Raw genomic sequence first — 72089 nt, forward strand, 5'->3', positions numbered from 1 at the left:
TATTGGCGTGAAATTTAAAATTGGTGGGTTAAACGACTGAGCCAAATTTAATTAATATCGGGTGACCATTTCATGTAGCTCTCATTGGAACGATCGGTGGAAAACAGTGACTTTGTTCAATAACTTCGTTATTTCCTATGCTAAGATCGTAGGCCGTTCTGTCGTAAATATAAGCCTTTTTAGATAAAACGTTTTTTCACTTTGATGGCTATGGAAAGAGTTACCAAAAAAGGTGCAAGGGTATACAAACTTTGATGCGGTCGAAGTTAGCCCCGGCCCTCTAGTTTTATTTTTAACAGCTGAATAAGTTAAATATTTTTAGGACACAATTGGAAAAATAATGTGGAAGAAATGGAAAGAAATGACTGAGTCACGACTTGGGCTCAAGTGTCAGCACTGTTAAGACTTGAGTGTCAGCACTTATCGGGTCAGCTCTTCTGCCGTTGTTTATGTTTTGCGAATTTAATTATTTTTAAATTGGTTAAATAATATTACGATTTCCTGCTTGAATTATATAGGTTGAAAATTGTTAAAGCTGCGGAAATCCAATCGGAGTGGCTGCAATTAATTTTGTGTGGTTGAAATTAAATTGTATTTGTACATACATATGTACATATGAGTGTGTTCCTCGACAAAAACAATTCTTTGCAACAAGTCTGCGTGTGGCAGCTGTAAAATTGGCAGTTAATAGATGGTGAATGGAGCCAGTGGCAATTACTATTTCGTATCCACGTACAACAAATCCTTATATGTAGTTTTATGTTCGAAAATTCGATGCCGACAAAAATGTCATACTAAAACTCTACAACAATGATTCTGGTCAGATTGGACAGAAATTTTTGACCCGTTGCAAAACCTATTTAAATTTTGGTATCTTGTTTACAAGTTCGCAGTGAATGGAACATGTTTTCCAGTGAATGACAAATCTTTAGTGCATTTGCATAATATTGTCTGTTTTGGATGGTAAAATGGATAATAATATTGCGGCATGGCAAAACCTAATTAAAAATTCCCCAAAGAATGTGGGGAAACGGGCCTTATGTTGCAGCCCCTAAAGAGATGAAGGATTGTCGGCAGTGGAAATCCGTTATAAGCTAATGATACTGTGTTATGAAAAATTTGTTATCGATATACGCGAGCTACTTTTGGCGCCCTTTTTTGGCTTTACTACTTTACTACAAAACTCATTTAAAGAATTACATTTGTTCGAATTATCAGTTGTTAAGTCATGAAGACGACAAAATTATACGTTGTTAAAAGAGGTATGTGATTTAAATTAACTCTCCCAAATATTCTTAACAATCGTTAATCTTGTAGATGGGAGGAAGGAGGAAGTTCATTTCGACAAAATTACGTCGAGGATTCAAAAATTATGTTATAATTTAAACATGGACTTTGTTGACCCGGTACGTATGGAGTATATTTTTTTTTTTTACCTTTTTTACAAAGGTTAATTCTTTTGTGTATGTACATCTTAATATACATATATAAATCTCTTGTCACAATGTTTGTCCTCAATGGACTCTTAAACCACTTAACCGATTATAATAAATTTTGCACACCATGTGCAGTTCGATCTAACTTGAGAGATAGGATAGTTTAAATCTCAAATTATAGTCCCAATTTTAATTTTTCAAAAGCGGACACAGCGAAGCGTGGCAGGGTTTCTAATACATACATACATAAGTATGTAGTATGTTCATATCGTAGGTTTTAGTCTTGCATGCCTGTAGTATTTATTTTTGAAAGTTGATTAAAAACACGTACTGTATGTACAGTTAAAAAGATTGCAAATATTAATAGACGTTTCAAGATTTTATCCTACATATGTATGTACATACATATGTGTATTTGTCGTTCAAAGTGATTTCAGTAATCAGTTGGTACATTCATATGTACATATGTATGTATGTATGTACATACAGTAAAGGAAAAAAGTCAACATACACCTCCAATTTTGGCATAATTCGGGTTTTTGCTCTAAAAATTAAAAATGTAATTATGCCATAATTTAGAGGACCAAAAGTTAAATCTATGCGAGAAAAAAAAAATTCCAAAAATTTTAAACAATCAAAGTTATTGGCAAAAAACAGAAAATGTGATGGGAAAAAAGTCTACATGCACCTAATTCCCTCCTCTTAATAACGTTAAAAAACAATGATTTTTTGTATTTTTCAATTGACAAATTGCTTCTTTGTAGGTCTTCTTTATTGCTCAGCGTTTTATTATAGAAATAACAAAAATATGTTTGATTCAGTAACACTCGCGGCTTAAGACATATCCAATAAAGTAGTGTCTTCGAATGCGCTATACCCTGTTATTTTCTGTATGATTTTTATGGAATTCGGTGTAAAGCCGGATCTTTTTTAAATAATATTGTGTTTTTATAAGATTATTAATATCTTTTTGAAAACAGAAAGTACAACAGAGCAATACAGATGGACAGATTGAAGATACCCAATTTTATTATACGCTACTAAAGGGTATCGCTGTAAAGCTGGGCAATAAATAGTACAGTTGCTTAGCTTAGCGGCGTAGGCCCAATGCAATCTTTACGCGTGTTAATGCTGTGCTCCGTCGCACAGTGGACGGTTTTGCTAAGTTATTGGCAAAAATATGTAAAATTTCAACCAACCAAAATGTAAAAATATTTTGAAAATATTTAAGATGGAAGCCGTTTTTTAAAAGTGAGTTTTATTTTGAGCGAAAAAAATAAAAATCATCAGCTTTAGCTTTTGACAAATGTATGAAAAATGAAAACAATGATAAAATTGGTATTAATACTAATGCAAAAAAAAAAAATTTATGGAGTGGTAGTCCTTGAACTCCTTTTTAAGGATGTGCAAAAATATTTTGAAAATATTTAAGATGGAAGCCGTTTTTCAAAAGTGATTTTTATTTTGAGCGAAAAAAATAAAAATCATTTTTAATCATTATTTTTGATTTTTATTTTTTTTGATCAAAAAAGATTTTTATGGATAATTCTTATTAAATTACTCAAAATTAATGATCTTTTTTGAAGAAAATTGAAAAAAATCTAAATGTAATGATTATCAAATAAGTTTTTTAAAATAACTTATAATGATTACGGTCCCTGATATATATTCTTAATCAGCATCAACAGCCGAGACAATCTAGCCATGTCCGTCCGACCGCCCGTCCGTCCGTCCCAGATCTCGGAGAATATACAAGTTAGAGCCACCAATTTGGTACGTAGTCTCGTGTAGTATGTACAGTTATCGAGTTTGTTTCAAATTTTTGCCCCGCACCATACCGCCCCCGCAAATTAAATAAAATTTTCTCCAACAATTTACCAACTAGACACCAAATTTGGTCTGTATATTTGCTTAGTAAATGCGCACATTTTTATGTGTAAAGATTTTGCCACGCCCCCTACCGACCCCGCAAATTAAAAAAAAACCGATTTTCTCAAACACATTAACAACTAGATACACCAAATTTGGTAAGTGTATTTGCTTAGTAATTGCGCACATTTTGTATGTGTAAAAATTTTGCCACGCCTCTTTCCGCCCCTGTAATTCGAAAAAACTCGATTATCTCCCGTAATTTACTATCTTGTGCAATCAAATGCCACACTTAAATTTGATACTAATATCCAGCAAAATACCAAATTTGATCAAAATCGGACAAAAAATAGCCAAGTTATGCATATAAACGTTTTTCCATAAGGCCGGAGTTGGCCGTTGGCTGGTGGGGCGCTAGGGTGCTCCTATGCTTGAGTAAGCGAGATACTAAGAAATGCTTGTAAAAACCATGTGAACAAATTTTGTAAAAATACGTAAATGCATTTGTTATTATAAATTTGAAATATTTGCGAAATACGCGTGCGCTCTTTTCCTTGCACATGCGACGTATTTTATTCCGGTGAGGTGTCCCTGGTTTCATGGTTTACAATTTTACATCTCACTACTACTGATTGGTGAATATTTTATACCCAGTAAATGTAGTCATGCGTTGATACTAGTAGATCCTTGTTCTATTTCACCAAAGTTCAAAAAACCTAAATGTTTAGTGTATTTCTTAAACGCTTCTGGTTTAAAAACAATTTTAGTAATTATTGCAGTTTATGCATAATTATTGCAGTTTATGCATAATTATTGCAGTTTATGCAACCTAGCATCTGCGCTAGGTGCTAGGTTTCGCGTGCTATATATATACGACGGGCTCTTTAGAGCGCATTGGCTTCGCTCTTAAGCCATCTCTTTACAACGGCTTTCCAGGACAGTCTGGGTTACCTGGGATGCTAAAACGTTAGAGTACATCTAAACTTTATAATCTATATATACATAGATAGTCTTTCTTTTAACCATAAACATTTTTCATTTCCCGGCGACGTGGCTGTAACTTGATATTGCTGACGCACTGTTTTTTTCCCGGATAGGCGATGGAGTTCTGATAGATGTTGATGCTACTTTTGGAATCATCTGAATTAATTTATATAAATACAAATTAATTTTCTAATAATGCTTTTATTACTTTTTCTTTAAATTCTGCATTGACAGAGATTGTGCTTTATTTAAATCGCTTAGAGGCAATGCAGTTTGTCTCCTCATTATTTTACAGTCAAGTCATGTTCTTCAAAGGACAAATTTCATGCTACTTTAAAGTTTGAATTTGCAAAGCTTAATGAAAATGAACTTCTGATATGAACTTAGCTATTCGCTTAGAAAGCTTTTTCAAATCCATAAAGTAAATATATTTTTGATCATCATCAACAGCATCCGTCCGCCTGGCTGTCTGTATGAACACCTAGATCTTGGAGACTACAAGAGATAGAGCCACAAAATTTGGTATGTAGACTTGTGTAGTATGTACAGCTATCGAGTTTGTTTCAAATTTCTGCTACGACCACTTCCACTCTGAAAGACTACACTAAGCATGGTGTGTCTACTTACTTAACATGCGCGCAGATATTGATCGCATAAAATTGTTTCCACGCCCACCGTAAATGTAATTAAAACGATTTTATCGAAAACTAAGAAAGTTAAAGTCACCAAATTTGGTGTGTATACTCTTGTAGATTCGCGAAGAATTTGATTGTTGTAATGTTTATCCACGCCCCTTCCGCCTCCATTATTTAAAGAAAACCCAGTTTTACTAGGCGGAGCATAGGGGCGGAGTTGGCCCTTGGGCCAACGGCGGTAAAGTGAACGTGTGCTTTTCAGAGCTATGATGAGGCATACATACATGTAAAGAGGTGTTGTCCAAATCAGAGCTTCTACTTTAGAGAGCGTCTACAAGAACATTGAGAGAGCGAATTAAAGCGCGAGTCGTCAGTAGTCAGTTGTAGTTGAGAGTTGAAAGTCGTCAGTCGCAGTCGTCAGTTGTCAGTCGAAAGTCGTCGCGAAGCTCAATCAAAGTTGTTCTCAGTTGTCTTTTATGAATATACTTACAGTGGCGACAAAAAATTCGACATTTGTTTTTTACCTTAAATTCTGATTTCTTGCGATTTTTGTATCATCTTGGGGAAAAGTTTTGATGTGTTAATTTATAACGTTGAGTTGGTCATTATATTCAGATGATGTACCGTAAATTGGGTGGGCGTATCTTTAACGGTTTTTTTTAAATGAATTTGTTTAAAAAGCCCCAAAATCCGCCAAAAAAAAGGACACATTTTTAAAATTTGTAAAATTGATTGTACCCTTTGAACCCTAGGTCTAGTAAAACTCAGATAAACTGCAAACCACATATTTTCAATTTGGCCCCAGGGTCCAATTCGGAGGCTAATCATCCTGCAAACTCAACATTCCATACTACAATTGTCATTATGTAGCCGCTGCAAATGTAAACGCCAGGGCTACACCTCACCTGTCAATGAATTTGAACTAAATAGTAGGCTTCGACTTATTAGTCACTTAACACAATCCGACATATACATGTTAATTGACATGTGAAGAATCATTGTAAAAATTTTGAATTCTGTATATATACAGTCTGTCAAGAAACTCTTTACACTCTGAAAAAAAAACGAATTTTTTAACTTTAGATACGAAAAAAACAGCTTTTTATTTAAATTAACGATTTATTTTCAATTGTAATCAGTAGATTATTCAATTTTATGTTAAATTTAAGAAGAAAAAAAACAAAATCATTAACGCAAACAAAAGAAAAACAACAAAAAGGAACTTTACTCAATCTTGACACTGTCAAGAAACTCTTTACACATTTCGTTTTGTTCTAATGTAAACTAAATTATATGCTAAATTATTATTATTTATGTACATTTTAGTATTTGGTATGGCCCCCCTTGGCACTAGCAACATGTTGGAGGCGTTTTTTCATTGATCCTACCAACTTTTTTATATATTCAAGAGGGATGTTTTTCTTGCGAGCCACTCTAGAAAAGTACTTATGCCGTAGGATGGCTTGGCGCACAGTCTCGTGTGATACGACTAAGTCACACTCTTCCTTAAGATCCTTAGCAAGGGTTCTCACCGAAATTTGCGGATTTTGGTCAATTTTTCGCATGATTAGGCGGTCGGCACGTTTATATATCTTTCTTTTACGGCCACCTCCATCCTTTACTTCAAGGCGACCCTCCTTTTCCGCGCGATTTATAACGTTATAAATTGTTTTTTTTGATACGGAAAACATTTCTACGAGTTCTGAAACAGATTTACCCAATTGACGATTATATAAAATCAATTGAACTACTTCAAAGGTCAATCTTTTGCCGGGCATTTTAAAAATCTGATTATTACGGTAATTAGATGCTTACTCAACGAATTTTCACAATCAAATCAAAGGGAATGCAAAAGAAGAACCGCGTGATAAAGTTCTAAAAGGATAGTTAACGGTAAATCACCGTTAATTCTACGAATAAGAGCAAAACAGATGAACAAAACGAAATGTGTAAAGAGTTTCTTGACAGTGTCAAGATTGAGTAAAGTTCCTTTTTGTTGTTTTTCTTTTGTTTGCGTTAATGATTTTGTTTTTTTTCTTCTTAAATTTAACATAAAATTGAATAATCTACTGATTACAATTGAAAATAAATCGTTAATTTAAATAAAAAGCTGTTTTTTTCGTATCTAAAGTTAAAAAATTCGTTTTTTTTTCAGAGTGTAAAGAGTTTCTTGACAGACTGTATATTTCGATCCGTGGCACCGCATCTGCTGAAGCTCCATGAAAAAAGGGGTTTGTGGTGAGCACGATGCTGGGTTACAGGATTATCCGAACAAAAAAAGTTTAATTGCTTCTAAAAGCTAAAAGATATCCGCTGACAATGTCAAAGCATTTTTTTTCGAAAATTTGTTTTTCTTTTTTGGCACAATTTTAAAGTTTAAATTTCGCTCTTTCTCCAAATTTTCGACTAATTTTTAATTCTAAAAAAAAGGATTTGAAAACGATCTCTCAAGTGTTTATCCTCCTAAAGTGCTCACCAACTTGGAAAATCAACTTAAAGTTTTTTGTACTCGAACAGCTTCACTGCAGGCCAATCAATTGAAGAGCTATATATATCTTTGTTAGTTTTTTTTCCCTGTATACGTGTGCGTATGAGTGCATATTGCATCACATTCCACACAGCATCCAACACAAAGAGTTAGAATGAATGAAGTGTAAAACTAAATGGAAAATTTGGTTTTATGTGCTTATGTGTGCAAAAGGTTTGATTCACAATGTCTTCAAGAATTTCTAATCTTGTTGGCAGTACAATTAAAATATGACAAAAAAATGGTTTACGGTGAGCACGATGCCTAGTTACAGTATCAGACAGATATCCCAATTTACTGACGAACGAAATTTTTCAAAAATTTTAATCGAAAATGAATCAAAAATATTAATTGAAAATGAATCAAAAATTTTAATTAAAAAATAAATCAAAAATTTTTATTGAAAATTAATCAAAAATTTAGGCTTTCGCCTAAACCACAATCTCACAAAATGTAGGCCACATCTCTTTTCAAGATGTCCCTCAACACCTAGTTCACTAATAAACTTCTCTCTCGAGATTATGCTAAATTAGGTCCATGAAGCCGAACTGGGCATAAATACGGATAAGACGCACCTGATTCTCTTCACTAAGAGATACAAGGTTCCGCACAGGATACCACCAAAGATAGACAATATGTCTCTAACACCAAGATACCAGATCAGGGCATCGATGGCAACAAATGGGCAGTCCGACTGGCAAAGGCAGATGTGGAGCTATCCATTGAAAACTCTGATGACGTTTTAATCACTTTGGCTTCGCTATCGAGTAAACTTGAACTCGCGGCTAGCGGCAAAAAACCCATTGATGCTAAGTCTGAATGCACGATATGTAAGGTGACGTTTTTTTCCAGAAACGCTTGACCGCCTCCTATGCGAATGTCCAGCCTTGGCAATGATGAGGCATAGGTGAGATACGGCCAAACGAACAATTGAAACAGTTTTATCATTTCTTTACAAAAACTTCTTAAGAACAAATGTGATTAAAAACTGAAAGTAACGAAAACGCGAGAGTTAAGGAGAACGACATATAAATTGATACGCCTCAACATGAAAGCAAAGTGCTGCGAAAAGAAGCAATGAAGCAAGTGTGCAACGATAAAATGGAAACAAAGAAAAAGCGTGTTTGATGTGCTGGGTTCGAATTGCAAAAAATGCCCTAATTAAGTGTGGATTATGTTCACAGCGGCATGCAGGAGCAATAGCCGAACAATTGGGCCCAGGGTATTAGGCCCTAGAATCACTTAACAATTAAGACTTCAATCAATGTAAATTGCATACATTTTTTTTCTTCGACAACTATATTTAGACACGGTAATTCTGTAGACTTGGAATCAAACTGTCTAAAGAATACTGTGATAATTTGATTTAAAATTATGTGTAAATTTAACAATATTAAATTATTACAAAATTTATATAAAATTTTTTTAGTTAATTGTTTAATTGTTTGAACGATGCACTGTACAGGTGCACAGAGCAGCCCACTCGACCGACTGAGGCACGCATACGTATCTGGCACAAATCTTAGGGATAAACAAACACGAAAAAAAATACTATAAACTACATCTTTCTATGTGCGCAATAGGAAAGGATAGATAGAGGGATAGAACTAGTTATAGGCATAAGGTGCGCGAAATAAGTAAGTGGGACACTACATTACTATCTATACCAACTAGACAGATAAAAATATTAAAATAAAATAAATTTATCTTTAAACTTCTTAAATTTATAAATATATTTCAGCCCATTAAAATGGAAAAAAGTTTCGAGCAAAATTAGAAAAAAAATCAAACAAAATATTTTCAAACGAAATAAGTAGCTGGGACAAATTGTTAATTTGTGTCCTGATTTTAAATTGAAAAATAAAAACCAACTGAAACAACTTTAAACGATTGAATAGCCCTCTCCTTTGTTTCTTACCAATTGTAGTATACGAACTGCCATTTAATTAAGCGTGTTTTGGAGCATTTGGATGTCCAATTTGTCCGATTCTTGAAAAATGGATTCTTATAAGCCCTTTCAATTTGAAAATTGCTTTCCGTGGGTATAAAGTTGTTAAAGATGCCTAAAAGATTCTTTATCGGATTTGAGTCTAGTCTGCTTGTTGACCAGTCTAATATAAGAATTTGAGAGACTTTTAAATAAGCTTCTGTGAGTTTTGGTTTTATGATTTTTGATGCACTTTAGAGTCCTTTGAATAAACGGGAATTCCGTCCATATAGTCATATACAAATTTCTGGACACATGGACTCGTTTTGGGGCGCGCAAATCGCGAATTTAATAGCGCTAACCCACGGGTTTATCTAAATTCAACATTTGTGGTTACTAAAAACAATATTTTTCAAGTTCAAAATGAGAGTACAAACTTTGTATTTGTTGGCAAACTGTAATCGAACAGCTTTATGCCCAGGCAGTAACTCCGGTTTCATAAGTTTTTTTCTATATAAAGCATTATATGATCACTGCAGGATTTATGCACGCATCTCGTGGATATCGATAGAGAAAAATTACTCCCTTTTTGGGATGCGCTGATATTTTATTTGATCGCTAGATTTCATATTCAGTTGTCACTCAATATTGGGCTATCAGAACGGGGATTTCTTTCATAATTTTCCCGGTCTTTAAGTTATTTTGCTAATTGAGATCTCCACATCACACAGTACCACAAAAACAGTTACGAATAGCAACAAGTATAATCACATTTTTTTGTTAATTTAAAAAGACTTAAAGAAATTTGTTATTCAAAGTACCAATTTCATGTGCTTATCTAACCACAAATGACAGCAAAGCAATCTGTCCCATTTACTTATTTCGTTCGCAAAACTCAACATTGGCTTATAAAAATTAATGTATTTCGATAACCCTGTGAAACTTTTTCATCGCTGAAGAACAATACAACTAAAATATGGAAGGAAAAGAAAAAACGAAAAACTGCATATTTTACAAAATAACGTGATAAGTCTTTGTCCCACTTACTTATTGCGCGCACCTTAGTTAGTAGAACATCAACTTAGAGTTAGGCGGATAAACAGATATCTAGATCGTCTTTATGGTGCGGACAGAAAATAATGATAATTTAATGAAACGTGTTCTTATTTTGGGAGGGCAAAATAATAGTAGAGCTGAAATCTAGGTGCCACAGACTGACACTTTGGGTGATTTTCAATCCGATTACCAATGTGACAGCTCAATAGTCTATTGCACATTAACGGACAGCGAGTACTTGGAACTTTAATAGGATGAGATCTCTGCAGTTATTAAAAACAATTTAAAGCAGAAAAAAGCTCCTGGACCTAGAACTTCCTCTTATCGTCGTACCCAACATCTGCAAACTGCTTAACGCTCTAATAAAACTTGGCTACTTCCCGAGAACGTGGAAAAGGTCCACTATAATCATAATTCCTAAAATGGGAAAGGACAAACCCCAGCCATCATCCTACAGGCCATTGGTTTGCTGCCATGTCTATCGAAGCTATTTGAAACGGTACTGCAGATGTTTTGCATCTTAAAACACAATTCCTTCACACAAGTTCAGCTAAAGGGATTGAAATCTAAAATAGGACCCCAGCAACTAAAGAATTCTGCAAAACTGGATGCACATCCAAATGCTTTTGCATATTCTCTTACGCGAACTAATAATGGAGCTCGTCTTAAAAGAATTGACAGACCAACCCAATAATAAGAGATTAGGGCCGTCTGCAGTATCCCCAGGATTTACCTTAAGTACTACCTAAGAAAAATATCTCAAACTTGTTAGGCTCTAAGTTAAGAGTAGATTCAAAAAATATATTAAACGTAAAAAATGTGACCAAAAAGAATATCCATACTCCAATATGGGGCGGACCTTTGAAGTATAAAGTATTTTGGTAGTATATGGATATTTAAACTCCTTCAAGCGCTTTATAAAGCCAATTACAGCCCGACTAACAGTGATCGATATATGCTGATTAAAACTAAGCTTATGGGGTATTAAGATCCCGAAATGTTTAACAACCAAAAAAGTATTCTTAATTCCCATAGGCCCATAGGCAACATTGTGCTGATAAGATTTAAAAAAAAAATTGGGGAGAACTTCTATGAAAAGAAGTTTCGCACTTAAAAGAGTTTAGCTTTAACAAGTTAGCCCTAAACCACCCCTGAAAAGCGTTCAGGTCAGCTTGTTGTTTGTGACATGAAAGAGAGTCTCCGATACGATTAGCGATTTTACCGATCATCGTATAATATACTCTAGAATTAAAAAGAACGGTAGGGAGATCATTAAGAAAAATGGTGAAGAGTAATGGGCCAAGGTGACTGCCCTGTGGGACATCCGATTCAACACAAATGAACTTAGACAGAGAGGACCTAAAAAAACCCTCTGCCTGCTATTGCCTAGAAATAGTGAAATCGAAGCAAGCAGAGCATTCGGAAAGCCAACCAAATTCAACTTATGTAATAGTAAGGCAAGGCTTACCGAATCGAAAGCCTTACTGAAACCCGTATATATGAAATCAGTTTGCCTTTGTGTCTTAAAACTTTGGATTACAAAAGATGTAAACTGTAAAAGGTTAGTTGTGGTAAATTTATTCTTGTTAAATGCTGGTATGGCGAAAAAATTGATTTACATAAATGCTGTATTTGAGACGTCATAATTTTCTCAAACAGTTTAGGTATCGCTGATAATTTAGAAATTCCTCTGTAATTGGTGACGTCGGATTTATTGCCACATTTGTGAAGAGGTAAAATAAACGAATCCTTTCATATAGTTGGAAACTCGGACAGTGTAACGGACAACTAAAAACCCTTAAGTAAAGGCGAGCACAATGACTCCACACAGAACCTCAGGACACAAGCGGAAATACCGTCTGGGCCCGGTGACTATAACGGCTTAATCGTGATTAGTTCTTTAGCTACCGAACTTTCCGTTATAATAGAATTAAAAATGCAGTTGGATTTCCTTATATGATATGGATATAACTGACTAGAGTTGTACTTGGTGGATATGTACTGTAGTATATTCAAGTATAAACAATTAAATACATACGCAATAAAATATAAGTGTGCACTTGAATATGTTTATATGTACATATGTGTCGAATATTCATTATTGTATTCGATATTTCGATATTCAGTATTTTCCATTTTCTTTACTTTGAATACTTTCTACTGTTCACTCTCACTTTGTATTAATAAACTGTTAGCGCACTGTACGGCCCTCCTGACCATCCCACGTCCTCGTGTGTTACATTAATAACGTTACGACATGCATTGCTCAGTCTGAAATGACAATTTGATTCAATCTTATTATAAAGGATGTTAAAATAAAGCTTAGTTTTTATTGTTCTAAGGGTTGTACCAGTGGCAGAACACAGGATATAGATCTGGCTATTACTCTATGCACCCGGCGTTCAGTGATCTCCCACTAGTTTTTGACTCTCTCGTGAAGCAATATATGTCCCGGACACCAACCATATTGGGCTCCTTTCACCTCACCTCTCCATACTGGTACTGAACAAGAAAACACAATAACTCGCGCTCTTACCAGCACCCGCAGAGTAGTGCTTCAGGTAACCTTCAGGAATGGAGTCTGACATTCTGCATTGAAAATCATCAATGCCTTTCACCACATTGGAGTCCACCAATGTCTCCCACTCGTTAGAATCCACTAACGCGTCATCAGAGTCTCTTTCAACTCTGTTCTTCTTGACGTCTCTTTCAACGCCGTCTTTCTTGACGTATCTTTCAACGCCGTTTTACTTGACTTCTCTTTCAACGTCGTGACCCGTATTAGAATCCACTAATACATCACTATCAACACACATGTCCAACTCAGTGGGAATCCCTTCCGCCGGCATACCTCTCAACGATTCGTGCGAATATTTATGAGTTCGCTTATTAGCCATAGATTTTAAAACATATCTGTCGCCATCGATTATCTCCGCCACTTGGAATGGTCCCCTGAACTTTGGGTCTAGCTTCGTCTGATGTCTCTCTCTTCATTTCTGAGCAATACATTATCGCCTACTTTGAATTTTACAATTTTGAGTTTGTTTTTGTCAAATCTAGCTTTTTCATAGGAGGCGGATTTATCTATGTTTTCTTTAGCTATCTTTCTTACAAGACTTACATCGACTTTATTCTGATTCTCAAAAACATGTAACTTATTTAAAGGTCGAACTTCTTTACCAATCAGCAATTCCAAAGGACTACTTTTAGTGGTTCTATTTGTTGTGTAATTTATGGCCAGTTGTATTTCGCCTAAAGCATCCTGCCAGGATCGCTTACTGGTCTCTATAGCAGTTAACATTCGTTTTAACACGCTCATAACGCGCTCTACCTGACTTTTCGCGCGACTAGCACCCGTTGCAATCAAGTGTAAACCTATCTCTTACATGGTGAAGAACTTGCTAAAATCCTTTCCAGTAAAACATCTGCCCTGGTCAGCAATGATTCTATTCGGTACGCCGAAAAGTGATATCTATGACTTTAAAGCATTGACGCAACTTTCAGTATTTACGTTTACAGTATGATACAAATAAACAAACTTGGTAAACGCATCGATTTGTACTATAAGGTGCTCCTTTTTATCACTTTTCCCACTCAGCTTGCCAGTTATATTCATGTGCACCGTGTGCCATGGTATATCTACTTTAGGAATGGGATGGAGCTCTACTTGTATTTTGCCCGACGGCGGTTTAGTGAGTCTGCAGGTAATACAATTATCTACAAATTTACGGACATATTTACGCATATTCTCGAACCAGTAGAACTCGTACATTTTATCCAAAGTCTTTTCCCAACCGAGATGTACAATTGCCTCATGAACGTATAAGCCCACCATCGATGGACTCTCGGCGTCCAAATATAGTGAGCACAGGCTCATCTGTTAATGTTTTTATTACACTCTGGCGAATTTGCTCGTGTTCAAATTTCCACTCGAATGTCTTATTCTTGCATGTGAGACAATACAACCGCTTCATTGTTTGTGAAAATCCTGGCATAAACTGCCTAAAATATGACGCCAGGCTAATGAACTGTCTAACTTGAGTAACAGACTGTGGAGGCGGTAAGTCTATCAAAGCTTGTTTCTTGCGAGGATTATGTCGAATTTCTCTTTCTCTGACCTCAAAACCTGGGTAGTCTACACTAGACTTCAGAAAAGAGCACTTTGAAACATTAAAGGATAACCCGGATCGTGACAAAACCTTCAAAACAGTTTCTAATCTTTGAAACGCCTCTTCCTTTGTTTGAGAAACAATCATTATGTCATCCATGTAAACTATGACAAACGAGTAGGCAAGGTCACCCAATGCCTTCATTACAGCGCGCTGGAACACAGACGCCGAATTTTTAGGACCGAAAGGCATCGTCAAAAACTAATATTGTCCCTTCGGTGTAACGAAAGCTGTACGCTCAATTGAATTTGGGTGAATAGGAATCTGATGGAAACCACTTGCCATGTCCAGACAGGAAAAATATCTTGCCCCACTCAGTCTAGAGATTTGATCATTAATTAAAGGCAACGGATACTTGTCTGCCACAGTATTTAAATTCAACGCGCGATAGTCAACGCAAAGCCGGTCAGAGCCGTTTTTCTTTTTGACAAGCAGTATAGGGCTGGCAAATGGCGAACAGCTAGGCCGAATAATTTTTGACTCTATTAACTCTTTACCCCTTACTATTTCTTTTTCATCTAAACTGAGCCGGTATGGTCGTCTCTGAACAAATCAATCAAACGAATTTTCAATTGGCCGGTTGTAACTCGACTCTTTGGAATTCCGTCAATAAAAAAACTTGAATATTCACCTAGAATGTTCAAACGAGACTTATCAACGCCACACAACTCAGTATCGATATTGGCCGGATTTGAAAAGGTATCAGAGACAGCCACAGCACATACAGATATTGTTTTCAGAAATTCGACCTTATCACATGATAATATGACCTCAAAATTATGATAAAGAATTTCACGACCTATTATATAATGTCGTAATTTAAGCTATCGCTTAGAAAAACATGAAACAGAACTTCAAGGAAATAATTACATATTTTAACATTTGACAAAATTTGCAAAGTACTAGTTACTGTATGGTTTCCAATGCCCTTCAAGAGGACTAAATTGTTAATTCGTTTTCCCGAAAGCTTTTGTGATATTGCTTCCTTTACAAGAGAACATTCAGCTCCGGAATCAAAGTAAAATGGATACGACTCACCGGATTGGGTTAGGGTACCAATGGGTTCTTTAACTTGGCACAAGTTTACACGTCTTTCTTCAATTCTTTTCGGTATCAATGATGATGATCCTTCAGGGCAAGCAGACTTCATGTGTCCAGCAACTCCGCATTTGAAACAAAACTGGTCCACAATCGAGCACCATGCAGCAGCACTTGATCCCAAAGAGTCAGGGTCAAACTTTGGCAAGACAACTGATTTTGTACGACCTTGCTCCAGTCGTGCACTGATCACCTCGATTAAACTATAGTGTTGCGCTTCCAAAATCATGTACAAGCGGTCGTCAGGATTAATTTGCGGTGGAGACAATCCCACTTCTGATGTCGAATATCCATTATTGTTCTTAGTACTTAGTACTCTCACTTTGTATTAATAAACTGTTAGCGCAGCGAGTTTAGGTGTTATTCCGGCACGTCTGATTTTACGACTGCTTATGCCGACTCCAATGACTTAACACCAAACCTCACTCGACAACATTTCTAATGTTGTCACGCTGCCAGGCTTATCAACATATATCTAGCAACAATGCTTCTGCAAAGGCAACATCTCAAATCTGCCGAGTCATCCTGCAATCTCAACATACCAATTGTCAACCTGCAAAGGGCAGTGTTGGAAATACCATAGTTACAGGTGACATACCTGTCAATTAACCTATATCAAACATTAACAAAACATTAGCCTACTCTTAGGCACTCTTAATCTTCCGACATATGTATACATTGACGTATGCACATAAACATATTCACATAAATATCCAGCTAAGCATGATCGTATATGTATGTACATTTGTATATGCACATACATATATTCACATAAGCAATATTGAGTCCCTAAACTTGCACACGTACAGCAGCGTGTTGGAGAATCTACGCGATGTACGCCTAGGAGATGCAGACGCGGCAGCCAACTCTTTCATGTCGACACTCCAGAGTGCCTGTGATGCGAGTATGTCCCAGCGCAAGGCATACAGAAGACACCACAAACCAGTCTGTTGGTGAAATGACAGCATCGCCGATGTTCGCCGCAGATGTTTCCGCGCGAGGCGCATGTACCAGCGTGCTAGAAGGACGCTATCCTTCTCAGACTTGCATCTGGACTACAAGCGGTGCTGTAAGGCTCTCAAAAAGGCAATCAAGGATAGTAAACGCGAGTGTTTCCTGGCCCTATGCGACTCGGCAGAGCAGGACCCATGGGGAAAGGCGTACCAGACTGTCGTGAAGCGCTTGCATATAGACAAGACTCCGGCACCAAAAGACCCGCAGACCGTCCGGGGCATAGTAGATATACCCTCTTCCCTCGCTTCACCCACACATAGGGGAACGTGTGCAAGTTTAGGGACTCAATATAGTCCGGAAACTCAAACCAGCGAAGGCTCCGGGACCCGACGGAATCCCTAACCATATACTGAAGATCGCGGTCTCTTTACAAGCTGAGTCCTTTGTGGACTTGTATAACAGTTGCCTGAGGGAAGGTGCCTTTCCATCCAGATGTAAAAAACAGAACCTAGTTCTGCTAACGAAGCCATGGAAAACTTCGCTCGAAGCGTCTTCGTTCAGACCGATCTGCCTCCTGGACACGGCAGGCAAAGTCCTGGAGTCCCTCAAGGCTTAGCTCAGCCATCCAAGCCAACGGAGGACTTTCGGAGCAGCAGTTCGGTTTCCGGAAGGCTAAGTCCACAACGGATGCCATTGCACGCGTGGTTAACATTGCGGCGGCCGGTGTTAGATGGAAAGGGGGGTCAAAGGAGTATTGTCTGGTAACCACCCATAACATGGAAATAAGAAACGCCTTCAACTCGGCCAGATGGAGCCGTAAGGAGTCCCACGCTACCTCCTTAGTTGCGTGTGACAATATTTTCAAGGAAGGACCATCTGCTACACCACTAATGATGGCCCAGTAGTGCCGGCAGTGTCTGGAGGTGTGACCCAAGGCTCGGTACTGGGACCTTTACTTTGGAACACGATGTACGACGGAGTCTTACGCCTGAAGTTTCCGCCTGGCACCCACATCACAGGTTTCGCGGACGATATAGTTCTTGCCGTGGTCGCCAAGACCGTCAAGGAAGTTGAGGAACGCTCGAATGCCGCCATCAAAAGCGTCGAGCAGTGGCTCCAGGCCGCCGGCCTCCAGTTGGCAGCTCACAAGACGGAGTCAGTGCTTATCAGCAGCAGGAAGGCTTTGGAAACTGCGAAAGTACAGGTGGGCAGCGCTGTGATATCCAAGAGGGCCATTAAATATCTCGGCGTTCTACTGGACACTAGGCTCAGTTTTAGGGAGCATCTTCAACATGCAGGAGAAAAAGCAGCCAAATCCGCCCACGCTCTATCGCGCATCCTCTTAGACACGCGCGGCCCAAGGCAGGTCTCGGATGAAGCGGCGCTCGTCATCGCAGGAATGATGCCGATCGACGAACAGGCAGCGATCATCGAGGCAGTCGCCAAGGCCAGACGAGGAGGTAGCTCAGATGGGCCGGGAGCAACGCGCAGCCTAGCGAGGCAACAAAGCATGCGGAGGTGGCAAGAGCGTTGGGACACCTCGACCAAGGAAGGGTGGACGCACAAGCTCATCCCTGATATTAGCGCGTGGGTTCTGCGTAAGCAGGGCGAGGTAAACTATTACCTGACCCAACTGCTATGTGGTCACGGCTGCTTCAGGACATATCTGAAGAGGTTCGGCCACGAAACTTCGGACGAATGCTCCTGGTGCGGCAGCGGAATACCCGAAGACGCCGAGCATATTTTGCTGCATTGCCCCAGGTTCGAAGCGGCAAGATTTTCCCTGGAGTGTGCAATGGGGCATCGCGCAACATTAGAAAATCTGACCAGGCTGATGGTCGCTGATCCCCGAGCCTGGAATGCCGTCAGCACTTTCGCGTCGGTGGTGATGAAGGAGCTCAGAAGGCTCGAACGTCGGAGGCACGAGGAATGATCGCCCAGGGCCCGGTGAAGCAGTACCTAAAAGTAGTCCCGCTTGACCCTGTATTTGTATCCACCTCCCCCTCTAACCACACGAGTGTATTGTACTGTTCTTTGTTTGGTGACGCCATAATTTACTGTTATTATACTCTTTTCTTTATATGTTACGTTAATATGTTCGTATTTATATATGAGTAATAAATAAAATTTAAAAAAAAAAAAAAAAAAAAAAAAAAAAAACATAAGCAATGTATGCACAAGCGTAACATGAGCTAGAGCCAAGCCAGCGTGTGAACGCTGACAAAGCACTTTACTGAAAGCGCTCCAAACTATATGTATGTACTGACACTCGTAATATTTTTTGTAGCTGTCGCATAAGTCGCAGCATAAGAATATATATACTATATATATGTATGTAAACATAGGTTATATTATATAATATTACCACAAAACCACACTGACGTGTTCGTCTCTTAAATTTTTAATCAAAATGGAACCCCCCGGTCATTAAAGTATGTAGTCGAGAAGAAGTTAGCAAATAAATTGGAAATAGATTGATTAAAAGAGGCCGAAACAATATTAAAAACTGCACACGATGGAATAGAGATAGAATTTCGCTTTTAACTGCAAATCTCGTAAAGGCAATTATGTCAAAATCAAAAGACACATTATCTACAAAGAGTGAGTTTAGTAAAAAGGCCCCTGACATTCTGATAGCCGACAGAGAACTAGGTGGTATTGTAGCGTCAGATGCAACAAGTGGCACTCCGGCATTACTGTTACTGGGATGCCTATCGGCAATATCCATAGATGTAGATTCTTGCCCAGACAAATCGGACACTACAGACATCGTCTGCGGAATTGGAGTTTGCTTTGGTTGAGAAAAGGTCGAAAGCCTAGAAGAAGTAGTAACTTAACAACCTTAGTAACCTAACAAGGGTTAAAAGAAAATAGAAAAAGACAGCAGTGATTTGGAGATAATTATATTACAGACACACAACAGAGTGCAAGAGCGCAAGCAAACGAAAAGGAGAAAAAAACTAATGAGAATGCGAGCGCAGGAGCTAGAATTTACAATAACAAAAAAACTGAATCAAGAACTCAATGAAATTGCAAGGCAAAAACAATGAGCGTTGCTTGTAATTTAGAAGGAAAATATAAGATTAAGGAGGGTGAGAGAGGAAGAAACTAACAAAGGTTATTAGAAAAGAGATAAACAGAAATTTAAGTTGTTTAAATTTATAACACAAACACTGTGCAAGTTGCATTTAATGATATAATTTAAATTGCGATCGCGATGCTGATAGAATAAAAAGAGAAAAATAAAAAATTAGTTAAAAACGCGGGAATTTAGAAAAAACACGACTGTCTTCCCGGGCAGCGTTGATGTATTAGTGAAATTATTTAGTTAACAATGAATGCGACTGTTCTATGATGCTGTCAAAATGTAAGTGATTTAGGTACGCATGCATATGAAGCTGAGCAACGTATTTTCTTCATGACTGTCTCACACTCATCCGTCAAGTCAACTGTGGCGAATTGCGAATATCGGAGGTGCTATCGTTACGTTTACAAACAAATGCGAAAGAACATTAAAAAATATACAGTGGTTTGATTACATGAATATTAACTTAAACTATATTAAGTCGTTAAGTTCCCAAACATACCGCCCGCCCTGAACGATCGTTTAGAAAAACGGGAGAACGGCCATGGTGTCCAGGGTAAAGTTCGGTTATGGAGCAACCATTTGGGGGGTGCCAAATGCGGCTCTTTAATGACTACTAGCGTCCCGGGGTGCAAATTAAGGATATCCTTAAAAGTATACTACAAAATACTGAAAATCATGCCTTTCCAAATTTTGGTATGCGGCCTCTATATGTCTTGATTGCGAAAGGCCCAGCATAATATACTCCTGTATAAATAAAACATCTTAGGGGTTGGACACTACCTACCGGTAGATTAGTCATTTGCGAACTTGTAGCTCGTCTTTGTATGAAACAAATCTTGCACCGGAAAACCACTTTACGAGCTATATTGCGTGCTCCAATAATCCAATACTGTTGTCGAACATTGTTGAAAGTACCATATGTCCCATATGTGAAGAGACTTCTTGCGGTGATGTTAAACAAGTAGAACAGCTATAGGAGTAGGTTTTGGTATTAAGATGGGATGTTTAGCGTTGTAGCTCAATGATGAATGATCGATGCGACCTTCAACTCGAAAGCAATCGTCATCCTCTAATGAATGTAATGTGACTTGTGCTGAGCATTCGTGATTTGACAGCAACCTAGGTCCTGTCCACTACAGCTGATGCCCCACAAGTTTTGACGACTACATTCCTCTAGAGATGCAATCTTCATTAATCTTCTGGAATATCACCTGTTCTATTGCAAACAAAAGTGTTCCAGTTGCGAGGAGAAGCAGATAGCTAATGCACAACTATCTCCGAATCTGTCCAACAAGAACTGTTAAAAATAGAAATTGTTATCGATTGTTATATGATTGTCATCAATTTGCTCATCAGATGCGTAGCGTTCAGATCTAGTCGCGGGATCGATATTGGTTTCAGTGCTATTCCTGTTCTGGAGGTAATGAGCGTCCCCTAGTAACTGTCTCCGAATTTCACTCGGCTGTACACCACAGCTCTATAAGTTTGTGCCGAAGCATCCGCAAACCCATGCAATTCCATGTCCGTATTTGGGTGTCCACTGGATGCATCATCCACGCAAGGTAGAACTGGTAGTCCTTAGTGTTGAGTTTAGATTAGACACCAGTGGAACGGTGGAAGACCTGAGGACCCGTTTCCGTGAGTTCGCCTAAAAGGAATGGTCCGAGGTATGGAAACGACTTGCTGAACAGGAAGCCCAGTTTAACATCGGATATAAGAAACTAGACATAAAGTCCTAGTCTAGAGCACCATCGCCCACTTCTGAAGGAATTATTTCTAAATTTATTTATTTATGTATATAAAATTCCGTGTCGCTAAGAGCAGCGACAGAACGGGAGAGCATAGTATGCATGTATATATGTATATGCAAGGGGCATATATATAAGACAGGCGCATAAGGCTAAGTAAAAATGCAGACGCGGCAAATCCCGTTTCAATTGTTAAACCCTTGCAAAAAGGGTATATTAATTTTGGTCAGAAGTGTGCAACGCATAGAAGGAAGCCGTTCCGACCATATAAAGTATATATATTCTTGATCAGCACGACGAGACGAGTTCAAATAGCCATGTCCGTCCGTCCGTCCGTCTGGATCAACGCAAACTCCTCCTAAACCGTAAGAGCTACAGAGCATGTAGGCTTGTATATACTGCAGGCGTTGTATATCTCGGATTCAGCCGGATCGGATCACTATATCATATAGCTCCCATACAAATGGCAAAGTCACGAACAGTGACTTTTCTTAATAACTTCGTTATTTTCTGAGCTATTTTCATGAAATTTAATATTGGTGAGTTAATTACACATATAAACGACTGTGCCAAATTTGATCATGATCGGGTGACTATATCATATAGCTCCCATAGGAACGATCTTTCGAAAACAGTGACTTTTGTCAATAACTTCGTTATATTTGACGCGATTGCTTTCAAATTTTTCCACTTTGATGGCTATAGGTAAGGAACGAGTTACCATAAAAGTTGCAAGGGTATACAAACTTTGACGCGGTCGAAGTTAGCCCCGGCCCTCTGGATTTTCAATTGTTTATGTTATGTATGGTTGTGCATAGTAACAAAGTGTCACTATATGAACATATACTATATGCGTGTTGATGTATAGTATTATTAATATGTTATTAAGCATACTACACCTCCCTTTTTTTAAAAATAACGTAATATTATAGTTATTTTTATACCCTTGCAAAAAGGGTATATTAATCATCGCAAACAATTATTTATCTCTAGGCTTGCTCCTGATACTTCTGAGTCGTCTGTGGCAGCTTACATTAGTAATATATGCCCTGCTAAAGTTTTAATTCAAAAGTTTAAGTTTTCTAGGACTCGCGAAATCTCCTCTTTTAAAATTACAGTACCTATTGAGTATTTCTCAGCTATGGTTGACACTAATTTCTGGCCAGAGGGCCTAGTTGTACACGAGTTTGCGCCCAATAAGCGCTCCCGTCCGTTGCCTGTCCACCTTCCTAATTAATCTTTTGCTTCAAAAAAACTAATAAAGTCTAGTCTTTGCATTCATTATCAAAATGTAAGAGGATTTCTTACCAAGCTCTCGAACCTGTTCTGTGATAGCCTTTTCGGCTGACATATTAGCTTTCTCTGTTTTGGATAATGAAATTCTTTCTAATAACTTCATTTCTTATAGGATTGATCGTGTTGGTCGTCGTGGCGGTGGAGTACTCATTGCTGTTAACTCGAATCTGTGTTCAAGTGTTGTGCCGATTGATCTGCCCTTAGGTGTTGAGTTTATTTGCGTCGAAATTACATATTCCAACTTTAGCTTATATATTTCTTGTTCATATATTCTTCCACCTTCTGATATAATGACCTATATGCACCATGCTGATGCTTTGCAAATTATTTTTAATCGTCTTAAAGATCGCGATTTCCTTCTAGTTTTAGGTGATTTCAACTTGCCTAATATTTCTTGGCCTGTTGATGATAATCTATCTTTCTTAATTCCTTCATCTCAACATGTTTATCTTGATAGCGTACTTGAATGTCCGCTATATCAGTTGAATTCTTTATTTAACTCTTTTTAAAAGAATCCTCGATCTTGTTTTTGTCTTAGATTCGATCCCACTCTTAGTTCTGTATTTCAAACACAGCCCCTTGTGAAACCCGAAGATCCTTATCACCCTACCATTGAAGTTACTATTTCTTACAATTCCGTTACTAATTCATTTAATAACATCTCAGTTTCTCGTCGTAGATGTTTTCGTACAAATAATTTCAATCTTCTTAACGACCTTATTTCCACTTATGATTGGTCATTTCCATTTGAGTGCTGCGATAAAAAAAACTGGTTCGCGACTCGACTATGCAAATTATTGTGTAGTGAAATCTGAAATTTGTCTCTTAAATACTCAGTGCTACAATAATTATATCGTGCACTGTAAGGTTGAATTCTATAAGAAGCTCAAAAGATTTTACAACTTTGTTAATTCTAAACGACGCTCTGATTTACTACCTTCCACCTTCAGACTTAATGACCAGACTGCTTATAATGATTTAGATATTGCAGATCTGTTAGCTAAATTCTTTCAGTCGACTTATTCTACTACTGATCGGATCCCACATCCTATCCCTTCTCAATCCCACATTTAAATTGTATGTTTTTTCCTAGTATTACTGAAGACTCTATTGTTTTTAGCCTATCATCTATGAAGTCTTCCTTCGTACCCGGGCCTGGTAATATACCTTGTTGCATCATTAAAATGTGTTCGATTTCCCTATCTAAGGCTTTATCTCGGTTATTCTTTATATCGAGTGAGACTTGTAGCTTTCCTGTTGTTTGGAAGGAGTCTTTTATTATTCCGCTTTTTAAAAAGGGCAACAAATCGGATATTTCTAACTACCGATAAAATCATTACGTCTTCCCTTCAACACCTATCCAGATCCACTATTTCTCCTTGTCAGCATGGCTTCATGAAAGGTCGTTCGTCGCTTACCAACATTTTTAAATTGACTACCCTTGTACACCATGGCTTCCGTAAAAAGTGTAAGGCTTTCGATACGGTTGATCATTCTATGCTTCTTACGAAACTTGGCTTGGTTAAAATCGTATCCTATTGGCAGAACCCTAAAGGTGTCTCTTCGTTCCTCAATATCTAAAACTGTTCGAGTTACCTCAGGTGTCCACCAAGGCAGTCATCTGGGCCCACTGTTATTTACCCTGTTAATTAATGATTTGCCCCGTGCCTTGGCTCATTCACGCGTGCTCATGTTTGCGGATGACGTCAAGATTTGTTATTCCTCTAATGATCCTTTTTTCCAACAGTACTTGCAATCAGATCTCGATGTGTTCTGTGATTGGTGCCACGGTAAACGGTGTTCTTTTATGACTTTCAGTCGTTTGTCTCCGTTCCTAGCTCATTACTCTATCAAGTCTGTTCTGTTAGATTGTGTACCATCATTCAAAGACTTAGGCGTTATGTTTAACCCAAAACTTTCATTAAATTTTCACAATTCTTCAATTGTCAATACAGCATGCATTCTTCTTTTCTTCATAAAACATTGGGCCAAATAATTTGATGACTCCTACGTAACAAAGGTTTTATACACTTCGTTAGTTCGCCCTACTCTAGAATATTGCTCGCCAGTGTGGAATCCGCAATATGATGTTCACCAGCGTAGTATTGAATCGGTACAGAAGCAATTCCTTAAGTTTGCGTTACGCGGTCTTAATTGGGACCCGAGTCTTCGCCCACCTTCTTATTTTAGCAGACTTCTTCTTATTAATCTTCCTTCACTTTACAACCGTAGGCTCGTTTTTGGCATTCTCTTTCTCCATAAACTAGTCAACGGCGAAGTCATTTCTACTAATTTACTAGATACGCTATATTTTTGTGTTCCCTCACGTCGGACCAGAAACTTTTTTCCTATTCACCTTAGTAGATGTCTGACTAACTACTCTCTTTACGAACCTTTTCGTGTTCTTTGCCAATCTTTTAACAACCTTTCTCACCTAATTTCTCCTCATCTTTCTGTCACTTCTCTTCGCGCTATACTTTTTAATCATCTACAGCGAAACCAATAATAATATTCTGGACTTGGATTGGCTGCAACTCATCCCTGACCACATTGGCTGTGAACCGGGGCATAGCTGGCACCTTATGCAAATAAAACACCTTCACCGGGTCGGGGATGTTTAGTTGTGTATTAAGCTAAGCTATCTTCTTCAATTAATTACTATCTGTCTTTAGCTTAAGCTTTTTCGTCGACTGCTGTGTTAGTTGACGTAAATAAATAAATAAATAATTAAATTATGTCTAAACAACTTCGAACAGTTTTAACAAATTGCTGATTTGAAATTATTAAAGTAGTTAATACTCTGTTTCCCAATATTTTTTTTAAGGTTTCAATTACGCTTCAAGTAATTAATGGACTATATTGTGGTGTAACTACTCAAGAACTGGACAACTTAGCTGCAGAAATTGCAGCCGGTTTAACTTGCAATCATGCAGACTATGCAATTTTAGCTGCCAGAATAGCTGTTTCAAATCTTCACAAGGAAACAAAAAAAGTGTTTTCCGGTAAGTTAGTTAAGTGTCCTACAATATAGTTGGAATGTTGAATAAATGTACTAATTTCTAATCTTTTTATTAACATTCCTTTAATCTAAGAACCTGAAAGTCGCTATGAACAAAAAGAGAATAAAAATTTCCTGTCATTATTATATATTCGTAAAAAAAAAGAATATTTTAATAAATTTAATTCAAAATTGTGCTTTTATTTATCAAAAGTCGTACATACAATGTATTTTCACAAACAAATAATAATATTTCATTCATTTTTATCTGAACAATTTAAAAAAAACGTGAAATATCGTGGTGAGGTTTTAATGACCACCAGTTTATATCTGTTAAGGTAATTTCGCCAGATACCATATTATTTAAAACTGTAGCAAAAGGTTGATTGTTTCGCAAACGCATAGTCTCTGAGTTTAAAAAACTGAAAACGCTTCCACAAAGAAGACCCGACAAGGATGATGAAAACGTGGTGAAATAGTCCCTCCTGACCTATTGAGCTCACTTAACCAAAACCTTAACACCTTTATGACGTTAATGCAAAACTGCATACAGGCGCTGATGCTGAAGCAAAACCTGCTAATACAGAATAATAACACAGGCCGACACGATTTTTGGTGACGTTAACCTGAGGGGTGTTCTTAACTAATTCGGGTGGGTACGCTGATTCTGACTGCATACTCAGTTTTTGTTCATCACATCCAGATATTGTGAAATTAGGGGGGGGTTGGAAAATAGGCACCACCCAAAATAATATATATAGTTAAAAATTGTACGACATTTTTAACGAATTATTAAATTTCTTGTTTAAGAAAAATGCATGTTGTTTGCCAACATTACTAATAAACAATTTGTTAGATGCATAAAATTACAAAATTTCTTTAAAATTACGAAGTTGCAAATTCTTCGAATCCCTATAGCATACTTTTTGGTTCGAATTTTACGCATTTTGGAACATACACTTTGGATATGTGTATGATATTATGCATGATAACAAAGAAACGCCCTTTTGATTTTGTGTAAATTGCGTTTAAATCATACCTAATATATTAATAGGTTAAAATATATTAATAGGTTAAAATATATTAATAGGTTAAAATATATTAATAGGTTAAAATATATTAATAGGTTAAAATAATAACGTTTAGAGTATAATAATTTGTTTATAATATACTAGAAAATATTGAAAATGAGTCCTTTGAATAATTTCGAACGCATTTTTTTCGAAATCCTGACGTGATGGGCAAAAACTAAATACAGGGCCGTGATCAGCACTCCCAAATTACTATAAAAGACCTATTTAACTTAGAACACTTTTTCATGACCTCAATAGTGTCGGCCTGTGTAATCTTTGGAATGCTAACGGCAGCTCCAAGCACAAAAACGATTTGAAACTATACCTGAACTCAAGTGATACTATACCTGAACTCTTGCTGATATCGAAAACACATTTAACAACAAAAAATAATTTTCAAATACCACAAAAGCTCAGTACCTACAAGCTACTGCTATAAGTATCCAAACCAGCTTCGGCATCACTATAATAGTTGCCTTGTACTGCCCACTACGCATCTCAATCTCTGAAAAAGGAATTAACCGATTTCTTTAACACACTCGGAGATCGCTTCATTTGCATTAACGCACTGGGGATCTCGCCTGGTAAATTTTAAAGGCAAACAGTTGTACAACAAAATGATCAACCTATTCAATTAGATGGATTACGTCTCACCAATCTCTTGTGATTCTTCGCGCAGAATTTAAACTGACAGTAATTTCTACAGCATACCTGTTAATTCGAAGAAATATTTCAAACTTAAATTTTTTTTTTATTATGAAGTAATTTGATTTATTGGCAAGTCCAGCTATGTAGCGACTTGAAATGGAGTTCACCTAAATTTGACCCCTTTTATGAGATCCATCTGTGCTCTGCTACAGACCAAAGTTGGTTTTTGTGGTCCGGCTATGCAGTAGCTAAATCCTTTTAATCGTCGCTCTACTCTACACATAAATATAACTTTAGACTTCTTTGTCCAAATTAAGTAACAAAATTTTTCAAGGCCAATTTAAGAGCAGATTGTAAAGTGTTTTTCAGTAAGAGCGCTTCAACTTTTTTTTTTGAATAAAACACAAACGTTTTGCCTTTTTTAACTAATTTTATTTTATTATCGATTTTGAACATATACATTTAAGTATGAAATTCGATTTTGTTTGCATGACCCACGCGTGCACGTTTTACGAAGTCCAAACATTGAACCCAATTTTCGACCACTCTTTTGCATAAATCGGCCGAAATTCCAGCAATTTCGCGTTCAATATTGGCTCTGAGCTCACCTCACCATTCTTCGCCGGCTTGTTTCTGTAGACCAATGACTTCACACAACCCCAAAGAAAAAAGTCTATAGGCGTCAAATCACACGAGAGCGGCGGCCATTCGACCGGTCCATTTCTGGAAATAACGCGCTCATCGAACCTACTCTTCAGAAAATCAATCGTAACGTGTGCTGTGTGGCTTGTGGCCCCGTTCTGCTGAAACCACATGTCGTCCAAGTCCATACCATTCAATTGTGGTCAAAAATAATCGTTTATCATGTCGCGGTATCGACAGTAACGTGGTGATCGTTCTCGTCAACGAAAAAATATGGGCCAATGACGCCGCCGATTTTTTCGGGATGCAACGGTGCCTCATGAATCACGTGTGGATTGCTTTCTGCACAGTAACGCATATTTTGCTTGTTCACAAAGCCATTGAGCCAAAAGTGAGCTTCATCACTGAAGATGATTTTTTAGAAAAAAAAAAGTTGATCTTCAGCCCAATTTACGAATCGACGTCGCTTCAAATGGTCAAACGGCTTCAGTTCTTGTGTCAGCTCTTTTCGCAAAATTCGCCACAATGACGACACAGAAAGGCCCAATTGTTGAGAACGTCGTTTTAGCGACACATTTGCGTTAAAGACTTTGCTAATTTTGATCAAAATCAGATGACTATTCATGTAGCTCCTAGAAAAACGATCGATCGAAAACAGTGACTTATCAATAGCATTGTTGTTTTCTAAGCTACTGTCTTAAAAATAATATTTGTCAGTTTACTATATACAAAATATACGATAAAAAAACATACTACAATGCGCAAGATGGTATGCCGTTCTTTCATAAGATTTTTGAGATCATGAAAACGTTTTTCTACTTTGAAGGTAAGGGAAGAGTAACACAAAGTTGGTTAAAACGGTATACAAACTTCGGCGCGGCCAAAGTTAACCCCGGTCCAGCTCTTTAGTTCTTTATGAACTGAAGTTATTTCACCTTTTCTCGTCATACATGAAGCTTCTTTCCTATTTACGTCAGTTATTTTTGTTTAAAATTTACTATTTTCCTGCCGCAAAGCATATAACAAAAAATATTGTTGCTTTCTGCAACCTCTTTAGTATACTTTAAAATAAAATAACATTTTTTTCTTCTTATATTTTAGAGGTTTTCGAAGAGCTATACCATCATGTCAATAAAGAGACGAATAATCCTTCTCCAATGGTCTCTAGTTATCATTATAACATCGTTAAAAATAATGCAGACCGTTTAAACTCGGCCATGATATATGATCGTGATTTTGGCTATAACTATTTTGGATTTAAAACTCTAGAGCGTTCATATTTGCTTAAAATAAATGGAAAAGTTGCTGAGCGGCCACAGCACATGCTAATGCGAGTAGCCATTGGAATACATGGCGAAGATATTGATGCAGCTGTTGAAACGTACAACTTACTTTCAGAGCGATATTTTACTCATGCATCTCCAACACTTTTTGCTGCTGCCACAAATCGTCCTCAGCTATCGTCATGCTTTCTCTTAACAATGACGTCTGATTCTATAGAAGGTATATTCAAAACAGTAGAACAGTGTGCAATGATATCTAAGTCGGCTGGTGGGATTGGACTAAACGTACATTGCATTCGTGCTAAAGGAACTTCGATATGCGGTACAAATGGCACTTCCAACGGATTAGTGCCTATGCTAAGAGTATTCAATAATGTTGCGCGCTATGTGGATCAGGGTGGTGGTAAGAGACCTGGTGCTTTTGCCATATACTTGGAGCCGTGGCACTCGGACATCTTCGAATTTTTAGATTTAAAAAGAAACACCGGAAAGGAAGAGCATCGTGCGAGGGATCTATTTTATGCGCTATGGATTCCTGATTTATTCATGAAGCGTGTTGAAGCAAATGAAGATTGGTCGTTGATGTGTCCTCATAAATGTCCAGGTCTAGAAGATGTTTGGGGAGACAAATTTGAAGAGCTTTACGTTAAATATGAGAAGGAAGGATTAGCAAATCGCATTGTAAAAGCGCAATCATTATGGTTTGCAATCATTGAATCACAGGTGGAAACTGGTAATCCATACATGCTGTTTAAAGATTCTTGCAATAAAAAAAGTAATCAGCAAAACGTGGGAACCATTAAGTGTAGTAACTTATGCACAGAAGTTGTTGAATACTCAGCCCCTGATGAAATCGCTGTGTGCAATTTGGCTTCAATTGCGCTTAATATGTTTGTAACAACGGATAAAACCTATGATTTTAAGAAACTTAAGGAAGTAACCAAAATTGTTGCGAAAAATTTGAATAAAATAATAGATGTCAACTATTATCCTTTGCCAGAAGCCAAGAAGTCAAATTTAAAGCACCGTCCAATTGGTATTGGTGTTCAAGGTCTAGCTGATGCTTTAATTTTAATGAGACTCCCATACGAGAGCAAACAAGCTTGCTTGTTAAACCAACAGATATTTGAAACAATTTACTTTGGAGCCTTGGAAGCTAGTTGTGAACTTGCCCAAATGTATGGTCCATATGAAACTTTTAAGGGATCTCCAGCGAGTAGGGGTATTTTGCAGTATGATATGTGGAATAAGAAACCATCTGATTTATGGGATTGGAACAAACTTAAGGCCGCTATTAAGGAACACGGCATTAGAAACTCATTGCTTGTGGCGCCAATGCCTACTGCTTCCACTGCGCAAATCATGGGAAACAATGAATCATTCGAGCCCTATACCACAAATATATATACGAGACGCGTTTTGTCTGGTGAATTTCAGGTAGTCAACCATCACTTGTTACGAGATTTAACGGAACTTGACCTATGGGATGATGATATGAAAAATAAAATAGTTTCAAGCCGCGGATCCATTCAAAATATTGAAGTTATCCCTCAAAATGTGCGCGACTTGTACAAAACAGTATGGGAAATATCAGTGAAGTCCACGATTAAAATGGCGGCTGACAGAGGAGCATTCATAGATCAAAGTCAGTCTTTTAATATTCACGTGGCGGAGCCAAACTACGGAAAATTAACTTCAATACATTTCTACTCTTGGAAATCTGGACTCAAAACTGGAATGTACTATCTACGCACAAAGCCAGCAGCACATGCTATTCAATTTACAGTAGATAAAAATGCAAGTGCTACAATTATAAGCAGTCAAAATGGGTCGATTAAAGCAGAAGAAAAAAATGTTGATACTGAATTGTATCGAGAACGTAGAATGTCAGAAATGGTTTGTTCACTTGAAAACAAGGATGCATGCATGTCGTGTGGATCTTAGTTTTAGATCTGAGGTGGTCGATGAAAAATACATATATTTTACACCTTTCTAATATTGTTAAATCAAGCATTTATAAATAAAATCTATGGATTACCCGAAACTTTTTAATAATTATTTTAGCAGTCTAAAACTACGTCGTGAAAGAAAAATATGGGTCCGGTGTTGTCGATGTGAAAAGTGACAACATACATTGAAAAGGAGTGCGAGCAGCCCTGGTGACTTATGTCTGAGATAGGCTTGTTTTTGGAGGTTGGTTGGTACATTGGTTGTAGTGTCAGAGCACTATGGATAATATGGATGGACAATATTAGCTTTTTGTAAATGTAGGATCGGAAATAAAAATAAATACAAAAAAAGTTAATTTAAACTTTTGACTATTTTTGGATTTTAAATTGTTTTTCATTCTACTAAAAAATTGAATATGTGTAATAATAATTTTTTTATCTTAAGATCTTATCAGGCTTCAGGTCATTTGTTCCAAATAAAAATAAAACGTAGTTTTTAATTTATTTTTTCTCTGATATATTTCGGTTGCGCAGTTGCCCTGAAGACGGTTGCCATTAATCAGGGTAAAATAATTGATATATCTAAGAATCGGATACATCACATATCAGACGAGACTGTCCAAAGAACGATCAAAAGTGTTTTAAATGTGGTAAAGTAGGACATCAAATGGCACAGTGCAAACAAGAAAATCCAATTAAATACGAGAGAAATTCAAACGTGGTAGAAAATGAAGATGTAGTAATACAGCCGTCAAGCGAATTTACTCCGTCAGGGTTAGAACTTAAAAACATCGTATATTCTAACGTTATATTTAAAGAACTCGTAGATATTGGCGCTGGTTTATGTCTTATGCAAAGAAATATTTATTTTATGATTGGATCGAAACAGTTATTAAGCGGAACTAGACACTTACAGTGAAAGTGGAAAGTTATGAACATAGAATTCCATGTAGTGCCAGATCAGGACATAAGTTTTGATGCTGTACTCGGTCGAACGATATTGAACACTGTCAATAAAAGTGTAACAGCAAATGGATCTAAGTTTGCTATTCGCAACGATATAGAAGTTTGTCTATAGTAGTCTTTGTCATAGTATGCCAAAGAGAGAACAAAATGAGTAAGATATTCAGTGGGCAGGAGAGATTGGAAATATATTCATCACAAATTTTAAAAAAAGGGATAAGAGTCTAGACATAAATCTTTCCAGTAAGCATGAAAATTATATTGAGCGACGAAATACCTGTGTATCAGCACCCGAGACGTTTAGCCCTTTGTAATCAGGAAATCGTTGATAAACAAATTCAAGAATGGCTAGCAGAGAAAATAATTAAAACCGGTACTTCTGAGTACGCGTCTCCAGTTGTCTTAGTTTCGAAAAAGAATGGTCAAAAGCGTTTATGCTGTGACTGGAAATTAAACGAAAAGATTCTTCGTGATATCTTTCCCATGGCTCATATGGACAGCGCTTTAGAAAAGTTGCAAGGTGCCAATATGCTTTCAACTTTAGACTTAACAAACGGATTTTTCCATGTACCGGTAGTAGAAAGCCAAACCGTTGTCCGATTTAATGCATTACGATTCGAATTTTGAATTCAAAGATATACACAAACTCGCTTTCGAAGAACTAAGAGCTGCGTTGACTAAAGAACCCGTCCTTAAATTGTTTAACCCGAAATTGCAAACTGAAATACATGTGGACGCTTCAAAATACGGATTTGGGGCAGCTTTGTTACAAAAACATCCAGAGGATAATTCATTTCATCCCGTTGAATATATGAGTCGTAAGATAAAATTGTGCGAAGAAAAGTATCATTCTTACGAACTCGAAGTGCTTGCTTTATGTCCTAGGATCTCGATTCACCATAGTTACTGATTGTAACGCATTCGCTATGACCATGAAAAAGAAAGATGTTCCTTTGAGAGTTGCTCGTTGGGCTATTATATCTTCAGGATTTTGAATATGTTATTGTACATCGATCAGGTACTCAAATGAGGCACGTCGATGCATGGAGTCGTTTTGCATGTTTTATGCTTGTTGAGGACACTATTAAACATCGATTAAGAGAAGCCCAGTTGCAAGATGAGTGGACCAAGGCAGTAAGGACACTAGTCGAAAAAGAAAGTTATGAAGACTTCTTCTATATAGAAACCGAGATTCTCTTTAAAGACCCTAATTGTGAGTTGATTGTAGTGCCTTCGTCAATGGAACATGAGATTATTAGACTTGCGCATACCCAGGGTCATTTTTCCGTCAAGAAAACGCAAGATTTGATCCAGAAATCATAGGTAAGGATAATAGGAGCACAGGCGTAGATGAAGTGATACGGTGTTTAGAAGTTCAAGCAACAAATTTGGGGAACCCAGTACGATTAATATCTGATAGAGGCTTTACTTCTCACATCTTCAAAAAGTATTGCGAGGATCACGACATCGTGCATTTATTGATTACCACCGGAGTACCGCGAGGAAATGGGCAGGTTGGAAGGATTCACAAGATTGTTATTCTAATGTTAGCTAAAATGAGTTTAGATAATCCAGCTTCATGGTATAAATACGTAGGGAAAGTTCAGCAAATCATCAACGATACGGCACCTAGAAGTACCAAGATAGCTCCTTTTAGGATCCTAACCGGTATTGGAGGCAGTTGGAAATAAAAAACGAATTCAGAAGGCGAACAAGAAGTCAGCTAATCTAAAGAGAAAAGAATCTAATCTAAAGCGAAAACAATTCAAAATAAATGATTTGGTTTCTATTAGGCGTACCCAATATGGCGTTGGTCCGAAACTTAAAGGAAAGTATTTAGGAACTTATAAAGTAACGGCAATTAAAAATCATGGAAAATATGAAGTAGAGAAAGTTGGACAGGCGGAAGGGCCTAATAGGACATAAACTGTATCGGAATATATGAAATTGTGGGGACCGTCATTCGGGTCGAATGTACCGTCAGGAGGGCCGAATGTGGGAAATGGCATTGAGAGAGAGCAATCCAAAGTGATAGAAGAGACAAACACGTAGTGGTCGAACAATCTAGTAGTAGTAGAGAGAGCAGGGCATAGGATCATTATATAATTTGAGAGAGAGCTTATTAAAGAGGTCGTAGATTATTAGCAACGAGAATATCAACTGAGTCGCACGTCAAGGTCCATAAGTAGTCCAGTGTTATTTTTATAAGTATGTTTAAATCTTAACAATATATTGAACTCGATTGTCATTAAACAATTCAAATATTTATAAATAAATAAATATAGTAACGATCATTAAATCAACGCTACATATATTCTTGATCAGCATGAGAAGCTGAATCGATATAGCCATGTCCGTCTGTCCGTCTGTGCAAATCAACTAGATCTGACTATAAACTTCGTCAACACACTAATGTACAAAAAACGGCACTGTGGACATTCACGAAATTTTGACGCAGCAAACATAATAGACCAAGAACAACATTAAAACAAGCGTTATACTTTGGAGATGCTGCACATAATAAATACCCCGATATAAGACTTAATTATAAGGTAGATACCGACAACTGCGCGCATTTATACAGGCATTTATTAAGGACAAGCCAGTGTGTGGCTGCACGTCACAGTGTGCGGACGAGTCAAAATAAGAAGCTGTTTCTTGTTGTCAAATTATTGTTATGATAATCACACTTTAATGTTTTTATAGTTGCGCTAAAGACGACCACCGATAAGTGGTCGAAATATATCGGAAAGTAAAATAAGAACTAACTGTTTTTTACTTTTGTTTTTATTTACCCAACAATTTGAGCTCGAGCCGGAAATCATACCACGGAAAATATTAAAAATAAAATTTCTTATTTTTAGAAATTTATAATTCTCCAATTCATTCACACCTCTGCATAATTTTACTATTAATTTAAAACAAATATATTTAAACATTCTTAGTTTCCTAGAGACACATACACATATACCTAAATTCACACATATTCGTGTACATATATAGCTGTGTTATCTTGGAGTAATCATAGATACCAGGCTAAGCTTCAGGGAACATTTGGCGACGACTAATGCAAAAGCTTCATGTACTTGCAGGGCACTCCCACATATCATGCTCAACTCCAGGGGCCCCAAACAATGGAGAGCAGCTCCTCATGACGGTCTTTTAATCCGTAATCTTATACACCGCCCCCATATGGGCCATAGCAGCAGCAATACCGAGCTATATTAGAGGTTTGGCAGCGACATACCGGCTGAGTGCCGGTGCTGTTCATTCAGAACGGTATACACTGAGGCAGCACTGGTAATTGGGGGCATGCCTCCAATCGACCTACTAGCCCTAGAGGAGCAGGAAGTATTCTTGGCAGTACACAGAAACAACGCAACTAGAAGGGTCGCCCGCTAAGAAGCGAGGCAGCGCACTATCGATAGATGGCATAGGAGATGGGACGAGTCACCGAATGGAAGATAGACTTACTCACTGATTCCGATTCAAAATATATACTCTATCAGCCCGTTGAATTGGCAAAGCATAGACAATAAACTTGTGGACTTTATTTAATTCCAAAGCGTTCCTTGGGCCTGTCTTTACCCTTTCAAATTCGTGTTTGTGGTTAGTTATTCAAATTTCAAAACATTCCACCATTCCTTGGGACTTTTGACAGCGTTGAAAATTATTCCAAACGTTATATTTGTGGATGTTTTTTGAATTCCAAAGCGTTCTAGTCCATTAATAAATTTAGGACAAATCCTCACATATCCACACATATTCGTATACATATACATATATTCCATAAAATTTCAAATTTTATATACATATCTATATATATAATCCATAACATTTTTCATATTCACACACATATCATTATAACTATTTTTTCCATAACCGCGCAAAATACCGCTATCCCTTGCAGCTTATGTCCGAGCATACATAATTATCGCCTAACCGCTTTATATGGGCACAGCTGCAAGCTCATGTGGGAAAGAACCGGCACAAAGCAGACGATCAAAAGTAGCTATGTTGTATACCGTGAGTTGGCAGACAATTATTGGGGTATATATGCTGAAGGGTCACGTTGACGAAAAGGTTGAAATTTTTTATTCTTTCGGAAAAATTTATTTTTCCGTGTTTGTCTGGATTTCGACTTTCCTTAAAGTTAATCAAGACTGGCTTAAGCCGGCTTGAGGTCAATACATCTTACTAATTTATAAGATTTTAAATAATAGGCAGCACAAAACGTGAGCAGGTTGTCTGCATAGGTATTTCAATAACCACCAAGTTCATCAGCAGACTTCGCTAAAGAATCCACAATTATAATGGCCATACCATTGTAATGACCGGGTTCCATTTGAGAAAAATAATATTAAAGACAGACACGTCAGTGTCAGTTGATTGTAGTTTTCTGATTGATTCTTTATTTACAAAAATATTCTTTTGCTTTACCTATGTTTACATATATTTTTATGTTGCGACTTATGCGACAGTTACAAAAGAGAAGGAGAGTACATACATATAGTTTGAAGCGCTTGTGCCAATTAAGATGTTGGATACCTCCACTGGTGCCTGTTGGGGGTTGCCGTTGGTGGGATCCAACTTATGGGTTGATCTATGTTGATTAGGATGGATCATCAATGTATTAGAGATTATAATTTTTGTTACGGCCAAACGCCAGAGTTATGCGTCTTTATTGTTTAATTGGTTTTACAAAACATTCAGTTGTTCATTCAAACAACATGTTGAACGAAATAAAAGAGAACTAAACCTAAGTACACAAATGGGAATATGAATCTAAAGTAAATATGTAACGCGTGGGGTCATGCTATGAGCTCTTGTTCAGACGCTGTGTGAGCGTATTTATGCTTGTGTGGAATTCGTCAAACCGACGTTGCAGATGCACAGATTCCTCTAAGACTTAGTTCGGTGGCAGTTCGCTAGATTGTTTGTTAACTTCTACCCTTCTAAGTTCATTGCCGTCCTCGGTGATGCATGACTCTTGGACGAATCTTTGCAAGTTAGCAGCTGACTTTCTCTGGTACCGGCAATGACCAGCTACGACGAGGCTACAGACCATACCTTGGGGGATCCGTTGGATGTCATTCCTTATTCAGCTCCCTGATGCCGTTTAGGTTGATTTCATTCATTCACTGTAGCAGAGGTAGACTTAATACATGATCGTGTCCCGTTATATGTAGCAGTGGGAAACCGGAATGCCAGGAACCTTGCTTATGACCTTGTTGTGGTTGACGTACATGGTCCCGTTTATCATAGCGCTTTTCTTAAACGTTATAAGATGGGTTCCGTTGGCGTGTAACGTAGGGCCATCATCTACGGTGATGCTCGCGAGCTTGTTGACAATAATTATCCCTTCGTCAACCCTTGTAATGGGCTCCAGGTGACTGGGCTGCGTACGGCATATAGCTGATTGCCCTGCATATAGTCCGCGAGCGCATGTGTCATGCTTAGCCAGTTTGCAAAATGTTACGTGATTGTTGGTAACGCATTCTGTGACCGCCTTGACTCCGTCGTCGCATTCTGCCACTATATTGGGGTGTATCTGTAGTATGGTGTCCCCATGTATCACAGGGAAAATAATCTTCTTACATAAAAGTTTAATTCTAGGGTTATCTATTATTATGTGGATGGTGCTATCGGACTGAAATATTTTTATGTTGGACACTCCCATTAGACTGACTATGAAGACTGTTGTGAACTGTTCGGTAAAAATAGATTTTAAATCTTCTTGATCAAAAATGGCTGGGTTTATTATATTAGATTTGGCAAGCGTGACAATAAGCATAAGGTCCTGAATTTCAGTAATTAGCATTCTATTTCTTGCTAGTATCTTTTCGTATAAGTGAGGGATATCGGTAATTTCACCACTTCTGGATTGTATTATTTTATTAACAGAATTTGTAAGTAAATTAATTTGCCTTTGAGTTTCTGTGTTAATTATTATTTGTCTATTGTTAGATTGAATTAGCTGTGCTTCTGTTATTTTAATTCTTTGCAAATCTGCCGCATCAGGTGTTCCTGCCACAACCTTTAGCGCTGTACCCAAAATATCTACACTTTTAGCTATCTTGTGGTGTATCATTACGCCGGACAAAAGATTTTTAACATGTTTTATCTTCTATAAATTTTAGCATGTTCCAGCCAGTTTTATCGTATAGTCTTTGATTTTCGTGAATTCGGCCAGGATAGTCGAGTGTCTTAGCTGCGTTGTTCCCATATTAAAACATTGCCGACTAGCACAGGAATGTAATTTGCATTGGAGTAGTCGGTAATGCGTGCCCTTGCTGCGGCTAGGACTGACAGTATTATTGTGATTAACCTGTGGGAGATGTAAACAAGGACTATAGTAACTGTGTGGTTTGATGTAGCAAATAGAGAACTTGATCAAAATTACTTCAAATTGTCCTTATGGACCACCCTTAATAAGTACAGACGTTCCCAGGTCTGCTTGTACGCGTCCCTCAGAACACAATGGGGATAGTTTCTTTCTCAATTTTTTTTATTATTCTTAATGAATACCTTGTCATCTACGTCAAATACCTTATTTTGCCTATCTGGGTTGCATCTGTTGAGTTGATATTGCTGGGCTTTGTTTATTTTGTCTTTAATATTATCCCGCAAATCAGTGTGTCGTGCGTGGATAACGGCAATTTGCTTTTCTTCTGTAACCGAATGAATTGTTTTATTACATATATTCGATTGCTGCTCTTTCTATGATTTGAGTCGTATCATTGAGTTGATTATCAATTTTCATGCATCTAGCTATCTCTAGCAATGTACTGTGGAATCGTTCCACTTGTTCATTCGAGCAGCTATGCAATGGAGGCGGGAAGTAATACACCCGAAGTATGTGTTTAATATTGTTCAATGAAAGACGTTAGTGTTTCTTGAAGTTATTAAATGTTTATTTATTTATATATATATATAGGCACTAGCACATAAACCAGTGACTAAAGGTTGTCGCAACCAACACATAAATTGGGTGGACCTCGGAGTGAGATTACAAAGGTAGAGATGGGGGCCAAAGACACAGCGATGCACACCCGATGTAGCTACAATTGGTATCTGATCTTACTAAGAATAATGCATTTCTTTTATAGTACAAAATATCGAGCTCACCAGTGCATAGTTCGACATATAGTGCGTAGTTCATATTTAACATTGACATACATTTCCATTTGTTCTATATTATAATTGGCTTAATGTTATCTTATCTTATATAATCTAAACACCAACATACTCCCGGCCGTTGAACACCTGTTCAACGTTATCCAACGTTGACCGCAAAATTGCTGGGGGCTGGGCTTACTGCAGCAGGAGTCGGTATGGGATTGACGATCCTCACGGTTGTATGCTCTGGACCATTGTGTCTTGGGGGTTGTGAGCATCTTTTTATTCCATATACCATCACAAGAACCAATGGTATTGTTAGAGCTACGTAGGAGACTATAACATGGTGAGCCGGCTGGCTGGGGTCTTCTGGCAATTTCCAGTTTTGCTTAGTTTCCAGTTTTCCTTGAATGTTGCTTAGTTCGTCGTAGCTTAGCTGCATCTTTGTGAATTGTTTTGTTGTTGGCGCTACTTTTGTTGGGCCAATGCTGAAGTTGCCAAATCGGACATATGACAATTTCATTGTGTCTGTCGTAGTTATACGGTGACCTGTTATTCGTATAGCAGAACTCCTAGCTGTACACGTCGGGTCTAGAGTTAACAATCCAGTCTTCTTAATAGTGACACCTTGTATATTATCGTCACAGGTCACTGCGAGTTCAATTGGTCTAGTGGTGGCAAAAATCCACTGATTTTTGTGATACATGTCGTACCACACGAATGATCTGTTTGTGTGTTGTATGTGGCAAGTTGATGATTTTGTGTTTTTGAATAGCTGGAACTCACAGTTGCTATTAGCCGAAAACGTCGTTTGTTTATCAAAACAAATATATTGCTCGTTGTTGAGCTGATGGCATTGTTCCAAATCGGCTCTTGAGAGCCCAATGTTCATGATTACAATCCCATGAGTTCCAATTGCTGGAATGGGTACCAGGTTATACAGTTGCACTGCCTGCGTTGCCACTAATGGAAATGTGACCTTAAATATCACATGATTGTTTGCGATTGTGCCTTGTGCCTTCATTAAGCCATATAATTTGAGTCGTTATCTGGAACTGGCAAATCCAAACCAAACGGAAGATGTCTCTTCAGTTGGTTCAGATGTTCCCGAAGCTGGCCTGGTGATAGTAGTAACGGGCTTATTTTGCTATGATGGGCATCTGTAAATACTCGGGAAATTTCGGTTTGAATTCGTTGCAAATTCCCTGTAATAACTGTCATCTGAGTAGTTAGCGTGATATACCATTGCAATGCCTTTACCGCATTGTCCTGGACCTTGGTCATGTCGTTCATTTGTTGTTCCATTAGTTTCATCTGATTTTCAATTGTGGCTTCATCTCACAATTGAATCAATTACAGATGTCTGATTTTGCAGCAAGTTCAATAAGTAATCTTCATTTGATTTAACCTTTCGTATGGTGCCTGACATCTCTGTTGCATACTTTGAGTCCAGCACACCGAATAAGCCGTTCGCAATGTTCCCAATAATATCTAAAGGCGATCGTCGTTGGCGTTCTATGTGAAGGAAATCATTTCCTGTCCGTAGCTCTGAGTTGACATGCTCGAAGTGCCTCTGCATTGCGGTGCATGCCTCTGGAACCTTCATTAACACGCATATTTCTCCAACCTTTACTACTCCGTCTGAAAATGTCTTCAGGTCGGCCCAATATGGTTCGAGATCGTAGAATGCCACAATAGTCCAGTCAGACGTTGCCATCCTTCCTGTGCCAATACTTTCATAGTATATGCCTGGTTTGGGGTTAAATCGAGTTATATTAGTTCTTTGAGCAAATGCTATAGGCAATAACAACAGCATTAGGCAGATCGTCATTGCCAACGGTGGCAGACCGATCGATAAGCGTCTTTTTGTTTTTGGTTCTGCGTTGTCCTCGATACCAGGGTCTTTTTGGGAATTCGATTCTGTGTCATCTGCCTCGATTTTACGTTTTGTCGCCGTCTCTCTAAGCAAGGGGGCCAATTTATGGATAGCCTGCTTGTAGGTGCCTCTGGCTGTTTTAACGTCTACCACGCGGACGTATCCATCCAGGCCTGGATATAATTTAACAATTCTTCCAATTGGCTACTGCAAAATTGGCACATTATCCTCCTTTAGAATTACCATCATGCCTTCTTTGACATTGTTATATGGTTTTTTCCACTTTGATGTACACCCATAGGGTGAAATGGTATATTAAAGTCGCCAAAATGTATGTAACAGGCAGAAGGAAGCATCTCCAACCCCACAAAGTATATATATTCTTGATCAGGATCAACAACCGAGTCGATCTAGCCATGTCCGTCTGTCCGTCCGTCCGTATGAACACCTAGATCTCGGAGACTGTAAGAGCTAGAGCCACCAAATTTGGTATGTAGACTCGTGTAGAGTGATCAAGTTTATTTCAAATTTTTGCCACGCCCCTTTCCGCCCCCGCAATTTAAAAAAAACGTTTATCTCGAAAACTATTCCAGCTAGAGACACCATATTTGGTATATATATTCGCTTAGTAAATGCACACATTTTGTATGTATAAAAATTTTGCCACGCCCTTCTCCGCCCCCGTAATTTGAAAAACTTGATTATCTCCCGTATTTTTTTACCTTATGCAATCAAATTTGGCACACTTAAATTTAATACTAATATTCAGCAAAATACCAAATTTGATCAAAATCGGACAAAAAACAGTCGAGTTATGCATATAAACGTTTTTCCATAAGGCCGGATTTGGCCGTTGGCTGGTGGGGGCGCTAGGGTGCTCGTATGGTTGAGTGAGCGAGATACTAAGATATGCTTGTAAAAAGCATGTGAAAATGCATTTGTTTAATAAAGTTGAAATGTTTGCTTTACCGGTGTATGGTATACCTAAGTCGGCGAGACGACTTACTTACTTCATTGTCAACCGATTAGCCACAAACGTGTGGAAATGTGATGCCCGTGAATTAATCCACGAGAGTACTACTGTTGAGTTTGACCAGAGGAATGATTCCACACTTTCTGATCCGAATTGGAGATCCTGTCGAACTCTATCCGTGAGTTCAGCTCCAAGTACAGCTGCACATAGTTCCATCCGGGGCAGTGTCTGTTTTTTTTTAGGGGAGCCACTCTCGACTTGGCGCACAACAATCTGAACGAAATTTGGCCATTTTTATAGGTTGATCGGACATAAACTGCCGCACCATACGCCTTTTCTGATGCATCAACAAATGTATGCAATTCCTTTGTAGTGGGGACCTTGCCATCAAAAATATGCCTTGGAATTTTCATGTGGCTTAGTGCCTGTACATCCTCTCGGTAAGCTTCCCATTGCTTCTCCAAATACGGCGGTAGGTCACCATCCATCTCAATTCGTTCGGTAGCAACATGTTGAAGAAACATTTTCGCTCTTACCACTACCGGTGCGAACAGTCCTAGAGGATCAAAGATTTGACCGACTTCGGATAGCACCACTCGTCTGGTTATTCCTTTTGTATGTCTTTGAGCCTTTCCACATAATTGGTCTTTGGGTGCCCATATGATTCCCAATGTTTTGACACTTGTTTGTTCCAGTGTGTCACCGAGATTGATGTCAGCAATCGTATCTTCCTTTGGAATTTCCTTTAGAAGTTGACTGCTATTTGAACACCATTTTCGTAAGTTGAAACCCTTAGGTTTCAAGATTTCTAGAAGCTCTTGTCTTATTTGCAGGGCTTCTGGTAAACTGTCTGCTCCTGTGAGACAATCATCAACATAAAAGTCATTTTTTAATGCTGATGGTCCAGACGACAATTTTTCAATGTTTTTCAGTGCCAAATATTCCAGACACTTCGTCGCTAAATATGGGGCTGACGTGGTTCCATAAGTTACCGTTTTTAAACAATAAAACTTTAGTTCTTGACTTGGATCTTCTCTCCACACAATCATCTGATTGAATTGATCGGCAGGGTTTATCCAAACTTGGCGATACATTTTTTCAATATCTGCCGTGAACACATATTTGTGTGTCCTGAACCGCAGAAGAATTGAGAAGAGTTGACTCTGTACAACTGGTCCAGGATATAAAATGTCGTTCAGTGATTTTCCTGATGACGTTTTGCATGATGCATCAAATACCACTCTTAGCTTGGTGGTGGTACTTTCTGGTTTTAGTACACAATGATGCGGTATAAAGTAATGGTTCTTGGGAATTTGTTCTACCATTACTTGCTTCATATGTCCAAGCTGTTCATATTCTGACATAAATTTTACATACTCCTTTTTTATGTCAGGGTTCATTCCCCTCTCTAACGATATGAATCTTCTTATGGCTACTTCCCGAGATTCTCCAAGAGATGACGCCTCTTCAGCAAATGGAAGCTTTACAATTAGTCGATTGTCCGCCGCCGTGTGTAGGTTATCGAGGAAGAATTTTTCACAATACTCTTCCTCCGGACTCCTGTACCTTTTTATTGGCTCTAGTGTGTCTAGCTGCCAGAATCTTTCCAGTGATTCCTCTAGATTCGTCATGCCTACCATACATGTGATTGAAGCTGACGTTGACATATTAATTCTGCCAGCAACAATCCATCCAAACTCTGAGTTTTGTAATGTTGGACGGTTTCGATTGCCCCGTCTCCTTTCTGGTAGCAGTATAGCATAGTGATCATCAGCTCCCAACAGCATATCAATTTTTCCGGGTTTATCAAATGTTGGGTCCGCTAATTGAATGTTGTCTGGTAAAGTGACTTTCTGCGTTATTTGTTCTGTGGGTTGGTCACCTATTATGTGTGGCAATACAAATGCCTCAACTAGCATTGCGAACTTGTTGTATCTTGACCTTACAACCAAGCTTACTCGCGCCTTGCTTATCTGTGGTTGACCACCCACTCCATTTATATGCACATGAGTGTCGCTAATTTTTAACGATAACTTCTTTACCAGTCTCTCTGAGACGAGATTTACTTGAGAGCCGCTATCCAGGAGTGCTCGAAATTCTCCTTTCCTTTCATTGATCCCTTTTACCACTACCTTGGCCGTTGCCAACAGGGTGTTTTTTCTGCCAATTCCATACGCAAAAGCTGCAGAAGCAGATGTAGCAATTTGGTTGTCTGTTTCTAAATGCAACATTGTGTTATGTTTTTTATCGCATTTAAAGCATCCCCTCCAAGAGCAATTTTTTGCCATATGGTCCGGCTTGAAGCAATTGACACACAATTTGTGTCTCTGCACCCAATTAAGCCGCTCTGCTGCGGATTTGATTTTGAACTTTTCACATTGGAAGAGTTTGTGCTTTGCTCTTTCGCAGAAAGCACACAGGGTACTGTTTGTCCCAGATGCTGTTGCGCATGTCTTCCTTGAACTTGGTTTTTCAATGCTGCGATTTTCGTTTCTTGGTTTCCCAATCGATAATGTTAGGAAGCGCTGTTCCAAGAAGGATAGGAAGTCCTTTACTTCCTGCAGATCCCTTGTGTTGGAAAGAGATTGCTCATATAGTGCGTGGTTGAATCTATCCAATTTTCTTGTCATATGAAACATTATGACAGCATCTGACGATTCCATATTGACGCCTACATTTTTTAAGGCTTGCAATGATTCAAAAATGTTATCATGCAAATTCTTTATAGAAGCTGCGTCGTTTCCCACATTTGGGTGATCAAACAGCTTTGCCAGTATGGCTGTTACTAGAACTCGTTTGTTATTAAAACGTTCCTGCAACACTGACCAAGCAGTGTTGTAATTGGCTTCTGTTAATTCCAGGTGCCGTATCAATCTCTCTGCTTTTCCAGAAAGGTTTGATTTTAAGTACCACATTTTCTCTATTGTGGATACATTTGACTCATGAACCACCTTTTTATAGATGTCATGAAATTGTTGCCAGATAATCCCCATCAAATTTTGGAATGGGAATTTTGGGTAGTTGCAATGATTGTATCGAATTCAATACAGGTGGTGATTGTATCACTACATTTTCTGCTGGTGCCACACAGAATTTCAGCATTGTATTTTCTGCGGCCACAAACGTAGCTATATTATATCCGGCTTCGGCTGGATTTTCAGCTAGCCGATGAATCTCATAATGGATTTCTTCAATTTGCATCCATAATTTGTCGACTACCGATTTGTAAGTCATTTTATCTTCAGGCACAATTTGTCTTAATGTCCTGGACAATGACTCCAGCAGAGCACTTTGCTTACGAACCAGTGGTTTGATCATGACTCGCTCTTCCTCTCGTTGGCGAGCTTGTCTCTCTAGTTTTATTTTTGCCAAATGGTCCTTCCAATCTTCCACTATATTAGATACAACCGTCTTCATTTTGTTGAAATAGTCCGTTACAAAGTAGTCATCTTCAGTTGGCACGTTATTTAATTTGTCCATCAACTCCTGATGACTTTTCTCGAAGTTCTCCCACATGTATTCCAGGAGCTCAAGTTTCTCCTCGAAATAAGATGGCTTCGTTTTCCTGGCGAAAGAATCTTTTTTGGTATTCCCAATAAAGGCCTGGATTGCCTCTCCTCGTTCTGTCTGCTGTTTATAAAACTCCTCCATGTTCTTTTATATTCTTATGTAATTGCTTATCTGTACTAGTACTTGACCCGATGGGAGTTTATTTATTTTGTCAAAGACAGGGAACGCTCCGACTCGTTCCTAAAATTGGTCAAGTGTAGCACAAATAAGAATAAGAAATAAATCGAAGTTGCCTTTTGATTAGTGTTTTAACAATAGTTTTTATTTTTATTTCCAATATACCTATTCTTTTACACTGATAACTGCCACGACAGTGAAAACAATTTTTTGAGTTTCTTTTCTTTGTTTAAAAAATTGCTGATCAATGCCAAAATCTATACTCGTGCGTACTACCTGGGTTACTGACCGAGTTAACTAGGTCAGATATTGCTGACGCCAGGGAATGCAACAGAGTTGAGTTGATCGAACTTTATTTTATATAAAATTAGCTTTTTATGATTTGGTCGCCTCGTTGACACAAATCGTTGTTAAATGTTTTTTATAAGGTGATCGCCTAGTTGATCAACTTTTATTCAATGGGTATGCACTGCTACCCCGTTGCGGAAAACCAACTCCTAGTTTTCCAATAAATCTTTTTTATTCGCCAAGATGGCTACGCAATGATTGCCAAGTTAATCAATTGCGATGTTTTTAGTCGGGACCCCAGATTGATGTGAGATGTTCATCAATTTGTGCCCTCGCTTAGGATTGTCGTGTCCAAAGCGTGCAAAGAAAGTAGTCGCCTAGTTGACCAGTTTCCTTTTTGTTGAGAGATTGGTCGCCTGAGTTGACCAAATGTTCTCGCTTGATGACGGTTTCACCAAGTCTGTTATTCTTTTAACTTGGAGCCGCCAATGTCGGGGTCACCAAAATGTTCAATGAAAGACGTTAGTGTTTCTTGAAGTTATTAAATGTTTATATATTTATATATATATATATAGGCAGTAGCACATAAACCAGTGACTAAAGGTTGTCGCAACCAACACATAAATTGGGTAGACCTCGGAGTGAGATTACAAAGATAGAGATGGGGGCCAAAGACACAGCGATGCACACCCGATGTAGCTACAATTGGTATCTGATCTTACTAAGAATAATGCATTTCTTTTATAGTACAAAATATCGAGCTCACCAGTGCATAGTTCGACATAGTGTTAGGTCAGCAAAGTACGTTTTTATTGATTAACTAGGTCTTTATTGTTTACTGCTGACCATATCAGATCTACTTATGACTGATGAGCCATCGATATCTATAATCGGGTTACATACTTAACATTGACATACATTTCCATTCGTTCTATATTATAATTGGCTTAATGTTATCTTATGTTATATAATCTAAACACCAACAGATATTTTTTGGCGCCGCTCTATGTGCGCGATTATGTTCGGTATTAACTATCTGAATTTGATCATCTTTGTTGGTTATATGAGTTACCATATTCTTGCAATGCCAAACTTTGTTGTAGGGAATAGTCGCACTAATTCATGTTGAAAGGCGGCTAATGTAGGGAGATCGCAATGGAATGCATTTACAACATCACGGTTTACTACAATCTTTGAGGTTTCAAGAAGATCGTACTTGTCTGTGAATTGTATCACATGGCCAGTTTTGCTGCCGAAAAGAATTAGTCTCCGATGCAAGTTGTAGCGCGCCTCTTCTAGGATTATTTGGTTCCTAAAAGTTTTACCAGGCTTATCCGCTGTCGCGATTATGAAGTTCAAAGCGAGCTCACTGTGGATGGTAGCAGCACATGTATTTCATCTTGTAGGGTATTAACATATTGCCGTGATAAGGCATCTGCCACAACGTTTTCTTTCCCTGGCTTGTAATGAATTTGAGTGTTACGTTCTTCAATAAATGCCATCCACTTTTTAATTCTCGCATTTGTGTTTTTTGTGACACGGAAAATGTGATCGGTTGGTGGTCTGTGAAAATGTGCAACTCTCTGGTTCCATACAGGTAGTTCTGTAATTTTCCAACTCCCTTTCATTAGTGGCGTAAAGTGACTCACTTTGCTTTAATATTCGGGATATCATTGTTATTGGCCTCCCGCCCTGGGACAACACTGCTCCAATCCCGTCGGCAGAAGCGTCGGTTGTGAGGTCGAAAGGTTTTTGAAAGTTCGGTGTTGCCGCCGAAATTCGCTAACTGCCCAGCAGACCCGACGCAGCCACCAATGGGTTAACCCATATCACTCATTCTCTTTCATTTTCATACTTATTCTTAAGCACCAGCCTACGTGCTGGGAAATTAACCGTTGCATCTTGCGCTTTAAGCTTACATGTTAGGTTCTATGCTTGTTACTAAGCGGCGGACAGAACAGTTTGGTTACAACCGCGAGTGAGGGCGATTAATTTATAGCGGCTTACAAACGGCTCGCATAATAACGACTCGCATACGGCACACACACCATACACACCCCATTAGCATAAGAAATACACGTGGAAGAAATAAATGAAGTATCACGTGAAAAGTGGAGTGTTTTCTTGTGGGCCCGCTAAAACATCGAACCTTAGCGCCAAACTCAACAATTCTATAAATTAATGGCAGGAATTAATTCTATAAATTAATTCTATAAATTATGCCAGGAATTAATTCTATAAATTAATTCTATAAATTACGCCATAAAGGCAATGAATTAATTCTAAAAATTAATTCTACAGATTAATTCCATAAATTAATCTTACAGTGGTAAACCACTAAATGAACCGGAAAAGTTAATTATTTAACTCAACTCGACGGGTCAACCCACGGTTCTACACGCCAATCATATAGGGGTTAACCTCGATGATTGCATAACCAATCACTAAATTGTGATACATAACCTCAACGGTCAACCGTTTACGACCTACATAGGTCACATAACTAATCAACATCGCTTGAAAGTATAAACTCATTGGTAAACCATGGCAACAAAAGACTTATCAAGTGGAATATATCATTGCAAGAAATGCATGCAGGAAGACAATGACCGCATGGTGCAATGCAATCGATGCTGTTCCTGGTATCATTTCGACTGCGTTGGAGTAATGGACGAGAAATCTGAGAACAGCTGGAACTGCGACTGCGTCAACGTGTCATCGGAAGTCATCACAACCATATTGAGCAACGCCCTGCAGAACCTCGGAAATACCACACGAGCAGGCGAACCTCAGGCTACTTCGTCACCAGCAAAACCAACGGCGCCGCTACCAGAACCGGATCGGGACTTTGGACTATGCCCGCCAAAAGTATTCCCGGACACAGCTAGGACGGCTGTTCCTATTTTTACTTCTGCCAAACAAAAAGCGATGGTCACACACTCAGCTGTGCGTGACACGTGGCATTACGATCACGAGGCACCGCAGCTGCCGTTCCTAACCTCAAACAACACGCGTGCTACGACACGCGAACAACCGCACCTAAGTGCTACGCCGATGGCTCCCTGGAATTTCACAAATACTCAAACCAGGGCTGCATCGTACTATCCAGAAAGTAAAGTGCGAATGGACATAGACCTAAACACAGCCATACCAAGCGCGGCACAACTTGCAGCCCGTCAAGCGATACCGAAAGAGCTTCCAACATTTGATGGCAATCCTCAGAACTGGCCTCTATTCTACAGTAGTTTTCAGACAAGTACGGAAATTGCTGGGTATACGAATGCAGAAAATCTTATGCGGCTGCAAGCTAGCCTGAAGGGAAAAGCACGTGAGTTAGTTCAATCCAAACTCTTGTTACCAGCAATGGTCCCTGAAATCATACAAACATTACGTATGTGTTTCGGTCGGCCAGAGCATATTTTGCACAACTTACTGGAAAAAACGCGGCAACTACCCGCAATAAAAGATAAGCTTGAACCACTTATCGAATACGCACTGTGTGTACGAAACATCTACTCAACGATGGAAGCATGTGGACTCACAGGTTACATGCAAAACCCAATGCTCGTACAAGAGCTACTAGAGAAACTCCCCACACAATTGAAGCTGCAGTGGGCAATGTTTCCCAAAGACACTAAGGTACCATCAATGGAATCTTTTAGCAAATGGATCTACGACATAGCTGAAGCAGCAAGCCAGGTAACATCGCCGCTTTACCATAAGAAGAGCGGAAGCCTAAATCATCACACAGAGGCACCTAAAGAGCAGGTCAAGGAAATTACGTGCGTCGTATGTAACGAACCTGGGCACAAAATACACAGCTGCCCATCGTTCAAAGCCACGCCACATCAACGAAAGATGTCTTTTCTGAAAAATCACAAGCTCTGCCAACAATGCCTAAACCGTCATCACCAAAAGTGCCAACGTGAAAAGGTTTGCGGCATACGAGGCTGCCGAAGCAAACATCACCCATTGATCCATGAGATGCAGCCGATGCCAGAGGCTGCGAAATCTAGCAGCCCAAACAGACCAGCTATGGTCACCAACGTGCATACGCCGGAGGGCAAGCACACCCAACGATCCAGAGAGTCTGGCTCAACATATTTCCGTGTCATTCCAATACAAATCATCAATAAAACGAAAGTCACTAACACTTTTGCATTTCTAGATGAGGGATCGGCACTAACGCTCATCGACAACAAGGTCTTTAAGCAACTCGGCTTAAAGGGCGTTCCAGATCCACTGTGCCTAAAATGGACCAACGATACAACACGCGAAGAAAATGCATCGGAACGTGTCACGCTTACGGTTGCCAATCCACATAATGGCAATCAATTCTACTTGGAAGAGGTTCACAGTGTAGATACCCTGGATCTACCTGTACAGTCTATCGACATAAGGGCTCTCGCCAAAGAATTCCCCCACCTAGCGGGACTACCGATAGCATCATACACCAACGCACGCCCAAGCATCCTAATCGGCACAAATAACTGGAACCTCGCCGTACCCCTTAAAATCAAAGAGGGGGCATGGCACCAACCAATAGCGTCAAAGACGCGACTGGGATGGGCACTACAAAGCTCCACGCCATCAAGGGCCACTAGAGCTAATGTCAGCGTTCACATGTGTGGATGCCGAGACGCAGACGCCAAGCTGCATGAGATCATCAAACAAGCGTTCTCATTAGACGCTACCACAGCAAAACCGCTATCATCACCAGAAGAAACTCAAGCTCTAACCAGACTTGAATCTACTACCGTCTTGAAGAACGGCAGGTACGAGGTCGGTCTAATGTGGAAAGACCCTGAAGTTTTATTACCTGATAGCTACGCAAACGCACTAAAACGGCTTAAATGCCTACAAAAGCAATTTTCCCGACAACCACAGTTGAAGGAGCAAATCACCAAGCAAATCGAAAACCTCGTCGAAAAGGGCTATGCTCGCATGCTGACGCCGGAGGAAATAGCTGCACCAAACAGACGGACATGGTATCTACCAACCTTCATAACTAAAAATCCAAATAAACCAGAGAAGGTCCGGCTTGTATGGGACGCAGCCGCCCAATCCGGCGGCAAGGCCCTGAATGACTACATCTGGAGTGGTCCAGATCTCCTAAACTCCCTGTTTAACCTCTTACTCTCATTCCGAGTGGGACGAGTGGCGATCTGTGGTGATATCGCCGAGATGTTCCACCAGATCCGAGTGAGACCAGCAGACACCCATGCGCAAAGGTTTCTGTGGTTCGACAGCAAATCCGAGAGGCAAGAGCCTAACGTCTATGTTATGGAAGCGCTTACTTTCGGAATCAATTGCGCACCCTGCATTGCACACTTTATTCGTGACAAAAATGCAGATCGATTCTGCCAACAGTACCCTCAAGCAGCACAAGCCATGAAGGACTACCACTACGTGGATGATTTTATATACAGCGGCGACAACTACGTGGAAGTCGGAAACATCGCAACTCAGGTCAGAGACATCCATGCAGCAGGTGGTTTCCACATACGCAATTGGTCTTCGAACTCAAAGGACGTCCTACGAATACTAAAGAGCGATTCGCTACTCCCCGAAGCTGTCGAAATTACCGCAACAGAAAAGGTACTCGGCTTATATTGGATGCCGAACTCCGACGTATTCACATTCATCTGCAAGTTCGCCAGGCTGAAGCGCAACGTTTTAGACAGCGACAAAACACCAACCAAACGCGAGCTCTTGCAAGTACTTATGTCAATGTACGACCCACTCGGCTTCATCTCATGCTTTACAATAGAGCTGAAAATCCTACTGCAAGAAGTCTGGAGAAGCGGCATTGGCTGGGATACTGGTTTGCCCGACGCGTTGTTACCCAAATGGATACGATGGAAACGGATCCTTACAACAATCGCCGGATTGACCATCCCGAGATGTTATTTCAACAGCAGCGATCAAATCCATGATGTCCAGTTACACACGTTCGTTGACGCCAGCGAATTGGCATACGCAGCAGTCTGCTACCTTCGGATACGCCAGGGGGAAAGAACCTACCTCAGCTTCGTGGCCTCCAAGGCGAAAGTGGCACCGTTGAGTCCACTATCTATACCAAGGATGGAACTGCAGGCCGCAGTTATCGGAGCAAAGCTGAGTAACCGAATCCAACGCAATCCAAGATTGTCAATTAACTCGAGTTGTTATTGGTCCGACTCAAAGACTGTTCTCAAATGGCTTCGTATGGATCCACGAAAGTTTCAGCAATTCGTCATGCACCGCGTGGGCGAAATACTGGAATTCACAAACGTTAGCCAATGGAACTGGGTTCCAACCAACCTTAACCCTGCAGATCTTGCTACTAAAACAAACAACGCCAATAAATATAAAACTTGGCTACACGGTCCAGACTATTTGCTGCAGCATCAACACGAGTGGCCAAAATGCGATGATTTGGGGCCACCAAACAATGCTGAAGTCAGGCATAACATACTCTTCATCGACAATTCGCCGATGGAGCTAAAACTTAACGCGGAATATTTTTCCGACTGGCGCAGGCTATATCGAGCTTTAGCGCGCTTTATTCTCTACATTGAGAAACTGAAAGCGAAACAAAAGAAGGCATCGCCACCTACAGAGGTGTCTTACGAGATGATTCAGCAGGCACGCACACTCCTACTGCGGCATGCGCAGTCATCTGAATTCAACCCAGAAATTCGCAACTTAACGAGAGGTAAACCTTTAAAAACAAATTCTAAACTCATATGTTTGAATATCTTTCTAGATGAAAACCAGCTCCTACGTACCCGAGGGCGAGCAGAAAACCTAAACGGCCAAAACCAAATACTGCTCCCATATGGGCACCACATTACTCGGCTCATAGTGAACTGGTATCATCAGGAAATGCACCACACATCCCATGAGACGTGTATTAACAGGATTCGAGGCATGTTTTACATACCACGCCTACGAGTCTTATACAAAGGCATGCGGAAGTCTTGCCAACGCTGTAAAAATGAGAGCGCCACGCCTGTTCCACCGCAAATGGCTCCCCTGCCCATCGCCAGGCTGGCTGCCTACCAACGTCCCTTCACTTACGTCGGTATCGACTACTTCGGGCCCTTCTTGGTTGCTGTAGGACGGCGAAGCGAAAAAAGATGGGGCGTTATTTTCACCTGCCTAACCATACGGGCAGTGCATATAGAACTGGCGTGCTCTTTGGACACTGCATCGTGCATAATGTGCATCCGAAACTTCATCAATCGGCGCGGGACCCCGAGAGAAATTTACAGCGACAATGGCACTAACTTCAAAGCTGCTGAAAAGATTATCTGTGACAAAGCGCAGACGATCAACTTCAACGCCGTGCAACCGGCGTTCGATGACATCAAATGGAAATTTAATCCACCAGCCGCTCCTCATATGGGGGGAGCATGGGAGCGACTTGTTCGTTCCGTCAAGACTGTACTCTACGCAATCTGCCCAGCGAGAAAATTCACCAGCGAGGGCCTACAAAGCGCACTCTGGGAAGTGGAATTCATCCTAAATTCCAGACTGCTTACTTTTGTCTCTCTGGACAGCAAAGACGACGAGGCTATCACCCCTAACCATCTACTACTAGGATCAGCAAGCGGCTATAAACCAGTCTTCGAAACCACACATACCGTACAGCACATGTGGCAAGCTGTACAAGAATTCGCCGATCAATTCTGGCGACGATGGGTACGCGAATACGTTCCAGATTTAGCCAGGCGAGGAAAATGGTTTACCAAGAGACCACCAATAGCAGCTGGAGATGTCGTTGTAATATTGGACGAGAATCTGCCCCGAAATAGATGGCCAAAAGGTATAGTCGAGCAAACAATCCTGGCCAAAGACAACCAGGTGCGTCGAGTGGTCATCAGAACTGCCAACGGGACTCTTCAACGGCCCGTGGCTAAAGTAGCTGTATTAGACGTCGGCTGTTTTGGAGCAAAGCAACCCCCTGAAGAGAGCAGCTTTACTGGGGGGGGAATGTTGCCGCCGAAATTCGCTAACTGCCCAGCAGACCCGACGCAGCCACCAATGGGTTAACCCATATCACTCATTCTCTTTCATTTTCATACTTATTCTTAAGCACCAGCCTACGTGCTGGGAAATTAACCGTTGCATCTTGCGCTTTAAGCTTACATGTTAGGTTCTATGCTTGTTACTAAGCGGCGGACAGAACAGTTTGGTTACAACCGCGAGTGAGGTTGATTAATTTATAGCGGCTTACAAACGGCTCGCATAATAACGACTCGCATACGGCACACACACCATACACACCCCATTAGCATAAGAAATACACGTGGAAGAAATAAATGAAGTATCACGTGAAAAGTGGAGTGTTTTCTTGTGGGCCCGCTAAAACATCGAACCTTAGCGCCAAACTCAACATTCGGGTACATGAGTATGACATCCTCGGATGCCAAAATGTTTCTTAAGCGGTCAAAGGTGTGACGTTGCAATTCATCAAAGTCGATTGCGACCTTTTTGGACATGTGCTTGCCTACTTTTCCTTTTTCGCCTTTCAGTATGTCGGTTAAGAATCTTGCAATTGATGGAAAATCCTTAATAAACGCCCTGTAATAACTAGCAAGGCCCAAAAATGATCTTAGTGCATAGAGGCTCTTTGGCTCGAGGTACTTCTGAATTGCCTTGACCGTCACTAGGGACGATGAAATCCAAATATTCGACGCTTTCTTTAAAAAATGTTGTCTTTTCTTTCGACACTCTCATGTTAGCGTTGCAGAGCAGCTAGAGCACAGTGTCAATGTGTTTGACATGCTCGGCTTCATTTTCAGAAAATATTAACACGTTATCTACTTAGACGTAGCATATTTTCCCGATTTGTTTCCTTAGAACATCATCGATTGCTCTCTGAAATATGCTTCCGGCATTTTTCAAACCAAAGGGTAAGCGACAGAATTCGTATTTCCCTCCGTTTACTGAGAACGCCGTTTTCGCGCGATCCTTTTCAGCTAGATAAATTTGATGGTATCCAGATTTTAAGTCCAGAGTCGTGAAAAATTTTGCCTTTCCAAGATTCGCTAGAAGCATTGGAATGCTTGGCATTGGGCACCGGTCGGCAATGGTTCGCTCGTTTAACTTTCGAAAGTCAATAACGAGTCGTTTGTTTTTGTTACTGTTAAAATAGTACTGTACAAGAACTTTCCAGAGCAATGCACACATGTATTCTATCTGCGTATGTATATGAACACATACATTTATATATCTCTTTTGTATTTGAATATTGCGCTTGTCAAACTGTATTAATGGCACGCGCATTATGTTAGTCTCTAATAAACTTCTGAGTTGTACGGACGTGTTACCATTCTTTCTATTCTGCCCGCGTTAATCGGGTTGTGCGTCCCCTTCCCTCTGAACAGTTACCGTTTGAGTCCAAGCCTTTTTTGTCAACAACCCATGCAGGACTGTTGTACGCAGACCGAGATGGTCTTATAGTGCCGTCTTTTAACAATTGAAACAATTTCGTTATTAACAAAATCGGGTGAGTGAGTTTTTTCTCAACCTCATCATAGTACTGCATTAAGTCTAGGTCGCCTTGCCTGACCATTTTTAATTGATGCCTGAGAACGCACAGAGACGTTTTATCGGCGTATGTGCAATCAAGTCTAGCAATGATTGCATCGAAATTTAGGACAGTATTATGAGAGGTAAGCACTGCGCGTGCGGTACCACACACTTTATTTTTTAAAATCACTGCCATAGTATTCCCTGTAAGCCTGATATTCATCTGTGGCTGATTCTTCGTGCTTTAATGCTACGGTCAATTGTTACGCTTTCGTACACCTGCACGTGGTGAGCTTCTATTCTAAGTGAGCTTACTTGGTTTCTACGTTCGAGTTCGGCGTGAATCTCGCCTCTTATGCGTTGTACTTGTGCGTTCAGCGCGGTGCTGACTGCGCTCTCTATTATAGCTTATAACATTGGTGGATTCATTTTTGTTTGATCGAGTGCCTGTGGTCTAGCTTCTATTATAGTATCTTAGTCGCTATCAGATTCTTTTTTAATGTCCCTATAGGACCATCTCTAACACAGTGTCTTAGCGAAATAAATCTAACAATAGAACCGCACACATTCAAACTCACAATAAAATTCAATGCAAATTACTCACAAGATCACTTTACTCTGCCACTTTTATTTATTTATTATTTTTATACCCTTGCAGAGGGTATTATAAAATTGGTCAGATGTTTGTAACGCACAGAAGGAGACGTTTCCGATAAAGTATATATATTCTTGATCAGCATGAGAAGCTGAGTCGATATAGCCATGTCCGTCTGTCCGTCTGTCCGTCCGTCTGCGTATGCGTATTACTCAGCCGTCTTAAGAGCTATCGGTCTGAAATTTTTTTTCGATATTTTTTATTACCCGGGAAAAATAAAGTATGAAATTCATAAGGATCGGGCCACTATATCATATAGCTCTAGAAGAACTAGAAGAAACATTTTCATAAAAATCGGAGTATGCTATGAAATTTACATATGTGATAATATTGGATATAAAACCCCAGGTCCCAAAATATGAATGTGATCTGATAAATATAACACACACAGACGCAACGCTACATGAACCGATGTTAGCTTCTTTGATATTTTTTTATATTTGTTTTTGTCGCTATTTTTTCAGAACAGTCACTTACATGTTTGTAGGGTGTGATATTTAGAGGGTAATACAATTCCGGTTGGGCGCCAATAAAGATGTTGGCTCCGTCCACTGGTGCCCGTTGGGGGTTGCCGTTGGTGGGATCCAACTTATGGGTTGATTTATGTTGATCGAGATGAGAAACGATTATGTATCTGAATCTCCTACAATAAATGGGAATATGAATCTAAAGCCAAATATATAAGAAGTAAATATGTAAAGCGTATGGTCATGCTATGAGCTCTTGGTCAGACGCTGTGTCAGCGTATTTATGCTTATGTGGCTTTCGTTACATCGACGTTTCAGCTGCATAGATTCCTCTAAGACTAAGACTTCGCTAGATTGTTTTACATAGGGAGAATTTATAAATTTCATGAAAGAAGCGAATATAAAACATATAAAAATAGCTACGGGATCGCCACAAGCAAATGGACAAGTGGAAAGGATCAATAGAAGTTTAGGACCTATGATTGCAAAACTCACCGAACCTGAGAATGGATTGTATTGGGATGTGGTCATTGAAAAAGTCGAATTTTCGTTAAACAATACACTACATCGTAGCATAAAAAAATTACCTGCTGAGATGCTTTTTGGTTTAGCACAAAAAGGAGAGGTTAGTGATGATTTGAAAGAAAAGTTAGACGAAGTGACAAAATTAGATTAAGTGATTGACAGAAATGTAGAAAATATTAGAAAACAGGCAGAATTAAATCAACGGTTAGCTCAAGCCGATAATGAAAAATACTATAACAATAAAAAGAAAGTTACACCGAAATATAAAGAGGGTGATTATATAATGGTTAAAAATTTTGATAGTTGCGCAGGAATAACGAGGAAGTTAATACCGAAAAATAATAGGCCGTATATGATAGCAAAAATTTTGAAAAATGACAGGTTTTTAATGGGTGAATTTCAGTTATCGCGCAATCCTTATCAAGGCGTCTGGAGTGCTCAGCATATAAGACATTGGACAAATAAGTAAATGGTGGAAATTGTTAGCAAACTATATATATACATCGGTACTAGGTTTAAGAATATAATTAAATTGTAAATATTTATTTCACTATAGAATAAGAAAAAAAGCAAATTGTAAATTTATGTTAACATTACATGACAAAGTTCGTCAAAACAATAAAGTAAAGCAGAGATTGAGAAAAATCTTAAAGTCAGGACGGCCGAGTTGTAGTAGGCCCAGTGTCCGAAGCATAAAAAACAGTGGTATTGCAACCACTGATTGACCACCGTTATAACTATTGATATAGATTCCTCACTCTCTGATTTCATAAAGCGTCTCCCGCTCTGCCTTGCATGCGAAGATGCTCTCTTTATTGTTGAATATCTAACTCTCTAACTACTCTGTCTGCGAGCAGAGAGTCAGTTCGTAAGCAATATCCAAAGTGATCAGATCAAATAAATAAAGCAACGAGCAATTAATAAGTGACAAAACCATATTGTTTATACTACCATAGCTTGCAAACAAATAAATAAAAACGAATATTAAAACACTTTAATATAATTTATATAAATCGAACTTAGCCGGCACGAGGTCAATCTTACAAAAGAAGATTATTTCAAAGGCAACACACAAAATGGTGAGCAGGTTGTCTGTATAGCTATTTCAAGAACTACCAAGTTCTATCATCAGCAGACTTTGCTAAAGAACTCCAGAATTGCAATAGCCATACCATGTCTTCAACGCTAAAACTAGTTGGGAATTACATTGCCATTAAATAAAGCGAAAAAAGTTGGCGAAGCCTACAATACCGAAGGCCACCTTTTTGTGCATACCCTTAGGCGCTATGAAAAATTAGTGTAAGAGCTTCGCCCTTAACAAACTAAATTCACGACCTGTTATTTTATACACGGTATATTGTACCATATAGAAAAAGGTTTTTTTTGGAATAAAAATTCCAAAGTAACGGCAGATAACACTAACGGAAGGCACGCCGTTACTTTGGAATTTTTATTCCAAAAATAGAAAAAAATAGTTTTTTAGATAACACTAACGGAAGGCACGCCGTTACTTTGGAATTTTTATTCCAAAAATAGAAAAAAATAGTTTTTTTGGAATAAAAATTCCAAAAATAGAAAAAAGGGTTTTTTTGGAATAAAAATTCCAAAGTAACGGCGTGCCTTCCGTTAGTGTTATCTGCCGTTGCTTTGGAATTTTTATTCCAAAAAAACCCTTTTTTCTATATGGTACAATATACTATATTTTTAGTTTTATGTTCTGGCTTTCCGGCACGGGAACAGGCGATATATAATTGGCCATGTTCGCTTAACCAATCGTGATTTACGTAATTTTGATTCACAAAAGTTACAAAAATTGGTAGGGAATGTAATGTATCCCGATGATGTATCAACAGCAATATTACCATTACCAATATCGAGCAGTTGTTTGGAAAACACTTCTCCAGACTGGTCTTCCTGCAATTCGACTCTCATCTTTATACTCAATTTAAGTGTTTTAAATGTATTTCCATAAAATGGACGACTTCAAACATGCATTTAGTTCATCAGCTGGCGTTGAGTGTGGAACAACTGGCAATATTTGTCGAAAATCACCTGCCAATTGTATGATTGCACCACTAAACCGGTTTCTGTTATTTCGTAAATCTTGCATTGAGCGATCTAATTCCTCTAAAAATTTTTTGTGTGCCATCGTGCATTCATCCCAAATGATCAATCTGGTTTGCTGCAGCACTTTGGCCATGGCAGAATTCCTCGAAAGGTTGCAAGTTGGAGTTTCATTTATTTGAAGGTTTAACGGCAACTTGAGAGCTGAATGAACTGTTCGACCGCCTTCCAACAACGTAGCTGCAATACCCGATGAAGCTAGGGCTAGTGCAATTCCATTTTGCGATGGAATCGTGGCCAAAATCAATGATAACAGAAACGTTTTCCCAGTTCCACCAGAAGCATCTAAAAAATAAAATCCGCGAGTTCCATCGTTCACTACTTTCATGAGCGTATCGTAGGCATATTTTTGTTGTTGATTCAAAAGGGGTTCTGTTCTATCAACCATTTCTCTTAATGTTTCGGAATCGTATTGGGCTTTGCGTGTTAAATGAATAAAATGAGTTGTGCATTGGACGATTGGGTGCTATCATTCCTATTTGTATTAATATTTTGTTGGTAAGCATCAAGCACTTGTCCTCGATTAAAATTAATGTTTCATTGTGAATTTCTTCGTTCATTTGTAAATCTGCATTCAATGTTCTAAGACGCATCTAACGCAATATATCTTCCGCCATATGATATTTGTATATATGCCATAGATCAATCGGTGTTGATGGGAAGCACGTAGACAAAATTATAGGATTTGAATAAATCACAACATCTTCGAGAGTGTGGTCCCAATAAGTGTCATTCTCTAATAATCCCAAATGTTGACATCTCTGTATGTGCCACACAATACACCATTAACTGTTCGCAGATGTTGGAATGATGTTGGACCACGAACATTGACTAACAGTAAACGCAAATAGAAACATTCGTCTTGACTGCCTAGTGCATCGGTAAAAATACTTGTGGATAACCTGTAACTGGTTGGACTCGTTTTCGTCATTGGAATTTGATGATTGATTCCAGGTATAATATCTTGGCATTTCTGAATAAAGTAGCGTTCTGGCAAAATCATCATTCTGGCACATTTAAAAGAAGCTGGTTAATGTTGTCGATGGTGGCCTGTCAACTCGTTGTAATACGTTTGTATCTGAAAACTACGCCCGTTGACCATTTTTCAAATGTATGGCCAATTGAAAAACAGTAGGGTGTCGTTCATGTATAGGAAACGAAAACATACGCCACATGCCTTCGTTACTACTAACATAGCGGCCTATTTGATATTGAGTGACTTCATCATTTTAATTTTCGGAGCAACTCCGAAGCAAACATTATTATCACAGAAGCTAATAGTTTTGAAATAAATTTAGTTATTTGCCAATCAAAAGATGAAAAGATTCAGAGTATAAAAAATGTTTAGACGAAAGGGAACACAAACTATACGAAATGCGGAATGGTATATTATATAGGAAAACAAATGATAGAAGGGTTGTATTTTATGTACCGGAAGATATGGAAGAGCATGTATTATATAAATATCACGACGAACTAGAGCATATTGGCAGGGACAAAATGATAGAAGAAATAGGAATAGGATAATGGTTTCCAAATATGAAGGAGAAGGCAATAAAACATATAGGAAATTGTTTGAAATGTATAGCGTATTCACCGAAAACAGGAAAAGGAGATGGTCTTTTGCATAGTATACCGAAAGGAAATAAGCCCTTTGATACAGTTCACATTGATCATTATGGACCGGTAGATTCAGGAAGATCAAAGAAGCATATTTTAGTTGTTGTAGATGCATTTATGAAATTTGTTAGATTATACACCACGGAAACTACAAACACTAAAGAAGTCATTAAAGCATTAGGAGATTATTTACGATCATATAGTAGACCGAAATGTATAATATCGGATCGAGGCAGTTGTTTTACATCGGGAGAATTTGAAAATTTCATGAAAGAAGCGAATATAAAACATAGCAAATGGACAAGTGGAAAGGATCAATAGAAGTTTAGGACCTATGATTGCAAAACTCACCGAACCTGAGAATGGATTGTATTGGGATGTGGTCATTGAAAAAGTCGAACTTTCGTTAAACAATACACAACCTTGTAGCATAAAAAAATTACCTGCTGAGATGCTTTTTGGTTAAGCACAAAAAGGAGTGGTTAGCGATGATTTGAAAGAAAAGTTAGACGAAATGACAAAATTAGATGAAGTCAGTGACAGAAATGTAGAAAATATTAGAAAACAGGCAGAATTAAATCAACGGTTAGCTCAAGCCGATAATGAAAAATACTATAACAATAAAAATAAAGTTACACCGGAATATAAAGAGGATGATTATATAATGGTTAAAAATTTTGATAGTTGCGCAGGAATAACGAGGAAGTTAATACCGAAAAATAATAGGCCGTATATGATAGCAAAAATTTTGAAAAATGACAGGTTTTTAATGGGTGAATTTCAGTTATCGCGCAATCCTTATCAAGGCGTCTGGAGTGCTCAGTATATAAGACATTGGACAAATAAGTAAATGGTGGAAATTGTTAGCAAACTATATATATACATCGGTACTAGGTTTAAGAATATAATTAAATTGTAAATATTTATTTCACTATAGAATAAGAAAATAAGCAAATTGTAAATTTATGTTAACATTACATGACAAAGTTCGTCAAAATAATAAAGTAAAGCAGAGATTGAGGACAATCTTAAAGTCAGGACGGCTGAGTTGTAGTAGGCCCAGTGTCCAAAGCATAAAAACAGTGGTATTGCAACCACTGTTTGAGCACCGTTATAACTATTGATATAGATTCCTCACTCTCTGATTTCATAAAGCGTCTCCCTCTCTGCCTTGCATGATGCACTACTTTATTTTGTATAGCTGACCTATCTTAGGTATGAGTACCTATACAATTTGAACTGAATCCTCCATATAAAAATGAATCCACAATTCCCTGGTCTCGCTATACATGAAAAAGACTACTAGTTTTTAATGACAAAAAAAAACAAAATATATATTTTTTTATATTGAATTTAAACCGGCTCGAGGTCAATCTTACAAAAGAAGATTATTTCAAAGGTAACACACAAAAAGGTGAGCAGGTTGTCTGTATAGCTATTTCAAGAACTACCAAGTTCTATCATCAGCAGACTTTGCTAAAGAACTCCAGAATTGCAATAGCCATACCATGTCTTCAACGCTAAAACTAGTTGGGAATTACATTGCCAACTAAATGAAGCGAAAAAAGCTGGCGAAGCCTACAATACCGAAGACCACCTTTTGTGCATTACCCTTAGGCGCTATGAAATATTAGTGTAAGAGCTTCGCCCTTAACAAACTAAATTCAAGACCTGTTTCTTTTTATACACGGTATATTGTACCATATAGAAAAAGGGGTTTTTTTGGAATAAAATTCCAAAAATAACGGCGTGCCTTCCGTTAGTGTTATCTGGTTAGAGATTGCGACCTATTGAAATTTAAATTGAATTTAAACCGGCTCGAGGTCAATCTTACAAAAGAAGATTATTTCAAAGGTAACACACAAAAAGGTGAGCAGGTTGTCTGTATAGCTATTTCAAGAACTACCAAGTTCTATCATCAGCAGACTTTGCTAAAGAACTCCAGAATTGCAATAGCCATACCATGTCTTCAACGCTAAAACTAGTTGGGAATTACATTGCCAACTAAATGAAGCGAAAAAAGCTGGCGAAGCCTACAATACCGAAGACCACCTTTTGTGCATTACCCTTAGGCGCTATGAAATATTAGTGTAAGAGCTTCGCCCTTAACAAACTAAATTCAAGACCTGTTTCTTTTTATACACGGTATATTGTACCATATAGAAAAAGGGGTTTTTTTGGAATAAAATTCCAAAAATAACGGCGTGCCTTCCGTTAGTGTTATCTGGTTAGAGATTGCGACCTATTGAAATTTAAATTGAATTTAAACCGGCTCGAGGTCAATCTTGCAAAAGAAGATTATTTCAAAGGTAACACACAAAAAGGTGAGCAGGTTGTCTGTATAGCTATTTCAAGAACTACCAAGTTCTATCATCAGCAGACTTTGCTAAAGAACTCCAGAATTGCAATAGCCATACCATGTCTTCAACGCTAAAACTAGTTGGGAATTACATTGCCAACTAAATGAAGCGAAAAAAGCTGGCGAAGCCTACAATACCGAAGACCACCTTTTGTGCATTACCCTTAGGCGCTATGAAATATTAGTGTAAGAGCTTCGCCCTTAACAAACTAAATTCAAGACCTGTTTCTTTTTATACACGGTATATTGTACCATATAGAAAAAGGGGTTTTTTTGGAATAAAATTCCAAAAATAACGGCGTGCCTTCCGTTAGTGTTATCTGGTTAGAGATTGCGACCTATTGAAATTTAAATTGAATTTAAACCGGCTCGAGGTCAATCTTACAAAAGAAGATTATTTCAAAGGTAACACACAAAAAGGTGAGCAGGTTGTCTGTATAGCTATTGGTATTTCAAGAACTACCAAGTTCTATCATCAGCAGACTTTGCTAAAGAACTCCAGAATTGCAATAGCCATACCATGTCTTCAACGCTAAAACTAGTTGGGAATTACATTGCCAACTAAATGAAGCGAAAAAAGCTGGCGAAGCCTACAATACCGAAGACCACCTTTTGTGCATTACCCTTAGGCGCTATGAAATATTAGTGTAAGAGCTTCGCCCTTAACAAACTAAATTCAAGACCTGTTTCTTTTTATACACGGTATATTGTACCATATAGAAAAAGGGGTTTTTTTGGAATAAAATTCCAAAAATAACGGCGTGCCTTCCGTTAGTGTTATCTGGTTAGAGATTGCGACCTATTGAAATTTAAATTGAATTTAAACCGGCTCGAGGTATAGCTATTGCAATTCTGGAGTTCTTTAGCAAAGTCTGCTGATGATAGAACTTGGTAGTTCTTGAAATAGCTATACAGACAACCTGCTCACCTTTTTGTGTGTTACCTTTGAAATAATCTTCTTTTGTAAGATTGACCTCGAGCCGGTTTAAATTCAATTTAAATTTCAATAGGTCGCAATCTCTAACCAGATAACACTAACGGAAGGCACGCCGTTATTTTTGGAATTTTATTCCAAAAAAACCCCTTTTTCTATATGGTACAATATACCGTGTATAAAAAGAAACAGGTCTTGAATTTAGTTTGTTAAGGGCGAAGCTCTTACACTAATATTTCATAGCGCCTAAGGGTAATGCACAAAAGGTGGTCTTCGGTATTGTAGGCTTCGCCAGCTTTTTTCGCTTCATTTAGTTGGCAATGTAATTCCCAACTAGTTTTAGCGTTGAAGACATGGTATGGCTATTGCAATTCTGGAGTTCTTTAGCAAAGTCTGCTGATGATAGAACTTGGTAGTTCTTGAAATAGCTATACAGACAACCTGCTCACCTTTTTGTGTGTTACCTTTGAAATAATCTTCTTTTGTAAGATTGACCTCGAGCCGGTTTAAATTCAATTTAAATTTCAATAGGTCGCAATCTCTAACCAGATAACACTAACGGAAGGCACGCCGTTATTTTTGGAATTTTATTCCAAAAAAACCCCTTTTTCTATATGGTACAATATACCGTGTATAAAAAGAAACAGGTCTTGAATTTAGTTTGTTAAGGGCGAAGCTCTTACACTAATATTTCATAGCGCCTAAGGGTAATGCACAAAAGGTGGTCTTCGGTATTGTAGGCTTCGCCAGCTTTTTTCGCTTCATTTAGTTGGCAATGTAATTCCCAACTAGTTTTAGCGTTGAAGACATGGTATGGCTATTGCAATTCTGGAGTTCTTTAGCAAAGTCTGCTGATGATAGAACTTGGTAGTTCTTGAAATAGCTATACAGACAACCTGCTCACCTTTTTGTCTGTTACCTTTGAAATAATCTTCTTTTGTAAGATTGACCTCGAGCCGGTTTAAATTCAATTTAAATTTCAATAGGTCGCAATCTCTAACCAGATATATTTTTTTATAATAGTGTTTGTTTCTTAGGATTCATTGAAACGCTAAGCTCTGTACTCTTCACTGCTTCTCTCTACTCTAATGCTTTTTGATAAACTATATTTTTAGTTTTATGTTCTGGCTTTCCGGCACGGGAACAGGCGATATATAATTGGCCATGTGAAAAACATGGATTTTGTAGGTTGATGCCACATACACTTAGCGGCTGCCATTGCGATTTATTTATTGACATTGCAAATGCAAGCCGCACTGGAAACTGTTAACGCCTAAAGCTGAATGGCATGTCGTTCCGTAACATATGTATGCGTGGATTAAAACATCTTCGCCTTTGTACTTCCGTTTTAAAATTTTTGCTTCGATGACATTGTTCACTAATTTCTTCACCGCAAGCCGGGTGCCATTACACAGACGTGGCTCGTTTATGTTCCGTAACATAATAATTACTGATCCGATTTTTACTTGCAGATTATTAGGTGGTAAGCCGGGAAATTCTAGCGAATTTGAAAATTATGTTAAATAATTGACAACATCAACATCATTAGTAACGGAATCAACTGATTTGTAATTCTTCAATTCGCCAGCTATTTTCTCTTGAATCTGAAAATTCATTTCGTTCACATCAACATTTTTTGCGGCCAATACAACACGTTCGCTTAACCAATCGTGATTTACGTAATTTTGATTCACAAAAGTTACAAAAATTGGTAGGGAATGTAATATATCCCGATGATGTATCAACTGCAATATTACCATTACCAATATCGAGCAGTTGTTTGGAAAACACTTTTCCAGACTGGTCTTCCTGCAATTCGACTCTCATCTTTATACTCAATTTAAGTGTTTTAAATGTATTTCCATAAAATGGACGACTTCAAACATGCATTTAGTTCATCAGCTGGCGTTGAGTGTGGAGCAACTGGCAATATTTGTCGAAAATCCCCTGCCAATAGTATGATTGCACCACCAAACTGGTTTCTATTATTTCGTAAATCTTGCATTGAACGATCTAATGCCTCTAAAAATTTTTTGTGTGCCATCGTGCATTCATCCCAAATGATCAATCTGGTTTGCTGCAGCACTTTGGCCATGGCAGAATTCCTCGAAAGGTTTAAGGTTTTGAAGGTTTAACGGCAACTTGAGAGCTGAATGAGCTGTTCGATCGCCTTCCAACAACGTAGCTGCAATAACTGATGAAGCTAGGGCTAGTGCAATTCCATTTTGCGATCGAATCGTGGCCAAAATCAATGATAACAGAAACGTTTTCCCAGTTCCACCAGAAGCATCTAAAAAATAAAATCCGCGAGTTCCATCGTTCACTACTTTCATGAGCGTATCGTAGGCATATTTTTGTTGTTGATTCAAAAGGGGTTCTGTTCTATCAACCATTTCTCTTAATGTTTCGGAATCGTATTGGGCTTTGCGTGTTAAATGAATAAAATGAGTTGTGCATTGGACGATTGGGTGCTATCATTCCTATTTGTATTAATATTTTGTTGGTAAGCATCAAGCACTTGTCCTCGATTAAAATTAATGTTTCATTGTGAATTTCTTCGTTCATTTGTAAATCTGCATTCAATGTTCTAAGACGCATCTAACGCAATATATCTTCCGCCATATGATATTTGTATATATGCCATAGATCAATCGGTGTTGATGGGAAGCACGTAGACAAAATTATAGGATTTGAATAAATCACAGCATCTTCGAGAGTGTGGTCCCAATAAGTGTCATTCTCTAACAATCCCAAATGTTGACATCTCTGTATGTGCCACACAATACACCATTAACTGTTCGCAGATGTTGGAATGACTGCCTAGTGCATCGGTAAAAATACTTGTGGATAACCTGTAACTGGTTGGCCTCGTTTTCGTCGTTGGAATTTTTTTTATGATTGATTCCAGGTATAATATCTTGGCATTTCTGAATAAAGGAGCGTTCTGGCAAAATCATCATTCTGGCACATTTAAAAGAAGCTGGTTAATGTTGTCGATGGTGGCCTGTCAACTCGTTGTAATACGTTTGTATCTGTAAAATACGCCCGTTGACCATTTTTCGAATGTACGGCCAAGTGAAAAACAGTAGGGTGTCGTTCATGTATAGGAAACGAAAACATACGCCACATGCCTTCGTTACTACTAACATAGCGGCCTATTTGATATTGAGTGACTTCATCATTTTAATTTTCGGAGCAACTCCGAAGCAAACATTATTATCACAGAAGCTAATAGTTTTGAAATAAATTTTGTTATTTGCCAATCAAAAGATGAAAAGATTCAGAGTATAAAAAAATGTTTAGACGAAAGGGAACACAAACTATTCGAAATGCGGAATGGTATATTATATAGGAAAACAAATGATAGAAGGGTTGTATTTTATATACCGGAAGATATGGAAGAGCATGTATTATATAAATATCACGACAAACTAGAGCATATTGGCAGGGACAAAATGATAGAAGAAATAGGAATAGGATAATGGTTTCCAAATATGAAGGAGAAGACAATAAAACACATAAGAAATTGTTTGAAATGTATAGCGTATTCACCGAAAACAGGAAAAGGAGATGGTCTTTTGCATAGTATACCGAAAGGAAATAAGCCCTTTGATACAGTTCACATTGATCATTATGGACCGGTAGATTCAGGAAGATCAAAGAAACATATTTTAGTTGTTGTAGATGCATTTATGAAATTTGTTAGATTATACACCACGGAAACTACAAACACTAAAGAAGTCATTAAAGCATTAGGAGATTATTTACGATCATATAGTAGACCGAAATGTATAATATCTGATCGAGGCAGTTGTTTTACATCGGGAGAATTTGAAAATTTCATGAAAGAAGCGAATATAAAACATATAAAAATAGCTACGGGATCGCCACAAGCAAATAGACAAGTGGAAAGGATCAATAGAAGTTTAGGACCTATGATTGCAAAACTCACCGAACCTGAGAATGGATTGTATTGGGATGTGGTCATTGAAAAAGTCGAACTTTCGTTAAACAATACACAACCTTGTAGCATAAAAAAATTACCTGCTGAGATGCTTTTTGGTTTAGCACAAAAAGGAGAGGTTAGTGATGATTTGAAAGAAAAGTTAGACGAAGTGACAAAATTAGATGAAGTCAGTGACAGAAATGTAGAAAATATTAGAAAACAGGCAGAATTAAATCAACGGTTAGCTCAAGCTGATAATGAAAAATACTATAACAATAAAAAGAAAGTTACACCGGAATATAAAGAGGGTGATTATATAATGGTTAAAAATTTTGATAGTTGCGCAGGAATAACGAGGAAGTTAATACCGAAAAATAATAGGCCGTATATGATAGCAAAAATTTTGAAAAATGACAGGTTTTTAATGGGTGAATTTCAGTTATCGCGCAATCCATATCAAGGCGTCTGGAGTGCTCAGCATATAAGACATTGGACAAATAAGTAAATGGTGGAAATTGTTAGCAAACTATATATATACATCGGTACTAGGTTTAAGAATATAATTAAATTGTAAATATTTATTTCACTATAGAATAAGAAAATAAGCAAATTGTAAATTTATGTTAACATTACATGACAAAGTTCGTCAAAATAATAAAGTAAAGCAGAGATTGAGGACAATCTTAAAGTCAGGACGGCTGAGTTGTAGTAGGCCCAGTGTCCAAAGCATAAAAACAGTGGTATTGCAACCACTGTTTGAGCACCGTTATAACTATTGATATAGATTCCTCACTCTCTGATTTCATAAAGCGTCTCCCGCTCTGCCTTGCATGTGAAGATGCTCTCTTTATTGTTGAATATCGAACTCTCTAACTACTCTGTCTGCGAGCAGAGAGTCAGTTCGTAAGCAATATCCAAAGTGATCAGATCAAATAAATAAAGCAACAAAGTGACAATAAAGTGCCAAAACCATATTGTTTATACTACCAGAGCTTGCAAACAAATAAATAAAAACGAAGATTAAAACACTTTAATATAATTTATATATATATATATATATTACTAGCTGACCCAACGCTACCGCCTTAGCGTTGCAATGATGCACTACTTTATTTTGTATAGCTGACCTATCTTAGGTATGAGTACCTGTACAATTTGAACTGAATCCTCCATATAAAAATGAATCCACAATTCACTGGTCTCGCTATACCTGAAAAAGACTACTAGTTTTTAATGAAAAAAATAAACAAAATATATATATTCATAATAGTGTTTATTTCTTAGGATTCATTGAAACACTAAGCTCTGTACTCTTCACTGCTTCTCTCTGCTCTAATGCTTTTTGATAAACTATATTTTTAGTTTTATGTTCTGGCTTTCCGGTACGGGAACATGCGATATATAATTGGCCATGTGAAAAACATGGATTTTGTAGGCTGATGCCACATACACTTAGCGACTGCCCTTGCGATTTATTTATTGACATTGCAAATGCAAGCCGCACTGGAAACTGTAAACGCTTAAAGCTGAATGGCATGTCGTTCGGTATCATAGGGATGCGTGGATTAAAACATCTTTGCCTTTGTACTTCCGTTTTAAAAATGTTGCTTCGATGACATTGTTCAATAATTTCTTCACCGCACATTTGCGGCCAATACAACACGTTCGCTTAACCAATCGTGATTTACGTAAATTTGAGCTATGTTTGGGAAAACCATCTCCATGAGTTCGGTCTTTGATTCACAAAAGTTACAAAAATTGGTAGGGAATGTAATATATCCCGATGATGTATCAACAGCAATATTACCACTACCAATATCGAGCAGTTGTTTGGAAAACACTTCTCCAGACTGGTCTTCCTGCAATTCGACTCTCATCTTTATACTCAATTTAAGTGTTTTAAATGTATTTCCATAAAATGGACGACTTCAAACATGCATTTAGTTCATCAGCTGGAGTTGAGTGTGGAACAACTGGCAATATTTGTCGAAAATCACCTGCCAATTGTATGATTGCACCATTAAACCGGTTTCTGTTATTTTTTCCCAGTTCCACCAGAAGCATCTAAAAAATAAAATCCGCGAGTTCCATCGTTCACTACTTTCATGAGCGTATCGTAGGCATATTTTTGTTGTTGATTCAAAAGGGGTACTGTTCTATCAACCATTTCTCATAATGTTTCGGAATCGTATTAAGCTTTGCGTCTCAATTCTTGATCAAATGAGTTGTGCATTGGACGATTGGGTGCTATCATTCCCATTTGTATTAATACTTTGTTGGTAAGCATCAAGCACATGTCCTCGATTAAAATTAATGTTTCATTGTGAATTTCTTCGTTCATTTGTAAATCTGCATTCGATGTTCTAAGACGCATCTAATTCAATATATATTCCGCCATATGATATTTGTATTTATGCCATAAATCAATCGGTGTTGATGGGAAGCATGTAGACAAAATTATATAAAATAATGTTCGAATTTGTTTAGGATTTGAATAAATCATAATCATTGGATAAACCTCTTTGGAATTTTTTGATGATTGATACCTGGTATAATATCTTGGCATTTCTGAATAAAGTAGCGTTCTGGCAAAATCATCATTCTGGCACATTTAAAAGAAGCTAATTAATGTTGTCGATGGTGGCCCTTCAACTCGTTATACGTTTGCATCTGAAAAATACACCCGTTGACCATTTTCCAAAGGTACGGCCAAGTGAAAAACAGAAGGGTGTCGTTTATGTATAGAAAACGAAAACATACGCCACATGCCTTCGTTACTACTAACATAGCGGCCTATTTAATATTGAGTGAGTTCATCATTTTAATTTTCGGCAGCAACTCCGAAGACAGCCATATCACTACCTTTGTTCACATACTTGCTAATGTATTTTATGGATTTTACGGAATGGCAAAATTCGACGTTTATGTGTGTGTGCTTTATATGCCTTGCAGAGAAAACGGAACAACCCAACTTCAATGTCCTGTCGATTTACTATAACTATTGTTGACTTTCCATTGTCATCAATGGATCGGCGGCGATAAAGTAGATTTCCATCATTTCCAGAAATAGTTTCTGCTACTAATTGTCTTGGGTAGCGTTTTGAACATTTTCCTTTAACCATACACGGAGAAATGGGATTTAATATTCCACATGGACCATGTATCATATTTTTTGTAATAACCTCATGTAACAGTGGGTCTTCATTATAATCGGGAATTTCTGCTGATATCACATGATGAATATCATTCAGTCTTATCCTCTCAACCAACCAAATGAGGATATGTGCATGTGGTAATCCGCGTTTTTGCCACTCAACTGAGTACATCCCACAGCAAACATTATGATCACAGAAGCTAATAGTTTTGAAACAAATTTAGTTATTTGCCAATCAAATTGGCAGGGACAATCATATTGGCAGGGACAAAATGGTAGAAGAAATAGGAATAGGATAATGGTTTCCAAATATGAAGGAGAAGACTATAAAACATATAGGAAATTGTTTGAAATGTATAGCGTATTCACCGAAAACAGAAAAAGGAGATGGTCTTTTGCATAGTATACCGAAAGGAAATAAGCCCTTTGATACAGTTCACATTGATCATTCTGGTCCGGTAGATTCAGGAAGATCAAAGAAGCATTTTTTAGTTGTTGTA

The 72089-nt window shown here is 38.4% G+C and overlaps 1 protein-coding gene across 1 annotated transcript; it reads left to right on the forward strand.

Annotated features, from left to right (window-relative positions):
• The first annotated feature begins 1157 nt into the window (after nt 1-1157).
• On the forward strand, nt 1158-31475 carry LOC6652768 (ribonucleoside-diphosphate reductase large subunit). Its single transcript, XM_023181275.2, has 4 exons — nt 1158-1262; nt 1318-1406; nt 25612-25789; nt 29250-31475. Exons 1-4 carry the CDS (start codon nt 1229-1231, stop codon nt 31373-31375), a joined length of 2427 nt encoding a protein of 808 aa, XP_023037043.2. The 5' UTR covers nt 1158-1228; the 3' UTR covers nt 31376-31475.
• The last annotated feature ends 40614 nt before the right edge of the window (nt 31476-72089 follow it).

Source organism: Drosophila willistoni, unplaced genomic scaffold (assembly GCF_018902025.1).
Source record: "Drosophila willistoni isolate 14030-0811.24 unplaced genomic scaffold, UCI_dwil_1.1 Seg169, whole genome shotgun sequence".
Taxonomy (NCBI): domain Eukaryota; kingdom Metazoa; phylum Arthropoda; class Insecta; order Diptera; family Drosophilidae; genus Drosophila; species Drosophila willistoni.

Coding starts and splice junctions, on each gene's coding strand:
- LOC6652768 (XM_023181275.2), top strand. CDS start 1,229: ATGAAGACGACAAAATTATACGTTGTTAAAAGAG. Junction 1,263..1,317: donor ATTATACGTTGTTAAAAGAG/GTATGTGATTTA, acceptor TTAATCTTGTAG/ATGGGAGGAAGGAGGAAGTT. Junction 25,790..29,249: donor AACAAAAAAAGTGTTTTCCG/GTAAGTTAGTTA, acceptor CTTATATTTTAG/AGGTTTTCGAAGAGCTATAC.